The sequence below is a fragment of the Euleptes europaea genome, chromosome 15, assembly GCF_029931775.1.
Source record: "Euleptes europaea isolate rEulEur1 chromosome 15, rEulEur1.hap1, whole genome shotgun sequence".
NCBI lineage: Eukaryota > Metazoa > Chordata > Lepidosauria > Squamata > Sphaerodactylidae > Euleptes > Euleptes europaea.
The window spans coordinates 51520441-51590630 of record NC_079326.1 but is presented as its reverse complement, the minus strand read 5'-3'; the positions used below and the strand labels follow the sequence as shown (position 1 = coordinate 51590630).

The 70190-nt window shown below is 44.9% G+C and overlaps 3 protein-coding genes across 5 annotated transcripts in view; 2 read left to right on the top strand and 1 right to left on the bottom strand.

Annotated features, from left to right (window-relative positions):
- Positions 1–24211, top strand: part of LOC130487795 (aldehyde oxidase 3-like) — a 65806-nt gene extending 41595 nt beyond the window's left edge. Inside the window, exons 20-35 of the mRNA XM_056861314.1 lie at positions 2704–2800; positions 4173–4297; positions 7083–7216; positions 7853–7940; positions 8224–8310; positions 9998–10189; positions 10652–10879; positions 14662–14757; positions 15064–15192; positions 16172–16246; positions 17293–17345; positions 18165–18279; positions 19722–19787; positions 20131–20319; positions 22845–23012; positions 24158–24211. Of these exons, the coding sequence (XP_056717292.1) occupies positions 2704–2800; positions 4173–4297; positions 7083–7216; positions 7853–7940; positions 8224–8310; positions 9998–10189; positions 10652–10879; positions 14662–14757; positions 15064–15192; positions 16172–16246; positions 17293–17345; positions 18165–18279; positions 19722–19787; positions 20131–20319; positions 22845–23012; positions 24158–24211 (1896 nt within the window). The remainder of the gene's footprint in view (positions 1–2703; positions 2801–4172; positions 4298–7082; positions 7217–7852; positions 7941–8223; positions 8311–9997; positions 10190–10651; positions 10880–14661; positions 14758–15063; positions 15193–16171; positions 16247–17292; positions 17346–18164; positions 18280–19721; positions 19788–20130; positions 20320–22844; positions 23013–24157) is intronic.
- Positions 24212–28629: 4418 nt separating this feature from the next.
- BZW1 (basic leucine zipper and W2 domains 1) lies at positions 28630–56070 on the top strand. Of its 3 annotated transcripts, none has more exons than XM_056861308.1 (12): positions 28630–28720; positions 33458–33531; positions 39509–39685; positions 40412–40506; positions 40653–40718; positions 40956–41091; positions 41927–42036; positions 42141–42311; positions 43906–44052; positions 53732–53870; positions 55772–55894; positions 55990–56070. In XM_056861308.1, exons 2-12 carry the CDS (start codon positions 33468–33470, stop codon positions 56019–56021), a joined length of 1260 nt encoding a protein of 419 aa, XP_056717286.1. In that variant the 5' UTR covers positions 28630–28720; positions 33458–33467; the 3' UTR covers positions 56022–56070. The 3 variants fall into 3 exon arrangements, with proteins under 3 accessions (XP_056717286.1, XP_056717285.1, XP_056717287.1); XM_056861307.1 differs by having other exon boundaries at positions 28630–28724; XM_056861309.1 differs by lacking the exons at positions 28630–28720; positions 33458–33531 and having other exon boundaries at positions 39608–39685; positions 40412–40417.
- A 3066-nt stretch (positions 56071–59136) lies between these two features.
- CLK1 (CDC like kinase 1) lies at positions 59137–66296 on the bottom strand. The gene is made up of 12 exons (XM_056861092.1): positions 66139–66296; positions 65776–66007; positions 64386–64476; positions 63957–64023; positions 63364–63480; positions 62994–63160; positions 62514–62608; positions 62292–62421; positions 61880–61962; positions 60892–60971; positions 59379–59469; positions 59137–59277 (listed from the first exon to the last, which is right to left on the bottom strand). The coding sequence occupies exons 1-12, from the start codon at positions 66294–66296 to the stop codon at positions 59137–59139; spliced, it is 1452 nt and encodes a 483-aa protein (XP_056717070.1).
- Positions 66297–70190: the final 3894 nt, after the last annotated feature.

The following is a 70190-nucleotide window of genomic DNA, read 5'->3' as shown; positions in this document are numbered from 1 at the left end:
CTCGCTTAACTTTTGGGGTAGATGGCTTCCCATCCAGTAGGGGAACCTGTAGCAGAACTTCTCTAAACATTTTCAAGGCGACACAGTCAACAAGGAACTGAAAACATAGCTCCAAGTCAAAGAACTGAGGAAGAAGAAAGGGAACTATAGCCCATAACATCACTTGTCTGAGGTATGATAAGTAAAGAAAGGGTGGCAGAAGAGTGATCATGGTCTTCAGGAAGGACTACTTACTGGGGTGGATCTAGCCATCCTCCAAGTAGCCATCCTTCAGCCTAAGGGGCCTTCCTTCAACATAAAGCGCTCTTCCTTCAATGGAAGAGCTATTTAATTTGGAGGAAGTCTTCTTAAACTGAAGAGAGACTTCAAACCTAATCCAGAACAAAAGACTGGAGTGGTAGGCCAGGGGTTAGATCCAACCCATCTGATAATTGATAGCATTCTTCCAAGGAATGCTGGGCTAGGTAAACCTTGGTCTGGTAGAGACCAAGCAAAGAAAATTATATCCCAGAGAGTTAATGATATTGAAAGGCAGACTGACTTGCCGAGGGCACCCAGATTTATGTCCGCCCCTATGACCAGATACATTCCGGCCCCAGCTGCCTACCTTTCCATTTTGGAAATCCACACCCATAGAAGGGCATTCACTCTAGCCAGGTGTTCAGCCCTACCTTCTGCGTTCTTACAGGGAAGATATAATAAGATCCCAAGCTCAGAGAGATTTTGTCCATGCAATTCTGGGGAAGTTGAAACACTGGATCACATGTTTCTTAGATGCTTATTCTACGAGGTTGCCCATTCTAAGCTGACTCGATCCATGTCTGAGAAAATTTCAGGATATTCTGATAAATTTCAGGTTAGGAAGCTCCTCTCGGAGGAAAATCCCCACCAAATTAGTGAGGTCGCCAAATTCTGTGCAGCAATCTATAAACGTCGTCAAAGTCTTTTACGATACAATCCAAAGGAATTACGGAAAACGAAGAAGAGAGAGGGATTTTTTAAAATATGTGTCAAAATGTTTATTTTTTACCTAACTGTAAATTATTTTAATTATATATACTCTTTCAATTTAATGTGACATAACTTTTAAATAATATCAATGTACCCGTGGTAACATTGCTGTTATGTTCTTAAACTGTATTGGCGCAATGCCGCAATAAATGTACTACTACTACTACCTTGGTCTGGTCTAGCATGTACATAGGCAAGAGAGATTGTTTCACATATTAATAATTCCAGAGGAGCAGCTGTGTTCATCCATTTCAGCAAAATTGCATAGCATTCTTTTGGCACTTTAAAGACTAACAAAATTTTGTTCTGTTCTTGGACTAAAGCCCAGTTCTCCAGTGTCTAATAGACCAAAGCTTATGCTAGAATAAAATGTAATTGAAGTGCCCAAAGTCTCCTTTTTAATTTCACTTAACATAGATTATTTGTGCCTCAATTGTTAAGTGTTCCTGAGTATCTATTCTTACTTTGTAAATTTAAAACACATCGGTGCATAATGGTGATTCTAGTAAAGAAAAAATTAGACCACACAAGACTGAATAAAGCTATGTCATTATTTCAAGGTCTCGGTCACCACTGAGTCTTCTATATGCTATTAGAATACCAGATGTAGCATTCTGCTAGCCTACAGGGTTATATTACATTCATATGCTTTCATCTTCTGAATCACAAACCTTCAGGAGGCCTCACTTGTACATTAGGTTGAATTGAAGTCTCTTGAATCAGGCAGGGCTCTCGGATAGACAATTCATTGGTACTTTTTTGCCTTTGGTGATTTCATGATTACACACCCAATACAAACTTCTTTCATTATATCTAATTCTGAACAATGGCCTCAGAGTACAGATCGAAAAATCTGCACAATGGGGCCATGTAGAGATAGGGAATGTTTTCCTACAAGCTTTAAGGAGGCTTCAGTTTGCAGAAAAATATAGAATGTAAAAAACTACACTGTGGTAGTTTTTTTAAAAACCCACAAATCATAGAATCAATGTCTGCTTCTTTAAGAAAAGAAATCCACTGAGATCACATGAGACTATGCTGTGATATCTTGGTGGCCATTTTGGGAGTTGCTGGGCAAACCCCAACCAACATTGCTGTGGCTTCCAAGCTTCAGTTAATGTAAGCCTGGGACCAGGGGAAGAGAAGGGTTTTAAAAGGTAAAAGAAAAGAAGAAGGGAAGGTAAAGTAGGAGTGGGAGGAGCAAAAAAGAGAAAGCTGGAAAAAAAGGGGAGCAGAAAAGGCTGACCTTCAATCTTCAGGGATTCAATGAGTATTAAAAATGTATTGGGGAAAAGTATATCGGGGAAAAGAGCATCCACCTTTGCTCTTGTTAGGCATGATCCAATGCTTTAGCAAAAGTTAGCTCAGTGCAGCTCTACGGGGGACGGAACTTAACATATCTTAAATAACCGTAAAATGAAGGTGACAATGTTATTCCCATGTTTTCTATGCTCTTTTGGGATTGAATGTCAGGGCTTCGATCTTGCTTAGAATTTCTGTGGGTGTAAGGAGGTGGGCAATTTTTACCGATTCCCCTCTCCCGTGGCAACCCAAAATGGCCCATGAAATGCTACTCTTGGGGATAGCTTGGGTTGAATCAGAGGCCTCCCACAAGAAGGAGGAATTGGTGAAAATTGCCTTCGTGCCTTTGGAAATACTTGGTGGGATCCAAGCCCATGCTTTCACTTTCAGGATGCTATTCGGCATAATTCATACTTAACAGAAGAAAAGAAAATAGAGCAAGGAGACATTGAAAATGCATTTCAGACAGTTGACAGAATTATTGAAGGTAAGTTGTTGGATGGCCTCTTAGTAATCTTGCAGTACTCCTAATATAGGGCAGATCCATTCACATGGCAGGCACATGGTACACTCACATGTGCATGAGTTTTTGTCCCACATATCAATGGCTTGCTGGTTACCATCTGATAACATTTCACTTTATTCAGAAAAGAGACTTGTGAGAATTTGCCCTTAGTTAGGCCTGTTCTGCACGTGCGGTTTTTGTCGGTTTTGACCCTGAACTACTTCGACTTTTTTCTGTGTGTGTTTTGCCCCCTAAAGAAGAAGCTTCAATAGTGTCTCAGCTTTCCTCTGACTTTTTAATGAGCACTTTTACTGCGAGGTTTTTTCTCAAGTCGATTCTGAGTCGGCTTCACTCAACGTGAGGAAATGCTCTTAGTCTGCTCCAGTCTCCTTTGGCTGCAGGTCTTCGTTTTTTTAACTTGGACTGCCCTGGTTGCTCCTTGCTATCCCTCAAGCGCTTGTTGCATGGTTCTTCTCTCTGTCCTCCTATTTGTGATACGGGCTACTAAAGATTGGCTCCATTTGATCCTTCATTCTGTAATTACCATGAATTTTTCACACTGGTTTATGATGAATTCACATGACATCATTGTCAACTGGTTGCATTCCAGTTTATTCTGTACTAGTTTTCCATCTTTTTTTTTTTGTCCATACCAGATTTGTGGCAGTCTTTTTCTCATATCATGTGGTGTAGTGGTTAAGAGTGTCAGACTAGTATTTGGGAGACCGAGGTTTGAATCTCCACTCATGCCATGGAAGCTTGCTGGGTAACCTTGGCCCAGTCACACTCTCTCAGCCTAAACCTACCTCACAGGGTTGTTGTGAGGAAAAACTGGAGGAGAGGAGAATGATGTAACCCACTTTGGGAGAAACCCATTAGGGAGAAAGGTGGGGTATGAATGAATGGATGGCTGGATGGATGGAATGTAACACAAACACATCATGAGCTACACACACCTCAAAGTGCCCCAGAGGCATCGGGGGTGGAGAGGCCTTCTGTCTCTGTTCTCCATTATTGCCTCTTATTCTTAAAGCTTCCCATTCTCCAATTACTTTCTCACCTGTGAAGCTGGTAAACCAACATTTCTGAATGGATCTTTCATAGGGAGGTGGGGAGGCTTTACCAAGATGGTTAGCACCTAAGGAATCCAAAGTTGTTGCTTAGTCTTCGCCAGGAGATGAGATATTTTCAAAGCTTCTGATGATATTATGTCTCATAATAGTACCGCCTAAATGTAAATGGGGATCGTGTGTTCAGGCGCAATTGTTTATAAAAGTTCCAGTGCAGCTAAATTACTTGGGAGAATGGTTGAGATTAGCTTCAAGTGCTTCCCTCTGTCATTGGATTTTAATAGGTGAAAACCGTGTTGGAGGGCAAATCCATTTTTACATGGAAACAAACAGAAGTGTTGTCATTCCAAGAAAAGAAGATAATGAAATGGATATATATGTCTCCACCCAAGATGCTACAAAAGTACAGGTAGCTCAAATTCAAATTATTAGAGGGCCTAAGATTGGAGCTGGGCAACAGCTTTTTTTCAGAACATTCAAGAGGTTTTGTTGTTCATGTTACGTTAACTCATCCCAGTATTACTTCTGGTAAACAGGTTTGCAGGTTTTCTTTCAAAAACCTTGCAAACCCTGTTTGATGATACACAAAAATGGAACACCCCGGACAACAGTTTTTATATAATGCTCAAATATAATTGCTGTATGTAATGTAAACAGTTTCATAATGAGCTTGATTAGATACTCATACTTTGTAGTCAGCTATCAGTGATTACCATACTATAAATGAAGTCGAAAACATTAATGAACTCAGCCAAATGTACAAGACATACCTTTGAAGACATTTCTGGTTATGCTTGTTGTCCAGTTGCTGTGTCAAGCCCAAAAGAGCTTATTTCCATCTTCTAGCTTTACCCAGGACACAGTTGTCTGTGGAGCTGAAAAGAGCTCTGAAAAGACAGGCATTTGAAGAGACAGCTTTTAGGAGTTTCAGCTGCGGAGTCGGACCCAGCGCTAAGCAGGGGAGTCCGGTGCCCAATCCCCTAATATGTTGTGATACTCTATCGGTTGGAGATCAGTTGTAATAGCAGGAGATCTCCAGCTAGTATCTGGAGGTTGGCAACCCTATGTATGCTTGAATGACAATGTCAAGATCAGGCGTCTGTCCCTAGCATCCCATAAGCAAACTCATCCAGACAGGTAGATCTGAAGCGGTAATACTTTATTAGGAGCAAAAGGACAGATTAAAGAACTGACTGCCTACAGGCAGGTGAGCCTGGTAATGGCGAACACAGACAAGTTACATGTTTAAAGGCACTACGGGCTAAAAGGTAAACATCACTAGGCAACCCCGAGATAAGTGGTTCCCAAGAAGACAGACTAAACAATACCACAGCTGCAGAAAACAGGATGAGTGAAACTGTACACAGATGTTTACAGGCATGAGAACCAAGGACTTGACGTGTAGCCAGCATCTGGCGTAACTCATGTCAAGAGCCTTACTCCAGCTAAAAGGCAAAAAGCCTGACAGACACCCGAGACATAGCTGGAGTATAAATGGCCACAACTTTATTAGTTACAGCGCTAGGCATAGGCATAGCATAGGGTTGGGATCCAGACTGTAAAAAGACAGGCATTTGAACAGACAACTTTTAGGAGTTTCAGTTATATGAAGAGGAACATGGCTCTGAAGTGTCTGCAGCAGCATTGTAATCATGCACGTATACTGTTTATGTCAAATTCATTTCCTAATTTCTTTTAGCAGAATCTGATTTGGGGTCATTTATAATCCCAGAATCTAGCCGCGTCACCTCTCTCATAGTTTCTGTACCACCTTTTGGACAAAATGGCCTGTTCCCAAAGTTGGTTTTTTCTGTGTTCCTCTCCATTTCCCCTTCCAAACCCTGGAAAGATTATTCCTAGAGTTAAAAGATCTGCATGGAAGAATATCCACACAGTACTGCAGGGAGGAGAGGGAAGAGGGTGCAGTTATTTCTTGTATATACATACAAAACTGCCTTATACTGAATCAGATCATTGGTCCATCAAGGTCAGTATTGTCTACTCAGACTGGCAGCAGCTCTCCGGGGTCTCAGGCAGAGGTCTTTTGCCATCACCTACCACCTGATCTTTTTTTTTTTTTAATTGGAGATGCTGGGTCCTTCTGCCGATGCTCTCCCACACAACCATGCCCCCTTTGTGTCTTCCAGGAGTGCAGCTCTGCTGACAGAAGAGAGGGGAGTGGGTGACTTCATCCTCTTCCCCCTCTTCACTGCCGTGCTTCAGTTTACACAGCTATTCTGCCTTATGGGTTCCAGTAATGACCTTTTGGAGGGTCAGAAAGAGTGCCCAAAACAAAAAGGGAAGTGGGAGGAGGCGCCTCTTCTGTACATTCAATTGTGGGATAAAGGTCTTCATATCCTCATGTAGTAGACTATGTGAATACTAAGGTAGCCACATGCCCACTTATGAGGGAGGGCTTCCACTGGTGGGTGGACCCGCAATCCCATGCTTGCTCCTTGGACCAGTGGGAGAAAGGTCCAGGGGCAGAAATGAAAGGTGCGCGATGAATGACATCACATGCTGCTCGCTGCCATTTCTATCCCCAGTACGTGTATTAAGTGCCATCAAGTCGCTTCTGATTCATGGCGAACCGATGAATCAATGTCCTCCAAAAAGTCCTATCTTTAACAGCCTTGCTCAGGTCTTCCAAATTGAGGGCCATGGCTCCTTTTATAGAGTCAGTCCATCTCTTGTTGGGTCTTTTACTGCTTCCTTCAACTTTTCCTAGCATGATTGTCCTTTCCAGTGACTTCTTGTCTTCTGTCCCCAGACCTCCCCCTAAAACTCCTGGTAGGGTTGTTCCAGGTACTAGCTGGAGATCCCCTGCTATTACAACTGATCTCCAGCCGATAGAGTTCACCTGGAGAAAATGGCCGCTTTGGCCATTGGACACTATAGCATTGAAATCCCTCCCCTCCCCAAACCCTGCCCTCCTCAGACTCTGCCCCAAAAACCTCCCACCAGTGGCGAAGAGGGACCTGGCAACCCTAGCTCCTGGGGATGCCAGCCACCAGCCTGGCATCCTAAGCGGATGCAATTTTACGATTATAGATTTTAAATTTAAAATCCTGGGCCACAGAAGTATTTGAGAGTAGCATTAATGTGTCTAAAATGAAGGGTTGGAATAAATGAGCAGTAAATATTATGGGGAAAAGACAGACCTATGTTATAGCCTGCTTTCTCTTTTTTTACAGGAATTAGTGTCTACAACATTGGACATCCAGTCCAATAGGATCTGGTGCCACACAACGCGGGTTGGTGGAGGTTTCGGAGGGAAATGTTCAAAACCGGCATTTTTTGCTGCGGCAGCAGCAGTAGCAGCACACAAGTAAGAGCTCTAGCCAACTAAAACTGCTTCTATTATTAGTTTTTTAAGAGTCAGTAAGTTGGATCCAGATAAAATTGGTAGTTTCACTTATTCCTCCTTCCCACTGCATAGCCCCCCATGTAGTTCCTCAAGGTTATTATTGTAAACTGCCTGAATCAAGAGGAAATGCAGAATATAAATGTTTTAATAAATTAATAATAAATAAATTAAATACTTTATCCCTCAGGAGCATCCTTTTGTGGAGATCAGTGGGAAGGAGGAGACAGGCAACTGATGGAGCCAGTGTGGTGTGGTAGTTGAAAGTGTCGTACTAAGATCTGGGAGACCCCGGTTCAAAACCTCACACTGCCATGGAAATTTGCTCTATGACCTTGGGCCAGTCACACTCTGTCAGCCTACCTGTAAACCACTTTGGGTCTTCATTTAGGGAGAAGGGCAGGATATAAATGGAGTAAATAAATGAATAAATAATTTTTAAAAATAAAATTCCAACCCGGTGTTGCATATCGTGATAAGTAGATATATTTCGGTATGTTGCACGTTTTGTCTAGACTATGTCGTCTGGATTTGATATTTGTCCTCATGGCAGCTTCCCCTGAAGTCAGCACGAGTCCATGTCTGTCTATCTGTTTGTAGAACTGGCTGCCCGGTTCGTTTTTTCCTGGAACGAGATGATGACATCTTCATAAATGGAGGCCGACACCCCTTTTGGGGGAAATATAAAGTAAGTAATACTTATTCTGACATGTTTAGGTAGGGTTGCCAACCTCCAGGTACTAGCTGGAGATCTCCTGCTGTTACAACTGATCTCCAGCCGACAGAGATCAGTTCGCCTGGAGAAAATGGCTGCTTTGGCAATTGGGCTCTAGGGCACTGGAGTCCTTCCCCTCCCCAAACAGAGTAAATCCTATTTCCTCTATTTGTGCAGCCTCCAGGAAAATTTCCAATAAATTTCAGACAATAAACAATGTTTAATATTTATCCTTGCTGTGATGTTTTATTTTTAGGTGGGATTCATGAATGATGGAAAAATCAAAGCTGTGGACCTCGAATATTATATAAACGCTGGATGTACAAAAGATGAATCTGAATTGGTACGGTTCTTACAAAGTAGTTGAATGTTCATGACTAGAAAAATGGAATGAAATTGTGTTCAGTTCTGCCTTATGAGGGAAGAGGAATTTCTTGGGTTTTTACTCTTTGGAGCAAGAATGTCTCTGTGGCTTAGCTGCTTAGAGCCAGTGTGGCGAAGTGGTTAAGAGCGGCAGACTATTCTGGAGAACTGGGTTCAATTCCCCACTCCTCCACATGAAACCGGCTGGGTGACCTTGGGCACTCTCTCAGCCCCACCTACCTCACAAGGTATCTGTTGCGGGGAGGGGAAGGAAAGGCAATAGTAAGCTGCTTTGAGACTCCTTACGGTTGAGAAAAGTGGGGTATAAATACCAAATCTTCTTCTTCTGGAGTAGAAATGCATTGTGTTCTAGCCCTGGTCTAAATGACAAACTTACCACTTTTAGGTTGGAGATTTGATGTCCGTAGTGAGTACTTGCCATGCTTGTAATTGTGTGTGTGTCGCTTCCGACTCATGGCGACTCCATGAATGAAAGTCCTCCAAAATGTCCTATCTTTGACAGCCTTGCTCAGATCTTGCAAATTGAAGGCTGTGGCTTCCTTTATTGAGTCAATCCATCTCTTGTTGACTTGTAATTGCAACTGTTAATATGAATTGCGTAGCATAAAGATTTTAAAAAATAGTTGTGAAGATTGCCCCTCACCCTTCCTTCCTGATGTCTTTGCCCAAGAGGTGGTGGCTAACCTGTATGTATGAGACCTTCTCTCTCCTTGCCACCTTTTGTCTTCTCTTCCTTTCTTTGGTCTGGCTACTGCCATTCAACCTCTGCCCTTTCTTCCTCTAGCCACCGTATGAGGCACAGATAAGGGCTACGTGTCTGTGAACTTCCTCTTACATGCCTTCCTCTTGCCAGCTAACTATCTATAGTCCAGTCAGATGTTTCTGGTCTATGGCCATTTCCGCACTTATAACTTACAACAAAGTATCCTCATGGCTGATCTACTAGGTTTGCAGTGTATTCGACGTTTTTGCCCGCATGCTGCCTCTTTCGCCGTTCTATTCCTTCCTCCTAAGAATGTTTCACCCTGTGTGCACCTTCCAAAAAAAACCACCATTATGTTCCCCTAGGGAACATCACATCATTTGTGACATTGTTTATGCGCAGGACGCTTCCCCCTCTTCCCCCCTTTTTCGTTTTCCTATATAGGAAGGTGCTCTAGCCACCTTCTGAAGTTAACATTTCAAAGTTAACATTTATTTAACAGGCCAGCGTGGTGGCTATTCTGCCTCCCCTCTTCACCACCAGCAGCCACTTCCATTATGGCTGCCGCTCTTCCCGGCGAACCTCGTGGCCACTTTAAAAGCACAAAAAATGGTTGGCGAGAGAGGAGGGGGAATTGGGAAGGGGGAATAGGAGGGAGATGGGCAAAGTGATGGGTGTGTGCAACGGAGGGGGCGGAGAAATGAATAGCATCTTAAACATTTTTAATGGAGGCGGGGCCGAAGCGGCCCGAAAAAGGCCCCAAATATTTTACTTTATTCAGGATCCGCTTTTCAGTTCCCTTAAATCACCGCCATTTTTTTCAGGAGAAAACCCCCCTGAAAAATACCAATAAGGTATTTGGGGGGGGGGGTTTCAGATCGACTTTGCCGAATGTACACCCCTACTCATGTTTACAAATTTACTATCTATTCCCATGCACTAGGTAATAGAATGGGTGGTGCTAAAAAGTTTTAATGCTTATGACATCCCCAACTTCCGATGTCGTGGACGGGCCTGCAAGACTAATTTGCCATCGAATACTTCATTTCGAGGATTCGGCTTCCCACAGACAGCCCTTTCTGCAGAGATCTGGGTTTCTGCTGTGGCAGACGAGCTCGGCTTGCCTCATGATAAGGTAAATAATGGAAAGATAAGTCAAGTGGGGGGGGGGTTCTTGTGTAATTCGGGGTGGTTTAGCAAATGCTTATTCTCAGGCCCACAAATACAGCAACTACATGACAGGTTCCCCCGCCCCAAAATGGAGATTGAGTGATGGGGTGGGGAGGTCTTTACTTATGGCAAGTGTATCTGGCAGTTATGGAGTCAAACGCTTTGATAGCAGAGTATGGTTGGAGCCCCAGAGTATGATTGGAGTACCCACAATACAGCAACCTTGCTGAAACTAAGGAGCTCTGGTCTGGTCACTGCCTGGGTAGTAGACCCTCACCTGAGCTTCATGATGGACAAAAGGTGGGATATTAATGTAATAAATAAATAAGCTGGGGTAAGGAAAGGTAAGTAACAGCTAAATGTTTTCCAAGATGGTCTATAACCACTTGGCTCAAATAACAATATCTTGCATGTCTCCTTTGTGAAGGTCCGGGAGATGAACATGTTCAAAACAGTTACTCTCACTCCCTTCAAAGAAGAGCTTGATCCCAGGAATATGGTCGTATGCTGGAAAGTATGCTTGAAGAGGTCTGATTACTACAACAGGAGAAAAGCAATTGAGGAATTTAACAAGCAAAACTATTGGAAGAAGAAAGGGATTGCGATCATTCCCATGTTGTTCTCAGTTGGATACTATGAAACATTTTACCACCAGGTAACCACACTTCAGATACCTCCTCTTCTATAAATCAATACAGAAGATCATATACCCTAGTATAATTGATGTTGCTTATGGCCTATTGAAATCTATTAAAAATTAAATCAAAAGTTTCCATCTAGACATTAAAAAGAGTTTTCTAACAGTTAGAGTGGTTCCTCAGTGGAACAGCTTCCTCAGGAGGTGGTAAGCTCTCCTTCCCTGATCTTCGGCAGATCACGAGAGGGAGGGCATCTTGGCCATCTTCTGGGCATGGAATGGGGGGTCACTGGGAGGGTGGGGGGAGGTGTGAATTTCCTGCATCTTGCAGGGGGTTGGACTAGATGACCCTGGTGTTGGGTGGTCCCAACTCTATGATTCTATGATTTATGATTCTATAGAGTCAGACAGATGTAGCACCAGGAATGGGTGTGGATGTTCTATTGAGAAGTAAATTCTACTTTCCCTGCCATCACTCCTGAACAGATAACTGGCTGCAGAGTGAAAGCTGATTGGAGGAGGAGAAGGCTGTTTTATTTATTCAAAGTGTATGCACGGTTACGCAATTAAAAGTGTATGTAGTGCTTTATTTATTTATTTGCACTTAGAAGCACTGACACGCTACGCCAGTAGTGAAGTAATTGGCAAGACCTGGGAAAGGAGTAAGGGGGTGCCATCAATAATAATAATTAAATGCCAACTGAACTCAAGACCAGAGAGGTCAGTTCCCCTGGAGAAAAACGACTGCTTTGGAGGGTGGCCTCTATGCTATTACATCCCACTGAAGTCCCTCCCCGAACCCTGCCCTCCTCAGGCTCCACCCCCAAATATCCAGGAATTTCCCAGCTCGGAATTGACAGCCCTAGGGGTGGGGGTGGGAGTGTACCAGGGTGTACCTAGTACCTAGGGTTGCCAACCTCTAGGTACTAGAAGGATAAATAGGCACCACTGTACCAGTATCACAAAGATTAGAAAATCAGTACCAGAGCAAAAATTGTTAAAAAAATGCAACAAAATTTATCTTGAAAGGTACAAAATTGACACAACAACAAAAATATGTACAACATATAAAGGTCCACAATCCATTAAAGAACAACAAGGTGCAGCCAGCCTGTCAACCTAGGTTGTATGGATATCTCAAAAGTCTCTATAAGAGTACTTTCACCATTGTAGACAATGTTGTTCACAACTTGCACAAAATGATGCCAAATTTCACAAGGAGGATACGGCCGTTTCAGATCTGATCGAATTTTAGAACACAGATCCAGAATACGTGTGCACCTCACCAGCGCACCAGTCGTGGACCATCTTCTCCAGTTTCGCCATAACGAAAATGACTTGCGCTATTTTGTTATTTGGCGCTTGAATGGCAAAAGATTTGACAGACGAGTTGACAAAAAGATATTAAGGCAGAAAGAGGCATACTTCATTCACCTAATACCATCACACCCCATGGCTTAAATCTAGAAAATGATTTATCCTGCTTTCTGTAAGGCACTTGCTAGATTGAAATTGTGACATGTCCCTTTGAGAATAGCGATCTCAGCAGCGGCTTCAATGTAACAGCCACTAATCCCCCTCTCATACACACCTGGGAGCTATATAGCAGTTAGTAACATTAGAATACCATACTGCTTCACTGCTACACTTTTCTTTACCCTACATGGGAATTGTTGACCATATTGGAATTTGTTCCGTGAAGACTATGCAGACAAATAATAAATATCCGTAAGTATGTTTTTAATCATATAACTGTATTATTATGTGCCTATGAAACATGATGACTGTAGGTATTATGCTTATATATTTTTACACTTAAGGAAGGACTGATGAAGAATTTTTCAACCAAGAATTTGAAACGGCCGTATCCTCCTTGTGAAATTTGGCATCATTTTGTGCAAGTTGTGAACTACATTGTCTACAATGGAGAAAGTACTCTTATAGAGGTTTTTGAGATATCCATACAACCTAGGTTGACAGGCTGGCTGCACCTTGTTGTTCTTTAATGGATTTTGGACCTTTATATGTTGTACATATTTTGTTGTTGTGTAAATTTTGTAGCTTTCAAGATAAATTTTGTTGCACTTTGTTAACAATTTTCGCTCTTGTACTGATTTTCTAACCTCTAGGTACTAGCAGGAGATCTCCTGCTATTATAACTGATCTCCAACTGATAGAGATCAGTTTACCTGGAGAAAATGGCCACTTTGGCAATTGGACTCTATGGAATTGAAGTCCCTCCCCTCCCCAAATTCCGCCCTCCTCAGGCTCTTCCCCAAAAACCTCCCGCTGGTTGTGAAGAGGGACCTGGCAACCCTAATCAAGAGGGGCTTTCACAGCTGAATACTATCCAGTTAAAGAAAGCAGGAAGCTAGCATATTTTAAAAGGGAGGAGATGTGTCATCTCTTTGGGAGAAAACTCCATGAAGTTAACACAAGAAAAGCCATGCTGGATCAGACCGATGCCCATCAAGTCCAGTAGTCCATTCACATAGTGGCCAACCAGGTGCCTCTAGGAAGCCCACAAACAAGACAGCTGCAGCAGCATTAGCCTGACTGTGTTCCACAGCACCTCATAGAATAGGCCTGCTCCTGTGATACTGGAGAGAATAGGTATGCTATTTTGTTCATTTTGACTAGTAGCCACAGATAGCCCTCTCCTCCATGAACATATCCACTCCCCTCTTAAAACCTTCAAAGTTGACAGCCATCACCACATCCTGGGGCAGAGAGTTCGACAATTTAATACTTCCTTTTATCTGTTTTGAATCTGTTTTGGGGGTCCTTTGCTGGGGATGCCATGATCAGGGTTGCCAACCTCCAGGTACTAGCTGGAGGTCTCCTGCTATTACAACTGATCTCCAGCCGATAGAGATCAGTTCACCAGGAGAAAATGGCCTCTTTGGCAATTGGACTCTATGGTATTGAAGTCCCTCCCCTCTCCAAACCACGTCCTCCTCAGGCTCCGCCCAAAAAACCTCCCACCGATGGTGAAGAGGGACCTGGCAACCCTAGCCATGATGCTACACAACAGAGTATTGTCCTGAAAAGCAATTAAAAATTCTTAGAATAATAGTTAAACAGCCAGACATACTTGTATAGGTTATTTTCTCTCTGGGTTTTCCATTAAGCCTTAGTACTTTTACATGAAAATGACAACTGGCTACATGTGCCATGCCACAAATCTGCCATAAAGCTGCTAGTACTCATTAAGATACACCAGAGGGCTCTGTTACCCTGCAGCTGTACTGGCAACTCTTAGAGGCGGCAGTCTTCCACGGGTTTCAAGCAGAGTCCCATCTCGGCTCTGCTACTTGAGAGCCAGCGTGGTGCAATGGTTAAGAGCGGTGGAGTCTGATCTGGAGAACTGGGTTTGATTCCCCACTCCTCCACATGAGTGTCAGAGGCTAATCCGGTGAACTGGATTTGTTTCTCCTCTCCTCCACATGAAGCCAACTGGGTGACCTTGGGCTAGTCACAGCTCTATCAGCCCTACCTACCTCACAGGGTGTCTGTTGTGGGGAGGGGAAGGGAAAGTGATTGTAAGCTGGTTTAATTCTTAAGTAGTAGAGAAAGTCGGCATATAAAAACCAACTCTTCTTCGTTAGCAACTGGACCTTGCATCTATATCCTGTGGAGTCCACCAGTTAGTCCCCTATTACCAACATGGCAGTTTTTCTGCCCTCTTTGAACAAGGTGTAATCTTGCTCCCAGTAATTTTTTGCTCATCATATTGTTAAGCACCAGGATGATGTCAGTATGGTAGCTATTAATGAATTAAGTCTTCCGTTTCTCCATAGGCTGCAGCTCTGGTGAACATCTATGTAGATGGGTCAGTGTTGGTGCATTGTGGTGGATCTGAACTGGGACAAGGGCTTTACACCAAGATGTTACAGGTAGGACAAACATCCAACTCCTGTGTACAGTACAAAATAGAGCTAGGGAATGAAAACTGTTGTGCCAGGGTAATATTAGGTATACGTTCTGATTAGGTTTTATGTAAAAGTAACTGGATAAGTTCCAAGATCTTGTTTTTGTTGCTGTTGTTTGTTTGCTTGTTTTAGCGAGACCACAAATTTTCTAACAAGTTTGTTCCTTTATTCACTTAACTTTAACTGCAAATGTTATGTTCATTCTCAGTTTGAGACTATGCTATCGTTCCTAATAAAAGCGATTATATTTTATGTTTTCCAAACAAAAAGGTTGCCAGCCATGAATTAAAGATACCATTGTCTTACATACATATTTTTGAAAGAAGTACCGTTCCAATACCAAACGCAGTTGTGACAGCAGGATCCATCAGCTCGGAGGTCAACGGTAAAGCAGTCCAGGTTAGAAAGCTTATCTTGTAAGTAACATCTCTGAGCCTTTGGCCATTTATGGAGGGCTGTTTCCCTGCGGTCACCCCACTGACTGCTTCGGGGCTTCCTTTTGATTATATATGCCTTTCCTGACCGTCAGAGGTTGCCCACATTTTCCAGATTCTGGCTAAAACAGCATCCAGAAATCATGGGCAAAATGCGTAGGGAAAGTGAAGCGATCTCTGACGGTCGGGAAAGGCATGCATAATCAAAAGGAAGTCCTGAAGCAGTCAGCGAGTGACCATGAGGAAAACAGCCCTGCATAAGTGTTCTTTGTATCCCCTACTGTACAGTAGAATCAGATATTTTTTCAGCATTTGCAGACCCCAGTCTCAAAGGAGTTAGTCATGGTTTATTAACTTCACAGGAATTTAGTCCCATGGGCTCCCATAGTAAATGTAATTTAGTCCCATGGAGTCCCATAGAGTAATTGTACATGCTATTAGTCTTACTATGCCTTAAGCATGACTTACTTGCTCAGGATTGAGTCTTCTATGTTTAGTTAATAAAGTGTTTAGGATAAAACAATTATCATTTCAGTATATTTGTTCCTACTATTATAAACTTTTCAGTCCCAGCCTTCCATCCTGAAACTCCAGGGTTGGTTACAATAGAATTAAAATCAGTGTAAGTACACCAACTGTATGTAAAATGACAACCAGTCAAACAGCAGCCTCCAATTATCAACTACAGTGAAAAATAAATCACCAATATTATTAAAATGTATTGATTGATAAATGATTGTCAGAGACAAGCAGATCCATCATTTCAGTTTCACCACAAATTAAATATCCTCTGGGATGGACCAAGGCAAACTTCTCAACTTTACTTTCTGCTTTATTACATTTAACTTTTGTAAAAGGTTGTTCAGAGAATGTTAGAAAATGCACATTTGATCTTATTGTTGTGATATATTCATCCTGTTTTCCCGTGCCACTTGTTCCAACAGAATGCTTGCCAAATTCTCCGGAAGCGCCTACAGCCAGTCATTAAAGAAAATCCAGAAGGCAAATGGGAAGACTGGGTAAGCACCATTTGTATTCTTAAAATGGAATCGTTATCCTATTCAGATCCCATGTTCGCACAGACAGTTGGATCCCCATATTAATTCCTGCTTGTCTAGACTGATTATCAGAATCAACCTGGTAGGCAGAGCTCTAAACCAACACAATAGAAAGTACCTCCTCTGTGAAGTACTTTCGGCTGTGCTCTATTTAGGGTTGCCAACCTCCAGGTAATAGCTATTTCAACTGATCTCCAGCCAATAGAGATCAGATCACCTGGAGAAAATGGCCGCTTTGGCAATTGGACTCTATGGCATTGAAGTCCCTCCCCTCCCCAAACCCCACCCTCCTCAGGCTCCACTAGGGTTGCCGGGTCCCTCTTTGCCACCAGCAGGAGGTTTTTGGGGTGGAGCCTGAGGAGGGCGGGGTTTGGGGGAAGGGAGGGGCTTCAATGCCATTTTTCCCAGCTGAACTGATCTCTATTGGCTGGAGATCCGTTGTAATATCAGGAGATCTCCTGCTAGTACCAGCAGGTTGGCAAGCCTAGGCTCCGCCCCAAAAACCTCCCGCCAGTGGCAAAGAGGGACCTGGCAAACCTAGCTCTATGTTTGTATACTACTGACATTGATTGGAGCACTGTGTGGAACCCCCTTCCCCAACACATGTCCATGGGGTTATTCCTCCTGCCCATGTCCCAGGGTTATCAGGTCTTTCGCTCCAGTGGGAGACCTTCCACCCTCCTGCTGGGTGGCAGGGGGAAAATGCCAGGCGGAATGCTGCACAACCAGGAAGTGATGTCATTGCATTGTGCAACATTCTAGCATTTGTCCAAGATTCTATGGTTAAAGCAGAGAGTTTGGGGCAAATGCTGCAGTATCACCTCCAGCGCGATGATGTCACTTCCAGATCGTACCAGAAGTGATGTTGTGGTGCCAGGGCAATGCCAGCAATATAAATCCTGCCCTCCATCTCCTGCTAGAGAGAAATGAGGTTCTGTTTAACGCTCCCCACTTTTTGTCTGTGTATGAATCTGTTTGCATGTCATTTAGTGGTCTATCTCTTGCAGATTAAAAAAGCTTTCAAGGAAAGCATCAACCTCTCAGCTACTGGCTACTTCAAGTAAGGAATCCTTTATCACTTACAAACTTGCTGCCTTTGGGGATCATAGAAGGTGCATGTTCAGGCTGTGTGACTTAAGGTTCAAACATATATAACATTGGGAATTCCATGAAAGGAGCTCCCAGCATTTTTTTTCCTCTAAAAACTAGGTGTATGAGGACCCAATCTAAATCAAGACCGTAAGGGAAATAGTTTTAAAGCCCTCTCCCATACCTTTTCCCCAACCTGAAATAGGCTTGGGACTCGCTATTTCAGGGCTGGACAAATTCAGGTGCCAGGGCAACATGGCACCTTGAAGACATATTCTGGAGATCCAATGTCACCTCTCTGACAAGTCACTGTGTTAATACAGGACAGCCTCATCCTTTTAGGATTAGCCTGTGAGGTTCCAACCAGCTGAAAGATGTTGCTTGTACTGCACAACAGAGACTCCAGCTGGGTGTGGTGAAAAGTTCATAGCCGGGTTTAAAGAGGCAGAGTCTGATTCCACTGGAGAAGCTCAGTAGTGGATGTAGAAGGAGCAACGTTCCTCAAGTATCAAGAGGACTGTATGCCTGGTCCAGAAGATAAAGCAGACCAGATGCTTCAGCAATAGTCAGGGCTCAGCTGAACCTTTAAATGGGAACCAACAAAAAAACAACCATGACAAAGGGGTAGTCCTATGACCCAACTGGTTTCCTTTCTGTTTCCCAGCCTATGATGGAGCAGCATAGAACATACCAATAATCTGACATTTTGATATGAAGTCCGGTTGAGAATTTCTTTTAGTGAAAGTGAATGCCTAGCATCAAAACAACCTGGGTTTGTTTCTCCCATCAGAGGCTATCCCACCAATATGGACTGGAAGACAGGAGAAGGCCATGCTTTTCCATATTTCGTTTTTGGTGCTAGTTGCTCCGAAGTTGAGATTGACTGCCTGACAGGGGATCATAAGGTAAACAACAAACGTTTTCTAGCGTTGCCAGTAGAATCAGTGGCTCCCAGTACCCAGTTTGAATATGAACCATGTCTTCATCTGTGGAACTATCTGTCACCACTCACTGGGACACCATATGGATGAGTTTTTAAAATGACCGTGGTCCATGCAAAGTGGGAATCATTGGTAGTGTGACGAACAATGGGGTTAAACTGCAGCAAAAGCTCGGAGACCAAGAGGGGCCGGAACCAAAAAGCTGACACTGAGCTCTGAGAGGGAGAAAGCATTCTGAGCTGGGTAACTAGACTGAGAAGAAGCGGTGAAAGATACTATGCTGGTGAACCTGTGTGACAGGGAGCAGCGAACAACTCTGTGGACCTAAGGGTTCTGAATAGCCTAAGCTAGCAGAACACACAACCTGTGGAATGACAGGATTGAGAATTGGGTGAAAAGGGGCCCTTTCTCAGGTCACAAAGGGGATTTAGTCTCTGGGACAGAGCTATTCTGGTTGCAGGGTGGTGGGGAGGATTACTGCCACAGGTGTGGGGTAGTCAGTGAGAACTGGAAGAGGGAATTTGGTAATTCCCCATACTTCTGTATGTTCTCTGGGAATAAGAGATTCAAGGTCTCTTCATTCCTGTTAGCTGGGCTGGGAACAGAGTCTGTGAAACAATCTGTGAGAATTCGGAGGAAAGGAACTGAGCTTGAAAACGAAGAACTGAAGGAACTTAACTTGAGAAAACATCTAAGCTAAAGACAACTTGAGTGACATCTAAACTAAACTCTCTGAAAGAATTCTTGTGTACATGTATGTGATTTTGTGCTTTTCCCTCCAATTCAGCCTTTTCCTCAAAAATCCATCTTGTGAATACTGTTAAATAAATTTCCCTGTTTTGTTTGTTATCTTTAATAAGCCTCTTGCATCAAATTTCTCTCTGAGGTAAAACTGGTGTGGGACTGGAGGAGAAGAAAAATAATCTCCTCACAATACACTCAGACTAACACTTTTCCCTCAGCATACACAGTCAGGCTGAGAGAGTGGGTACGAAATAAGGGTAAAAGGGGGGTGCGTCATAGGTAGCTGTTAGCCTGGAGAGTCAAGGTATACCTGAGCATAAGATGTCCACAGAGTTTATGCTATAGGTTTAGAGCATTCGGTGTGCCACATACTTTAACACAGTTTATCTGGACCATGCATGGCACCATAGCCATGTTTCTGACCTGGATGGACCACAGGTTAGCCATTGGCTGCACTATAGTAAGGTCTCTCCTTGGGACTTGCTTTGTAAAAGGATTCTTCCAATTCCAGGGCTATTTCAAGATATGGTTGATTCTAGAGCTTCCAAACGCAAGAAAGAGAGATCATAATCTATGATAATATTGTGGGTATGATGGTTGTCTTCATACTTTTCTTGACTATTTATTTAAAAAATGTGCTGCTCGTCTTATTTGTCTAACAGACTCTCCAGACAGACCTTGTTATGGATGCCTGTTACAGCATCAATCCGGGAATTGACATAGGACAGGTATGTACCAGGTGTATCACTCGTACTGCAGGCAAATATTCATGGAGCAATCCTTTATTTATTTAAATAAGTTAGCCCAATTTTCTCCCATTCTGGGGACTCAACACATCCTTGTCTAATAGGCTTTCTGATTTTAAAAGGGGTACCAAAGGTACTATTTTTCTTAGAACGATGATCTATATGACTCAGTATAGTTCCAACAGTGCTATATTTGATGCCCGTCTAATGGATGGGAAGAATCCTTGCTGCTATGATCGAAGGGGAGTTGGTCTGGTCTTTCAGGCTCTGAAAATCATTTAGTTTTGCCACACTTTCTGCAAATTATGTATGTTTACTCCCTCAGATTGAAGGTGGCTTTATACAGGGCATTGGACTTTTTACTCAAGAAGAAATAAAATTCTCCCCAGAAGGAGAGCAATACACGCGGGGTCCGGACACGTATAAAATTCCTGCAGTTTGTGATGTCCCCGAATTGTTTAGAATCTACTTGCTACCAAACACAAGAAACCCAATTGCAATCTACTCCTCCAAGGTAAATATATGAGATTTGCAAATAATATAGTAGTTAAAGACAGGTCTGTATTGTTCAGTTGCTGTTTCATTTCACTTGCAAAAGGAATTTACTGCATTAATCTCAATGTAGAGTCTTCAGTGATAAGCCATTCCCTGTCTACAGAGAGGAAAAGACTTGCCTGTTTCCTTTTAATGTTTTCATACTCCAGTAATACCTAAAGTTACTCTTAAATTTAGGCAGTGATGCCTACAAGATTTAATAACAGATAAAGATAAGAGCCCAGTGGCGCAGAGCGGTAAGCTGTGGTACTGCAGTCCAAGCTCTGCTCACGACCTGAGTTCGATCCCAACGGAAGTCGGTTTCCGGTAGCCAGCTCAAGGTTGACTCAGCCTTCCAGCCTTCCGAGGTCGGTAAAATGAGTACCCAGCTTGATGGGGGTAAAGGGAAGATGACTGGGATAGGCACTGGCAAACCACCCCATAAACAAAGTCTGCCTAGTAAACGTTGGGATGTGACGTCGCCCCAGGGGGCTACCTTTACTTTTTAAAGGTCTGCCAGTTTGGATATGGCAAACTAGTAAATCTGGATGTCGTACAAGTACTATTGATTTTAGTGGATTGCATAGAACTCTTTTTCTTGGAAGATGTCTAAACAGTCTGGGGTCTGATTATATGTTGGGCCCATTCATAAGACAAGGACACACATGCTTATCTAGGATGCAAGATGTCATTGGTAAAAAATGGTCTACTCTGTCAGGGTAAACTTACCCTTAGGCCCCAATTAGATGCTACGCTAAGGACATCATCTAAAACCCTTCCTCTGAACAACTTAGGGTGCCTGCTAAGCCTAACGTCAACATAACTCAACAAAGAATGAAGCCAAAAATCCACATCATGTTCTTCCCCCAGACAGAGGAGGCAGAGCTCATACCCACCTGTGCTGTATCCTATCCTGGTGCACTTAAGACCAGGGGTGTTGAACACAATTGTTACAAGGGCTGGATATGACATAAATGTCACTTGGTCAGGCTGGACAGGGCCATGCCTCACCAGCCCAGACCGAGAGGGGGGGTGGCTGCCTCGTGGGCCAGATCAGAGCTCTCATGGGGATGGATCCGGCTGCCGGGTCTTAAGTTTGACCCCCCTGCTTAAGACACTTCTTTGTCCAGAGCATAAGGTCCTGACTGCCAACAAGAAGTGCAGAGTCCATAGGTAGAGAGTGTCCATAGGATAAGGATAGAAAACGGTGAAGAGGTAGACTTTAGAGGGGGAGAAAAGCCTAGCTCACAAACCTTTCTGAGAAAAAACTGGTGACGCTGTTGTAGCTATCAAGGAAGAACTGAGTATGATAGCTTAGCTCTACTCACTCGAAGCATGCCTACTGGTTCCTCTTTCCCTGAGTTGAGTAGAGCCATCGGTTTTAGCTTAGCTCTAGAAGAATCCAGATATACTCTGCAAGGGCTCAAGATAGGGTTGTCAACCTCCAGGTGATAGCTGGAGATCTCCCACTATTACAATTGATCTCCAGTCAATATAAATCAGTTCCCCTGGAGAAAATGGCCGCTTGGGCAATTGGACTCAGTGGCATTTAAGTCCCTCCCCTCTCTAAACCCCGCCTTCCTCAGACTCCACCTCCAAAATCTCCAGGTATTTCCCAACCTGGAGTTGGCAACCATAGCTCACACAGTCTCTGTGTGACTACACAGGCAATCGCTTGAAGAATAGCACTTACAGCTAAGCAAACTCTTCTATTAAGGGATCTTTGAAACAGTGATGAAGCTCGTAAGAGGATTACATACAGCCCTCCTTTGACCAACGAGATGCAAATTCTCATAATTGCTGACACAGTAGTGAAGACCTGATATGTGCACTCAGAAATAATTTATATGTTTTTAGAAACCAAATGGACACTACCCTATGTCTCCAGTTGCTCTGTGGTATTCTAGCCTATAGTATGATTTGTGGAAAAACATGTTTCTTCTGTTGGTTATCACGCTACTGGGAAAGGAATATTGCTGCTGTAAAAAGCAACAATGATTAAATCAGGAGCTGTAACAAATACAAAACAACCACCACCATCAAATACTTATTTGTTCTTGATTAGATAGAAATTAGCCCATGAACAGCAAACAGGTGCACAAGCAAAATATCGTTGAGTAGACATGACTATTTATTTTTGAAGTGTTGTGGCACTTTAACGAATAATATTTTGTTTTAACTAAATTGATATTTATTCATTCAGTTTCTACAAGACTTCCATTCATTTGTTCTCTAACAGGTCGCCCCTCTGGAACCTTCCTTTTCCATTTTTGTGTGGCCAAATCTTTATTTGTCTGTGATTTGTTTATATGGTGAAGTCAGTTGCCACTTGAAAGAGCGTTTCAAAACATTAGATGTCAAGACTATCTTGGCCAGATCTTCAACTGGACTCAACCTGAACTGCTGCATGACTTTAAATAGCGCTATTCAGTAGCTGCCAATCTTTTATTTCTAATCCAACTTCCCAAGCAATCTGTTTGACTGCCTTTTTTGTCTTACTCGCAGGGTATGGGAGAAGCTGGGCTGTTCCTGGCATCCTCCGTGTTCTTCGCGATAAAGGATGCCGTGGCAGCCACCCGGAAGGAAAGAGGACTGAATGACGTTTTTATCCTGGACAGTCCACTGAACGTAGCGAGGATTCGCATGGCATGTGCCGATCATTTCACAGAGATGGTAAGGACTTTCTAAATATCACATGAAGACATGAACACATGAAGCTGCCTTATACTGAATCAGAACTCTTGGTCCATCAAAGTCAGTATTGTCTACTCAGCCCGGCAGCGGCTCTCCAGGGTCTCAGGCAGAGGTCTTTCACATCACCTACCTGCCTAGTCCCTTCAACTGGAGATGCCGGGGATTGAACCTAGGACCTTCTGCATGCCAAGCAGAGGCTCTGCCACTGAGCCATGGCCCCTCCCTTGAGCCACAGCCTCTCCCGTCTCTGCTAGTCACTACTTGCTCCCAAAGAGCATTGAGCAACCCTTTGGGAGCAAGTAGTGACTTGCTGAGAATGGCGTTCTTTTCCTATATTTAAGGTATTCATTCTGATATTTAAGGAGCCTCGCCTCCTTGTACACCGAGAGCTGAAGAAGCTGCCCCCGGTGGCAGCGAAAACGCAAAGCATCCGGACGGCGTTCTCGATCTCCCTCTTCTGCCTTCTGTTAAGAAATAAGAGACTTATGTACTGAGTTTCTCTGACTTTAATCTAAGGCATATGAATTTATTTTTATTACAGTTGGCTTGCGTGTTTGTACATATTATTGGTGTCTCTGAAGTAGCTTTTGCTACTTTTTTGTATTGAGTCCATTTATAGACTTGATAAGTTTCCGTTGTCACACCATAGCACTTTCACTTTTGTAATTGTCAATATATGTTTTTTGCAATCATTTGAGAGCCTTGTACTATCTTTACCTCAACCTCCAGGTAGTAGCTGGAGATCTCCTGCTATTACAACTAATCTCCAGCTAATAGAGATCAGTTCCCCTGGAGAAAATGGCCGCTTTGGCAATTGGACTCTATGGCACTGAAGTTCCTCCCCACCCCAAACCCTGCCCTCCTCAGGCTCTGCCCCTAAAATCTCCCGCTGGTAGCTAAGAGGGACCTGGATACATGCTAGATAGTAGGCAGGAGATGGGGCTTGTTTAGCGGATTTAAAGTGAAATTATAGGAGACTGGGGGGAGATTAGTTCTCTTGTGGGTTTTTAAATATGAAAGCAATGTGCCAGGAGGGGTGGAATGACAATATTTGATTTTAAATTTATTTCATAACATTCACACTTTAAAATATTTTTTCTTTCCCTTTTTTTTTTTTTTTTTAGATTCCAGTGGATGAACCTGGGACTTATAAGCCATGGGCTATTGATATAAATTAAAACATTGTTTTTCCACCAAAACCATTGTGATTATCTGAGTAAGTTGTTGATCTGTGATTCCAAGCCTGATCACAGAAACAATCTTAGCCTTTCAGATAAGAAATATTTTAGACTCCAGAGGGATAGCAGATTCTAAAATCTCATTCAAAAATGAGGAAAAACTATACCCCCAATTTCTTAATCTGAGGACAATACCAAAAGCTATGTATTTAGGGTTGCCATGTGCCACCGTGCCACCGGGAAGCAGCTTTGTAGTGGTGGGGCTGGGGTAGGGTTGCCAAATCCCTCTTCGCCACCGGTGAAGTGGCAGAGAATGTCGGCATATCTCAGAACCTTACTTTGGCTTTAGTCTTTTGTGAGAACTTTATTAAATCCCATACTATACAATGGTCTCTGGTAGCAGATGTTTCAGCCAGCATCCCTCCCCTGCATCGTGGGATAGCCCTCCTCAGGCTCTGCCCCAAAAAACTCCCACCGGTGGCAAAGAGGGACCTGGCAACCCTAAGGCTAAGCCCCCTCCTTTCAGCTGCTATCACTGAAGCTATTATGGAGCTTCGCTTGCATTGTGCCTCCACACAGCACATGCTGAGAACCCCTTCCCTAAGTACTTGCTTATTACATTTTAATTGAAATTTGTATTGGCTTTTTAATTATAATTACCATTTTGGGAGACACTTTGTATTGTAACTGAGAAAATAAAATAAATGTTTCCAATACTCCCTGGCTGGACCAAAACGTATTTATTTTCAGAAGTTTCATTTCGCTTCACACTGTATAATAATGAATTCACCGGCATCTTCATAAGTGATAGAACGCAGAAGAAGGTAGAAACCACCAGTTGTCGTTCTAGAAAAGAATATGGAAATGTCTAGAAATTCTAACACTTCAGATGGCTAAGTTGCTTCAGTGCATCTATTCAACAGCCTTACTGGGAACACCCAAGAGAAGAGTTCTGATATTTCACATTTAAATACATGAAAAAACTTCTTTAAAAACTATTTGAGGGTCATGCTGGTACACCGCATTTGCTCTGCATGGAAATGAAAGCTGGCTACCAACAGAAAATCCCACCAGTTCAGCACTCTCTAGCATGCATAGTGTAGTGGTTAAGAGCGGCGGGATTGTAATCTGGAGAACCGGGTTTGATTCCCCACTCCTCCACATGGCATCCTTCCGCTATACAAACCAGCTCTAAGCTAACACAAACCAGGCTCTTTTCAGTATCTGTCATGCTTTCGGGTGATTTAGGACATGGACACTGTTACCTAAACATAATTAAATATCGGTATGACTTGATATCTGTATGACAGCCAGCGTGGCATAGTGGTTAAAGGCGGCGGGACTCTAATCTGGAGAACTGGGTTCAATTCCCCCCTCTTCCACATGAAGCCTGCTGGGTGACCTTGGGCTAGTCACAGTTCTCTCAAAACCCTCTCAGCCCATACAGAGGCAGGTGACTGCAAACCACCTCTGAACATCTCTTGCCTTGAAAACCCTACAGGACCGCCATAAGTTGGCTGCGACTTGACAGTACTTTACACACGCATCTGTATGTCTGCCTTTTGATAACATAGGAATACTGGGTGGAGGCCTGAATCTATGGTATATTTTACCAATAAAGACTGAATAGGTACTGAGTTTTTACGGACTTCATTATCAGCGTCAGCCCTTACCAGGTTTACAGGGATCATAATACAGAGGGTGTTGTATAATACAACCTTGCCAAGATATGCACTGCGGGAATACTGCCTCTTAGCTTCAACCAGCCGCTTCAGTTTGTAAAAAAGGTAAAGGCCCCCTGTGCAAGCACCGGGTCATTCCTGACCCATGGGGTGATGTCACATCCCGACGTTTCCAAGGCAGACTTTGTTTATGGGGTGGTTTGCCTGTGCCTTCCCCAGTCATCTCGGTACTCATTTCACCGACCTCGGAAGGATGGAAGGCTGAGTCAACCTTGAGCCGGCTACCTGAAACCGACTTCCATCGGGATCGAACTCAGGTCATGAGCAGAGCTTTTGACTGCAGTACTGCAGCTTAACACTCTGCGCCACGGGGCTCCTAACCTGTTTGTAACCTGAGGGTAATAAAGCTGGACTACATTGTAAATGGTTTTATCTCAGTTTTGCACATGAAACACACAGGGACAACAACACTCAATTATATTGCAAGATTGGCATTTACCATAGCTTCATGCATCCCCGCAACATGAGCAGAATATTTCTTAGTGTCCCATCCCCATCAGTAATAACAACAATAACAGGCAGTTTATTGGTCCCTTCCCAGTGCTTGGAAGCATTTGAAGGTCAATTAACAAAATAATAGCAATTAACAAAATAACATTGGTTGTGGCTCATTGGTAGAGCATCTGCTTGGCACCACACAAAAGGTCCCAGGTTCAATACCCCACCATCTCCATTTAAAAGGACCAGGCAGTAGGTGATGTGAAAGACCTCAGCCTGAGACCCAGGATTGCTGTTGCCACTCTTGAGTAGACAGTACTGACCCTGAAGGGCCAAGGGTCTGATTCAGTATAAGGCAGCTTCATGTGCTCAAATCCCACCTTGTTCCCAAACAAAACACCCTGTTGCAAAGGGCCGTGTGTGTGGGTTGGTAGATCTCTTGAGACTCAGGCGGGAATGCGAAAGCTCCAGAGTGGCATCTGTCAGAGTAGTGAAGTGCAAATTTAAAGGTTCAAGTAAAGGGGGGAATGAAGTGCCTATAAACTTCATTTATGGGAAAACATATATTCTTTCACATTGCCTTTATGAGGTGCTATGCTCAAGTATAAGGGCATAGCATCAGGCATACATATATTCTGCACACATATGTAAAGGCAATGCCCCATGTATAAGGGGCAAGAGAACTAATCTTTGGTTCATATTCACTAGTGTGTGAATATGAGTTAGCATGAGCTGGCAGCCATTGCTATCAGGTGTCAGTGATCTCATGCTGCAGGCCTGGTACAACCAGGCTCCTTAACAAGGCCTAAAACCAAGTGATTGAAGACACCAGAAGTGTCAGAAAGGAATGTTAAGTTTCAGTTCTTCATGTAGCCACCTAAATCCCCGCCTCAAAACCACACTGATAGGCTTATGCTAATCCAAAGGTGTCCATTATTGGGTCTTTGTGTATCTATGCACTGTATTATGTATATTGTAACACCCCTGACCAGAGGTTATAAATGTTGTTGCAATCCTTTGTTCTGGTGTGTGCATTGTCCTGCGCATTTGGGGCAGTTTTCACCCGGTATGTACATTGGACCTAATAAACAGACTGCTTTGAACTCTCAACCTCTCAACTGTGTTATTGTCGTTGGAAATTAATACAATAATGCAGGCATTTCAGTAGGAGGGGAACCCAGGAGGGATTTCCCTTGGAGATCATGCAACTTTGAAACCTTAAAATCTGGTAATTTGGGGACTGTTCAGCTACGATGCCGTCCAGAACATCTGCATTGCTTTCTGCGAGCAATTGTTGGCACTCCAACGAAAGAGAGAACCAGATTAAACTAGCAGCATCCTAAAAGCCTGACCACATCTGTTCCAATATAAAGCCTTCCTGGAGTCAGAACTCACTTCGGCAGATGCAGGAAATCCGGTCAGCAGACAAAAGAACTACCAGATTCCTGACGTCTATGAAGCTTACCGAATTTACTGAACACCCCCACTCCGGTGACCCCTATCTCGCCCTAATGGACTCGACCAAAGCGATGCCCAGCACTGCTGCGAAAGCGAGCAACTGGTCGCTTCCATCGACCCGCGGGGGGGGGAGTTCTTCGGAACTTGTTCCAATCTCACCCCCCACAACCGACGCATTCCCGTCACCGCATGACGTCAGGCAGGCAGGGGAAGAACAGGAGGAAAGGCGAGCTCATTTTCCAAACCGGGGGGGGCATAGAGGGAAAGAAGAGCCAATTTTCTCCCTTTCTGTACGCTGAAAATAAAAAAAAATATTTGGGATGGGGGATGTTCTCCGCAGCGGAATATCCCCTTTTCCCTCATGTCCTTTTTTCACCATCTGTGAGAGGAGTAGGAATGGTTTCTCCCGCAGCCCCGCCCGCGAGTGAGTGACTTCTCGCGTTGTTTCCGCTCGGCAGCGAGGGGAGCCGCGGGAAAGAACAGGAGGAAAGGCGAGCTCATTTTCCACACCGGGGGGACGACGACGATAGAGGTAAAGAAAAGCCCATTTTTTCCTTTTCTCCGTGCTGAAAGTTAAAAAAAAATATATTCGAGAGGGGTATATTATTCCTCACAGAAGAATCCGCAGAATATCCTTTTTTTCCCCCACGCCCTTTTTTCGCCGTCACTGAGGGGAGCGGGAATGGTTTCTCCCGCCCCGCGCGTGAGCGAGCGAGTTCTCGCGTTGTTTCCGCTCGGCAGCGAGTGGGAGGAGCCTGGAAGCCGACTCCTGCCCTCAGACCGCCTCTTTCTCTGTCTCTCCCCCCCGGTCCTCCTCGCGCCGCCTGTTAACGCTCGTGCTCCTGTTGGACGTTCCTTTCCTGCCTTAAAAGTCGGTGAGGCCTCCCGCGGTGGGGCGGGGCGAGGGAAAAGGGGGGCCGCGGGGGGGGGCTGGCGAGAAAAAGGTGGGGGGGCGACCCTCAGAGGCTGGCCCGTAACGGCCGCGCTGGCAAGGCCCGCTTCCCCTCCCCCCTCCCCCCTCCCCCCTCCCCTCAGCGTCGCGCGCGGCCTAACGGGTAACAAAGCCTCGGCTAGGCAGTGACGCTGCGGGGGGGGGGGTAGCCGGGAGACCCCGGCCTAGTCGAGGCGGCGCTGGCAGGGAGACCTTTCTCCCCCCCCCCGTCCCATTTCCCTCGACCTCCCCGATTCCAGCTCCTGCCGCCTCCGCCGGGAGGGCTCGGTGGGTAGGCCGTAAAAGGAAAAACAGCCTCGGTGGGGGCGGGGGGGGAGGGCTCCCCGGCTCCTTTCCGGCCTACAACAAGGCGGAGCCAGCGTAGTAGTAGTAGCAGCAGCAGCGGAAGGAGGGGGGGGGAGGGAGAGAAGGGCGGAGGGCGCGGGTGGTTTTCAATCTCTGCGGCCGGGAACTCCTCGTTCCCGGGGGCGGAGACTGCTGGGAGGGAGGAGGCGCCGTCCTCCAGCGCAGGTTTATTATTATATAAGGCGGTCGGTGCGTGCCCTCTTCCTGTGCGGGTTTTTATTATTATTATTAATTTTTAAAACGGAGTAAAAAAAAAGAATGGGGAGGGGAAACGGATAAGGAAATTTTTACATTTCACCTTCGCCCAGCATAACCCAACCACATATCCTCACCCCAGAGTGAATCTCTACAGACGTGATTTGTGATTCAGAACCCCTTAGTGCCTCATTTCTAATCTCAGATTCATCTAATTTTGCTAAAACGCTATTCTAACTGTGATGACAATTTGTAGCTAATTCTGAGCTTCCATTGTATATAACTTAACTCCTTGTTATGGATACTCTATCAAAAAACGCCCGGGGGGCCCCCCACATGCTAATCTATGTATGTTGTGGCTTGTTGTCAGTGAATAAATAAATACTGTACTAAGCTATAAATATTTGTTATTGGGAAATTGCACATTTAGCACATGTTTTACTAAACACTGACTTCCTTGAAAATACCAATAGATGAGAGCCAGCATGGTGTAGTAGTTAAGAGTGGTGGTTTGGAGCGGTGGACTCTGATCTGGAGAACTGGGTTGGTTTCCCCACTCCTCCACACAAAGCCAGCTGGGTGACCTTGGGGTAGTCACAGCTCTCTCGGCCCCACCTACCTCACAGGGTGTCTGTTGTGGGGAGGGGCAGGGAAGGCGATTGTAAGCCGGTTTGATTCTGCCTTAAGTGGTAGAGAAAATGTGTCTTTAATTTTATCGACCATTTACATTTTTATTCCTATGAGTGGTTGTGTAGGAAGGGGCCCCAGTGTGCTGCTTTGCTCGGGGGCCTATAATGTTGTAAAGACAGCCCTGGCACGGCCCTTTCTCTGGCTGGAGCAGGGAGAAGGAAAGTGGAAGGACGTGCTGGAGAGATGGGGGCAGGCTGATCTGAACACAGGGAAGCTGAGGACAAGCCCTGTGGGAAATTGGCTTTCCTCATTGCTTCTGGCATTCTTGAGACTGGAAATAAGGCTTTAAAAAAATCCTGAATCTTTGAGTCAAAATGTGAGGTGTTCTTAATCCTTGTAGAGGACGTTTCTCTTCTCCCTCTGTATTTTTAGACCATGTCGCTGTTTCTTCATAGCTGCAAAAATTGCTGGCTTAGAATAGGCTTTTGTGTTCTGCAGTCTAATCTTGGAGGCGCCCAAGAACAGATCTGAACGCTGCTGTGCGTTTTGATGACTCGCCCTGCTCCCCCTTTGTGAAATCGTGCTCCTGTTTCTATACCACATTTAATATAGAATAATGAATAACGCCCACTGGTTCCCTAGGACATTCTCTAAAGTCTGATTAAGATCACTATTATTGGTATGCAGTGAAGCATGGCGGGGAGAATTGTGCCTTCTTGACCATCTTAATCATGAGCACAAGAAAATATTAAAGAGTAGCCAGCTAGTCTGGCCTTAGTTTTATTACCGCATCACCTTTTCTGAAGGCATTTTGTGGTGCGGCTGGCCTCATTTTTTAGTCCCCTGATTTAAATTTTAAGTTTGGCCTTGAATGTGCTTGCAATGGTTAGGTGTCTTTCTGAGGCTCATATCTGTGACTTGAAGGTAGTTATACTTTTAGACAGCTGCAGACATTGAGATAAGGACTTGATCCAGATGTTACAAAACCCAGTCTCCAAACCTGTTGTGTTAAAAGACCTGCTGTAGCAGCCATTCTCAAACTTTCGCATCCCAGAGACTTCCACTTTGATTTTTTTTTTAAACTGGAACTCCAGTGTTCTCCATTTAATACCCAATATGTGCCAGACAGCACACAGCAAACCATGCATACCCTATGGCAGTCTCTGCCCTCTGATGTGCACAAAATAATCCAGTATGAATGATTTATGCTACACTTTAAAGGCAACTTTTAAGAAAAATGTTAGTATTGTCTACATGTGGGCTGACAGGGTCAGGTCCCAGAGAGTAGCTGACTCTAGGGCAGTGGTGCTCACTCAGTGAACACATGAAGCTGCCTTATACTGAATCAGACCCTTGGTCCATCAAAGTCAGTATTGTGTACTCAGACTAGCAGCAGCTTTCCAGGGTCTCAGGCAAAGGTCTTTCATATCACCTACTGGCCTAGTCCCTTTAACCGGTGATGCCGGGGATTGAACCTGGGACCTTCTGCATGCCAAGCAGGTGGTCTACCACTGAGCCACAGCCCCTCCCCAGTGCCTCAGGAGTCACATGTAGCTCTTTGACATAGCCCCTGTGGCGCCTGACCATGTTTCAGGAAAGTGGGCATGGCCCTTATCTGGTGGGGCTTGTAGGTGGCAGGTGGTTCCCACCTTGAATCAGCCGCTGCTGGAGCAATAGGCAAGTTGCAGATCTCTGTGAGGTCCAGGCCTCATGCCAGGTTGGAACTAAATGCGGCTCTTTTGGTTGGTGGTAATTGTGAATGTTGGGTCTCTGAAAGCCACAGGCTGAGTACCACCACTCTAGGGCCACAACTCAAAAGTATCATGCCTTGACTGGAAGGGATTTTATGCAGGAGACAACCAGAGCTGGGTAAATAACTTCTAGGCGGGAGGCTGATTGAACATGGGTGAGATTAGAAGGAGTCTGGCAAGATGTGAAAGACCTCTGCCTGAGACCCTGGAGAGCCACTGCCTGCCTGAGTAGACAATACTGACTTTGGTGGACAAAGGGTCTGGTTCAGAATAAGGCAGCTTCATGTGTGTCCATGTATTCAGAGATGTGCTTAAAAACAGGAAAAGGCCAGTACCACCAGTTATCCAATTGAAAATCAATATTGGCCGTTGTCTATGGGATGCCAAGTGGCATGTCTGTCTCTATGGTGAAATCCTTTGCATTGAAAAACCGTTCAGTTTTATATCTGAAGGTAACTATGGCAACTGTACTGCTCCAAGGTCTGAGCTGTTGGCTCCCAGCAATTAATCAGGATTTTTTTTTTTCTGGATGGTGGTCTGAGGTGATCTGGAAGCTAGGTGATTGTCATGGAGGAGTGCACTTTTGTGAGCTCCCACACTTTGAAAGTGGAAAACCTAGTTCTGTCGTCTGATGCAGAGAATTCCTCTCCCCCCCAAAAAAACCCCCCGAAAGGTCTGTTTTCATATTAGCTGTGAGGGGGGCTTGCTCTGCCTTTACAAAGCATTTCCATCCTTTGGGGTGCCCTTGGGACCACCAGGGATCCTTGTTTGAGAAATACTGTGCTATAAATATGCATAAAGCATGTGTATGCTGTGGTTAGAACAAACCAGGAAAGGAAATTCAAATATGAGGGAGGGAAGAGGGGGCATGCGACCCATAGAACATCCCTAGTCTCTGAACCATTGTTTGGAGATTGACTCAATGCATCATGAAGTTCTAGTTGTGTGAAACACTTGGACACCTAGAAAAAGCATTGCGTTAGCCCTCCATGCAGCTGATGGTAACGTTAATGAGAAGATGTCGATGGGAAAACTTGGGTTTAAACTGAGGAGATATTTAAGGTAGTTAGAAAACCAGCTAGATACTTAACTAGAGCATTATTGCAAAACCCTGTCACCTTTTAAATCCCACAACATAAATTACTTGTCAGCTTTGTTTTTTGGGTGTCTCTTAAAATGGCAGGGGACCGGATTGAGGTTCCATGAGATTCCCCTCCTTGTCCAAAGCTCAGCAAGATAAAAGGGAGGTGTAACGGAATTCCTTTTGGGTACAGTGGACATTGCTCTTCTCCAGGGAAAAGAGTGCTGTAAAAAAATTTAAAAAGAACCCCAAGCAGTTAACCACTTTCCCAGTCATGTTAAAATGAGGATGAAATCTTCCAAATGTGTCCTGATTCTGTGCCAGCGTGGGGTGTTTAACTCAAGGCTGCTTGGTCTGTGTAAATTCTAATTTTACATGCAGTCATATGTTTACTTAATATTACACGTATTGGAAGGTGAGCCCGTTTGCCTTCTGACTGGTGCGCTCATGTAAAACGGGGTACCTAACACAACACCAGCTTTTAGCTTGTCATATTAGCCTTGTGCCATGGCAAAGCATTGTGATGCATTTCTGAACATGACTTTCTTTTTATAAAGAGATGTTGCCAGTAGTTGGCTGCAGCTGATGTCTTTTTTTTCTCATCTGTGTGAGAGTTGCCCAGCTGAAAATCCTTGAATTTGTTTCTTTCCACAGGGTGTCTTTTATGAATAATCAAAAGCAGCAAAAGCCAACGCTATCAGGCCAGCGTTTTAAAACTAGGAAAAGAGGTAAGCCTAGTAGTGTGTCTGCCTATTTGAAAGGGTTTTTTTAAATCTACAAGCGGGCGTCTTAAAGTCTGTGGCGATTCAGATGTGATGTTAGTGAATGTATGCATCCTGTTAAACATAGAGAGCTGCTCTGGTATCTTGCTGGTGAGAGGCAAACAGTGAGATTTTTACATTTACAACAACAGTACTTCCCCCTAAAACATTGTTTTTATCAGAGTTAATAGAAACATCAAGCCTTTTTTCTCCTGTCTCCCAGTAAGTGGCTTTTAATCAATTTCAAAGATGTTCTTTGACTCAGTGCAATGGCGTTTCACGTATTGGTCTGCCACAAACATGGGTTTACTGATTATATTCATTTTGATAAAATTAACATGGACGGCTTTATTGGTTGAGATCATGTCTGTGCCACCTCCTTGGGGGACCTGCTCAAAGGGATTTACAAGTAAAACTTAACAAAAATGCCAAACAGATGAAAAAAATAGAAATTAATGAACTTTTAACAGCATGGAATTTATGCTGTGCCAGAGCAAAGGCACAGCGTAAATTAACAGCTTAAAAGAGATACTAACAGCTTAAAGAGAGACTCACAAAACAGGCTACAAAAGTCTATTTCAAAACAATTTAAAAGATTAGCCCCTAATTTTTAAAAGCCTGGGTAGAATGGAACATTTTAGCCTGGTGCTTACGGGTACCATCGGTGCCAGGTGACCCTCAAGGGAAAGAAAATGCCACCGCTGAAGAAGCCTCATCTCTGGTCACCATCCACCTTACCTGCACAGGCAGATGCATGGAGCAGGGCCCGTGAGGGGGATCTTAACTGGCTGGCTGGATAGCCTAGGAGGTGGCAGTTCTTCAAGTAACCTGGTCCCAAGTCAGTTAGATCCCTCAAGGCAAGAGCCAGCGCTTTTAATTGTGCCCAGAAGCAAACGGGCAGCCAGTGCAGATATTTCAGCAAAGGGGTAATACGATCCCCATATCTCACCTCTGGCGGTAGCTAGAGTGTGAGAAGTTGGACCGGCCGACGCTTCTGGCCTGTTTTCAGCGGCGGCTCACTCTTTCCTCTTCTACAAGGGGCTCTCAGGCAAGGAGTAGATGGTTGGCTGGGGTCTTAAACAGGTTGAGGCAACTAGAAGAAAGCAGCAAGCAGCATTGCCCACCTCCTTGGGCTTCATTCCACATGTGGTAAAAGCTCTGGATTTTTATCATCTCCCACTGGAGGGAGATGGGAGTCAGTCGGATGTGAAGCTCAGTGGGTGAACAGTGGGAACCAGAGGGTGGAGGACAAGTGTGGAGCGAATTCCTCAGAAGCAAGGGAGACGAGTGGCTGCATTTCATCCTGAGACTGCATCCATGGATCAGAACTCTACCATGTCTTATTGCCTACTGAGGAAATGGGGAGGTGGGGACACAGGTTTTACTCCAAACTTTCAAAGCATGGCAGCCCTGTGAACTTGTGCCTCTGCACGGAGCATATTTCTCTTCCTTTTATGATGGAAGTAGCCCCATTAGCTGTGTGACATGCGGGTCCGTTCAGGAACATGAACCTGTAAGTAGTCATGACGTTAAGGGCTGATTGTGGTTTCTTTTTTACTTTAGCCGAGGTCAGCATAAAGACAGGTGTAGCTTAAATCTGTCGTGCTGAACTGAAACCTCACTCTTTAAAGGGATGTTTTAGTGAAGTTTCATTTCAATAAGTGACTTGGCCCTAAAACCTCCTGTAGCTTCAAGATAAGTAATACAAACTGCTCATCATGACACAAAATAACTAGTTTGGCATTGAGGTACAAATTCCATTTCTGGTATTTACAGCTGAGATACTTACTGTGATAGCAAGAAAACCTGCTGCATGAAGGTTGTAGCACCCAAACAAATGGGAAAGTTGGACTGAAATGGCAGTCAGAAGTGAGAGCAAATCTGAAGTAATCTTGCTCTTTGCACCTGGCATGTGAGCGAGGAGGTGAGCATGCCATAATCCCGTGGAGCTGGTTGCCAGATCATAAATGCTCATTATGTGAAGTTAATTGAGTAAGACTTCCGCCAAAGGCTTAATAAACCTATTCTTTGGAAACAAGTCCCACTTGTTTCAGTGGAATTTACTTCTCATTTAACATAGACTAAGAGCCCATTCCTGATCTCTGAGGACGAAAGTCCTCAGGAGGCCAAGAAGGGGCTGCTGCATTGAGACCCCTCGCGCCAGCCTTTGGACTACTTATGCCACTGTGAGTGACCCCAACGCTGGTGTGGAGGCCCAGATACTGGTCTCCTGTCACTGCCATGGCAGCACTGCCCCAGGACGAGGGCTGGGGCTTCCACCAGCATCCTGCCAGCGTAAAGGCCTGCACTCACATTCCGGGGGGGCATGCCATCATTCCTGGGACGTTCCAGGGGTCGGGGCTGCCTGTAGGCAGCCTTCTGTTCCCTTTCACCCCAGGCTTTCTTATAAGAGAACCAGGATACTTGGGAGTTCCAAAATGTTAAGATTTAGATCTTTAGAATCTCCAGTGACGGTTGCTGAGTGTGGTTCTTGACAAAATTTCTGCATAAAAAAAGCATAGATTCATGACTTGAAAACTGGATGGTATCTTGACTAATTCTGAAGGCTTTTGTTGTAACTATGCCATGTAGGAGCAGCATACATCTATGACTGAAATAGAGAACCTAAATAATGGGGGGCTTGAGGGCGTTTCTAGTAAACACTTTGCTAGGAACCCCAAGATTGAAAGGACTTGACTGGGATAAGTTTTAATTGTGTCAGACAGTACCTGCCCACTGTTCTTCTGGCTGTCCTGTGCATCATGTTGCTCCCCTTGCCTTCAGCACACGTTGAACAGCAGCTGGTGAACTGGCAGGTTCCTTAACTCAGCAGTCTGTTGGGCAACGTTACATAACCATGTTTGCTTGGATACTACTTTGTACTGTTGGAAACTTGATGGTGATGGGAGCATCTGTGGCAAGAATCAGCCGTGCTGGGAAAAGAGGGTCTGGGAGCCATCTACCAAAGGCATACCAGTCCCCAACCTTTGAAGGCTTGAGGATTGATTCATAGAATCATAGAGTTGGAAGGGACCACCAGGGCCATCAAGTCCAACCCCCTGCACAATGCAGGAAATTCACAACTACCTCCCCCCTCCACACCCCTAGTGACCAGAAGATGGCCAAGATGCCCTCCCTCTCATCATCTGCCTAAGGTCATAGACTCAGCATTGCTGACAGATGGTCATCTAACCTCTTCTTAAAAACCTCCAGGGAAGGAGAGCTTACCACCTCCCGAGGAAGCCTGTTCCACTGAGGAACCGCTCTAACTGTTAGAAAATTCTTCCAAATGTCTAGACGGAAACTCTTTTGATTTAATTTCAACCCGTTGGTTCTGGTCCGACCTTGAGCAACAGAAAACAACTCGGCACCCTCCTCTATATGACAGCCCTTCAAGTACTTGAACATGGTTATCATATCCCCTCTCAGTCTTCTCCTCTTCAGGCTAAACATACCCACCTCCTTCAACCTTTCCTCATAGGACTTGGTCTTCAGAGCCCTCACCATCTTTGTTGCCCTTCTCTGGACCCGTTCCAGCTTGTCTACATCTTTCTTAAATTGTGGTGCCCAAAACTGAACACAGTACTCTAGTTGTGGTCTAACCAGAGCGGAGTAAAGCGATACCATCACTTTGTGTGATCTGGACACTATACTTCTGTTGATGCTGCCCAAGACTGCATTTGCCTTTTTAGTTACAGCATCACACTGCTGACTCATGTTCAGTGTTTGGTCTACTAAGACCCCAAGATCCTTTTCACACACACTACTGCTCAAACAAGTCTCCCCCATCCTATAATTACGCATTTGATTTTTCCTACCTAAATGCAGAACTTTACATTTGTCTTTTATTAGTTCTAGCCTATTTCTCCACCCTGTCAAGATCATCCTGCATCTTGGCTCTGTCTTCTACCGTTTTTGCTACCCCTCCCAATTTAGTATCATCTGCAAATTTAATAAGCATCCCCTCTATTCTTTCATCCAAATCATTTATAAAGATGTTGAACAACACAGGGCCCAGCACAGATCCCTGAGGAACTCCACTAGTCACTTCTCTCCAAGTGGACGAAGAACCATTAACTAGCACTCTTTGGGTACGATCTGTCAACCAGTTGCAGATCCACCTAACAATAATAGGATCTAACCCACATTTTCCCAATTTGTCAACTAGAATACTATGTGGAACCTTATCAAAAGCCTTACTGAAATCTAGATAAATCAGGGGTGGGGAACCTTTTTTCTGCCAAGGGCCGTTTGGATATTTATAACATCATTCGCAGGCCATACAAAATTATCAACTTAAAAATTAGCCTGCTGTATTTGGTCAAACATTTAGCCAAGAGGCAAGACCGGAGATGGCTCCGAGTGTCTGCCACATAGTTTCTCCACGGCCCGGGTGGGAAAGGGTTAACACAGTTTCTTGGGCGGTCCTAGCAGCTCCATAGCTAATAACTCTTCTGCAAGGGGGGGGGGAAAGGTTCCTTTTCTCGGCAAAACAAACTCACATCTGCCTTGAATAGAGGCTACTCCTGTCCGCGGGAGGGACTTAGATACTTCTGAGCTTAGATCCTTCTGAGCTAGAGATCTGCCAGGACCCATGAAGGGCCAGACCAAATGATTTCGCGGGCCTTATACGGCCCCTGGGCCTGACGTTCCCCACCCCTGAGATAAATGATGTCTACAGAATTCCCCTGATCCAGCAAGGTAGTAGCTTTCTCAAAAAAGGAGATAAGATTAGTCTGACATGACTTATTCTTGAGAAACCCATGCTGGCTCTTAGTGATCAGATTCATCCTTTCTAAATGCTCAAGGACGGACTGTTTGATGATTTGTTCGAACACTTTTCCTGGTATAGTAGTCAAGCTGATGGGTCAGTAGTTACCTGGATCCTGGATTCATAAGTACCTGGATTCATAACTACCTGGGTCGGTAGTTACCTGGATTCATTTGGATATTTATCCCCTGCTCTTTTTTTTAAAGTTGGTTTTCATATGCTGATTTTCTCTACCTTTTAAGGAGAATCAAACTAGCTTACAATCTCCTTCCTCTCCCCACAACCGACACCCTGTGAGGTAGGTGGAGCTCAAAGAGTTCTGAGAGAACTGTTACTAGCCCAAGGTCACCCAGCAGGCTTCATGTGGAGGAGTATAGACTCAAGCCTGGTTCTTCAGATTAGAGTCCAACGCTCTTAACCACTATGCCACTCTGGCTCTCAGTGGTACTCAAAATGGCTTACCACTATACCACGCTAGTACTCAGCGGTAGTCAAAATGACTTACAGCATCATTCTCCCCTCCTCCATTTTATTCTCACAGCAGCAATCCTGTGAGGTAGGCTAGACTGACAGTGATGATCCAAGGTCTCCTAGCAAGCTTCCGTTGCAGTGCAGGGATTCTCTCAGATCTAGGCTGACACTCTGCCCGCTGCAGCACACTGGCTTTCAGTTGCCTGCTGCTGTTTCTACTGAGCGGCCTACGTTCCCAACTTTGCACGCCATTTCTGATCATCTCACTCTCAAACAATGCTTCCAGGAATAAAAATGTCCTTCTCTGATCTGTTTAGTGTCTTTACAGCTCTGTTAGCATGAATTAAGTAACCGTGTGGTGTGCTGATGCTGTCTCCAAAAAACATCCATATGTCAGAATGTCCTTTTAAATAAAGTTGGTTGGATCTTAATGAGCTGTGATTAGCAGGAGCTCATGGATGGAGCTTTTCTCCACCTTCCCCCAGCATCCATTTGTGACCCTGAAAATCTGCCATTTGGGAGAACAGTGAGGTTGTGATGGAAGAAAATGGTGACATCTTTCTCACTTTCCTCTTCAGCCAGTAGAGCCTTTTGGGGTTGCAGCGGGGCAGCTGAGGGAAAGTGGGGCTGAGTAGTGTCCTTGGTTTTTAAGATCTAACCCAGCATTGTTGTTCTTTTTTTAAAAAATCTATATTTTTGCAGATGAAAAAGAGAGGTTTGACCCTACTCAGTTTCAGGACTGTATTATTCAAGGTTTAAATGAAACTGGCAGTGACTTGGAAGCAGTAGCGAAATTTCTTGATGCTTCTGGAGCAAAGCTTGATTATCGCCGCTATGCAGAGACACTCTTCGACATTCTGGTGGCTGGCGGAATGCTGGGTGAGTTGTCCTTAGACAAGGCTTTCTCATCTGCAGATCTTATATGTGTTAAAATCAGTCTGTGGTTTAATTCTGCTGTTTATGTATGCTCCGAGGCCCTCCCCCAAGATATTAATGTGGCACTACTCTTGGAGCCCTGTGGCGCAGAGTGGTAAGCTGCAATACTGCAGTCAAAAGCTCTGCTCATGACCTGAGTTCGATCCCGGCGGAAGTCGGTTTCAGGTAGCCGCTCAAGGTTGACTCAGCCTTCTATCCTTCCAAGGTCGGTAAAATGAGTACCCAGCTTGCTGGGGGTAAAGTGTAAAGTGGGGAAGGCAATGGCAAATCACCCCGTAAACATAGTCTGCCTAGTAAACATCGGGATGTCACATCACCCCATGGGTCAGGAATGACCCGGTACTTGCACAAGGGACCTTTACCTTTACTCTTGGAGCATGTTGGTTTTTTATTTGGCAAGCGTATACAAAATATTATGTACGGGAAGCATGGTGTGCCCTGTGGGATTAAACACTTCAGGTACTCACTGGCACTGAAAACAATTGTTGGGCAGGTTTTTATCTTAGTTTATTTTCCCCCGAGTCAACTGTTGATGTAAGCAATATAATCACTACAAGTTGCATGTTGTGAAGTTTAAACATTCTAAGCAGTGCTTGGTAGTCTTGCTGACTGACAAAACAGCATTTGGGGGTAATTTTCCTTGTAACCTGAATGTCCATTTCTTAATAGCCCCAGGTGGTACGCTGGCAGACGACATGATGCATACAGATGTCTGTGTTTTCGCAGCACAGGAAGACCTAGAAACGATGCAAGCATTTGCTCAGGTTAGTTCTAAACACGGAAACTACTTTTTTTTTGTTCCACCTCTTTATCAGTACAGTGGCATCCAAAGGCCAAGACTGAACAATTGTAGCTTTATAAAGAGTGTTCGTTTTAAGTCTGTAATGTAACAACCAGTTTTGTTTTACAGGTCTTTAACAAGTTGATCAGGCGTTACAAATACCTGGAAAAAGGTTTTGAGGATGAAGTCAAAAAGGTTGGTTGTAATTTGATGTGGCAAGATTTCTGCATCGCAGTCTTGCAAATTTGGTTGCCCAGACAATGGTATTTTTTAACAGGAAATGAGTGGAACGGCTACTTACAAGCCTGGCACAGACTACTTAATGACCCGCACTGTAAGAAAGTAGCTGGTATTTCATTGGTTCCAAGAATCAGTGCCTTTAGATATTGTGGTGGTGTTGCCAGATTGACTTAACTACCTTTCCTCTTGCAGTTGCTGCTATTCTTGAAAGGTTTTTCAGAGTCTGAGCGGAACAAGCTGGCCATGCTGACTGGTATTCTTTTGGCCAATGGGAACCTTAATGCATCAATTCTCAACAGCTTGTATAATGAGAATCTCGTTAAAGAAGGTAATTCAGGATACCTGGGGAAATGAGATAATATTTTTCAAAACAAATTTGTTGATTAGGCTTTAATGTGTTGATCGCTCCATGAACTGTGGCTAGTTAAGCTGGCTTCTAAGACGGCATAAAAAAGAGGGGAACGTAGAGGGTGGCCTTAGATTGCCATGGACACCTAAGTCGCATTAGGGGTAGATAACTATGCAATACATTAGTCTTTGTTTGCTGGCCAATGGAGCTCCTGTCCAGCCCCACTTGTTGGCTTGTGGACATTGACCTATGACCTGCATTCTCAGAATTTAGTTTATAATAACGTTTAGGCATTTTAAAAAGAAAAAATGAGCATGAAGGTTGTCACCTTGCTGAAATCTGTAGCAGATAGCATATTTTGTATTTGTTTTGATAACGAAGAAAAAACTCCTTAGTGGGCTTCTTCCTAGTGGGGTCTTTAAATACAAGACTCAGTGACCGTCTATAATCTAGAGCAGGGGTGTCGAACTCAATTGTTAGAGAGCTGGATATGACATAAATGTCACTTGGTTGGGCTGGGCCATGCCTCACTAGCCCAGATTGAGCGTGGGGGGAGGCTGGCTCGCGGGCCAGATAAGAGCTCTCAAGCTGGATCCAGCCTGCGGGCTGTATGTTTGACACCCCAATCTAGAGTGTACCCTTTAATATTTTCTCACGAACACAATCTCTTTTTGGTAAATGATTGCATCTAAAAAAAGCTCCAGCCTTCAGAACTCTTGTAGCTGCATGGGAAGGGGCTTGCGACCCATGCCAAAGACCAGGATTTGGAGAGGTCCCGCTTCTGATTAAATAACCCTCCCAACTTCTCATGCAGGCGTTTCAGCAGCTTTTGCGGTAAAGCTGTTCAAATCATGGATAAATGAAAAGGACATCAATGCAGTGGCTGCTAGCCTCCGTAAAGTCAACATGGACAACAGGCTGATGGTAGGTCATGTGTTTCTTGACTCCTGCTAAAAACGCTGAAAATGGGAGTGCTTTGAATGCATTCCTCAATTGTGTTCTGCAATGAATCTCTGTAAATGTTTCAGGAACTGTTTCCTGCCAACAAACAAAGCCTCGAACACTTCACAAAATACTTCACAGATGCAGGACTGAAGGAACTTTCCGAGTACGTCCGGAACCAACAAAGCATCGGGGCTCGTAAAGAGCTGCAGAAAGAACTGCAAGAGCAGATGTCACGTGGGGATCCATTTAAGGATGTACGTATGCTTGCCTACAGCCTGTGCAATTCGCTCTAATGGTATCTTCACTATGCTTAATGGCTTTTTAAAATGGCAGAACTTTAGGCGATGCGAGCCAGAAACGTAAATGAGAATAGGTCGGTGTTCTGCTGACTAATAATGCAGTTGTTAATGCAGCGGGCCTGCCGTCATGTCACTCTAGCTCTTGCATTCTCATCTATTGTGAAATAAGTGGCAGTGGTATCCTCTGCCTTAGATGCTCAGATTTTAGTGTTAGTATTGGGCATAGTTAAACAAGGACATTGATAGAAGTGATGGGTTAATAGATCTCTCATAGTAAAAAAGACGTTTCCTTTAGAAGAATGACATGTTCTGGGCAGTCTTCATACGCCACCTGTCTTTGGCTTACAGAGACATTAAGCTATAATTACTACGTATGGTAGATGTTTTGCCCAGGCGGGTTAGGAATTGCATGGAATTATGAAACATCTTGTGGTGTGCCTTGATACACCTGCAGTAAAAAATCCTGTTTACACATGTTCAGTGGTTTTTAAGGCGCTCCAACGAAGACAGTAACCTCCACTTTTTAAAGGGCATAATGGTAATGTTGTGTTTTACACTTTCATCCTGCCCTTCCTTCATGGCATGCAGGGTTGCATAAACGGGGCTTGTCCCACTTGATTATCTGAACAGTTCTGTGAAGTCAGCTAGGCTGAGAGAGCGGGTGGCCTCGGGCAGCTCACTGAGCTCTGAGGCTGAGTGGGATTTGTGCCTTGGTCTCCCTGGGCAAAACCCATCACTGCCCACACTGGGTTTCCTAACATTGTCAAGTGTGGTTTTTACTGGCGACCAGAGGGTGACACCTTTGTACGGCCTTGTTTGAGAAGCAGAGCCCTTTCCCTGACTTATACATGGAGTGACGGGTTGTGCTTGAACTGTACATTGGGAGGAAGCGGGGCAAGCCCTTTGGGCGTGTTTTCATACAGAGGGGCCTAGTTTGATCTGTGTGAGAGAGGAGAGGGGGTTCTGCTTTTGCAGCACCCCCTGACTGTGCTTGCCTGAATGCAGAGAGAGCCGGCGTGGTGTAGTGTTTAAGAGCGGTGGTTTGGAGCAGTGGACTCTGATCTGGAGAACCGGGTTCGATTCCCCACTCTTCCATGTGAGTGGTGGAGGCTAATGTGGTGAACTGGGATGGTTTCCCCACTCCTATGTACAATGTGGGTACTTTGGAGCTAGATCAGCTGTATTTTTGTTGTTATTTACTTTGTATTATTGAATACATTTTGTGTAAATAAAATTAATTTTTGTTACATAGCCAGCGTGCTGTATTTGCCATTTGGATGATTTCATATTACAGCACAGGTTTACTTTTGATATAGTGTTAAACCACAATTTCAGCCATGAGTGTTGCAGTTGGCATTCTAAAACAGAAATAGACTGATGCCTGGTATACCCAGGTGTGGTGCCAGATGGGTGTGGTCTTGCTGCTTCTGTGGTGGTTTAGTTGGTGTTCAGGTTTGCATTAAACTGTGTTTGAAAAATGTCCCAAGTCAAGCTTGTCCTGTCAGGAAGAAAGAAGGGGGTTTAACTCACCAAAATTACATTTTTTCAGATTATCTTGTACGTCAAGGAAGAGATGAAAAAGAACAACATATCGGAACAGACTGTGATCGGCATTATCTGGTCCAGTGTGATGAGCACCGTGGAATGGAATAAAAAGGAGGAGCTAGTAGCAGAACAAGCCATCAAGCACTTGAAGGTACTTTACACTTTACCTAAATTAGATTATGTGGATACGTTCTGGGGTTATAACTGAAAATATGTTTATGTGCCGCTAAGAGTAGTAGCGAGGAATTTTCACACAGGGAGGATAAAAATGAGGTGAGATTTTTCAAACGGCTTCTGTACGAGAGCCTGCTGGCTTACTAAAAGCTTTGTATTTTATGCGGAGTAAACCTTTGACAATGCAGAATCCTACACCACAGCTGTCTTTATAACAATGTTGAACTTCTGAACCTTTGCAGAGTTTATTAGATGCACCACCCTTCTCCTCTGAGGCTCGGGCATCTTGTAGCTGTGGGTTATTGTCCACGCCCCATCTGGAGAGGCAGGACTAAAATGATTTCCTGCTGCCCCCTACCGGGACACTAACCCTCTGTTCCTCAGTCTTTTGTCCTGCCTAGTGGAGAGAGCAGTGATCTTCACAGCTCTGGGATTAGGCTTAGGTTTTAGAGGCTTTTAGAGTGTTTTTTCCCTCAATCCTTTCCTCTTTTTCTCCCATTTACCTCCCCACCCTACCCTACCTACCCGGTGTCTTTTTCCCGACCTTCCTGGTGTCGTCCTCAGTCTTGTGTCGGGAAGAAGAGGGGGGGGAGAAAATGGCGGACGCCATTTTGAATAGAGAAGACGATCTTCTCTCGGAAAAAGATTACTCTCTGGGGCTGGTCCAATTCGCCCCTGGCAACAGCGCGCAGTCTAAGGACGGCGGGAGCGGACCCGCGCTGACTGCAGAGGAGAGCGGAGAGCTGATGGAGACCCGGGAAGTCACCACACAGCCCAGGAATAAAAAGGCGCGAAAAACAGCCTCTACCCTTGCCGGCCTTAAACGCAGGAGACGCGGCAACGGGAAGTTTTCCGGCGCAGCGAGAGCCAGCGGGAAGGACCCGACTGCCTACTCGCGGAATCAGCCCTCCTCAGCAGCGACCTCGCCCGCGATTCTGGATCCCGTGGCAATGCAAGGTCTCCCGTCGGGAGGTGGTAACGTACCCCCCCCCCCGTGCGGAACAAGCAGAAAGGCAGCCTGCAGTACCTCTTCCCGCCTTTTCCTTAGGGCCTATAGGGGGCCACTTTATGCCTATGCAGCAGGCATCTGCCCATCAACCATTTTTCAATCCCTTTCCCACCTCAGAGGCGGCAACAGGGAGATTTTTAACCGCAGATCAGGCCAACGACATGGTTAATATAGCATTACAAAGGCAGTGGCAAGCCTTTCAGGCTTTTCAAATGCGCCTGCCCCAGTTTTCTGGCGGGGTTTCAGGATCCCCTTCCACTGTAGCTTCCCATTCCCACTCCGTGGGGGAGGAGGGCAGTACATCTACCTCGGGGGGGACATCCAGAGGAGAGACATCCGCTTTATGGCCCACTAAAGCCGCCAGAAAGTCACAGTCACAGCAGATTTCTCAATCTGGCTCTGACTCTCCTAGCCATCATGATATTCCTTCCTCTGACCAGGAGTCAGCAGGAGAAGATCGTGAGGAAGGGGAGTTCGACTCCGAGGACGAGACCCCTCGCCCTGATGACCAACAACCCAGGCTGTTCTCGGGGGAGGACTTCCAAGGGTTACTGGCAAAGGCTATGATTGCCCTGGATCTTAATGAGGAACAACAGTCCTCAGAGGAACCCAAATCTAAATTTAAAGAGGGAGTAAAGGAGTGCTTTCCCAGAAGGAAAACTCAGTCCAATCTGGTTCCTTTCCCAGAGTTTTTCATTAGGGCCCTTACAGATGAGTGGGATAACCCCTCATCCAACAAGCAGGTTCCGGCCTACGTCAAAAAACACTATAGCCTGGCTCCCCATGCCATGCAGATGTTAAAAGTTCATGTAGTAGATGCTCCCGTGGCTGACCTTCAGACCCCTGGTTTGATCCCTGAGGATGGGGTAGGTTCCATCCGTGACCAGTTGGACAGGAAGACTGACCAGCTGGCAAGGAAGGCTCACGAGGCTTCTGCCCTAGCCATCCAGGCTAGCGCCACTACCTCCATTTTTGCGAGGGCTTCTTATTTGTGGGTCAAAAAGCTCCTACAACTGGTTCCAGCCGAGAACCGTAGGGTAGTCGGGGGCCTGGAAAGAGTGCTTAGCGCCATTACTCTCATGGCAGATGCATCCCTGGACACAATGTCTTTTACGGCCAGGGCCATGGCTTCCACCACGTCTATTAGAAGGGCTCTATGGCTCAGGGCTTGGCCGGCCGATTTCAGATCCAAAACCATCCTCATGTCATACCCCATCAAAGGGGGACGACTTTTCGGGGAAAAAATGGATGGGATTTTGATTCAAACTAGGGATAAGAAGCACGTGCTCCCGAGACAACTTCGGAAGGAGAATAGATCCTCTTCCTACCCGTCCTTTCGTTCTTCCAAGGTTCCTCCCAGATACCGGGCAGATTATAGAAAGGGCTCCTGGAACCAGAACAGCTCCTGGAATCAGAGCAGGTCCTTTCGGAAAGGGGGGAAGTTCCAGAGACAAGGCCAGACTAGGTCTGACAAAGGGGACAAGTTTCCCAAAAACAACAATTCACAATGACGCCTCACTACTGGGAGTGGGGGGGAGACTTCAGGCTTTCAGTCACATTTGGGCCAAATCCAATCCGGATTCATGGGTATCCCAGATAATTTCTCAGGGATATCTCCTGGAGTTTTCTTCCCTGCCTCGGGATCGTTTCCTCTCTTCCCCTTTTCCTCTAAAGAAAGAAAAGAGGGCCAGAACCGCCAGAGCAATTCACCATCTGTTGCTCATAGGAGCCGTGGAGAAGGTCCCCAACCCGGAAAAAGGGATGGGGGTCTACTCCATATTCTTCACGGTTCCGAAGAAAAATGGGGACTGGAGGGCTATCCTCAATTTAAAATACGTAAACAGAAAGATGAGGCGCAAACGTTTCCGGATGGAAACCTTAAAATCCATCATAGAGTCCCTCCAGCCTCAAACCTTTATGACAGCGGTGGATTTGAAGGAGGCCTACCTCCATGTCCTCATCCACCCAGCCCACAGAAGGTTCCTTCGCTTCACCCACGACAAGGATCATTATCAGTTCAGGGCACTCCCCTTTGGGTTAGCCTCTGCCCCCCGGGTATTCACGAAAACCCTGGTGACTGTTATGGCCACCCTCAGACAGGAGTCTATCCAGGTACATCCGTACCTGGACGACATCCTGATCTGTGCACAATCCAGGGAGCAATCCCGGGTTCATACCATCAGAGTGGTTCAGATCCTTCAAGACCACGGGTATTTAGTGAACTTCGAGAAAAGTTCCCTCAACCCCTCTCAATCTCTGGTCCACCTGGGAGTCCGTATAGACTCTCGGAAAAACACTGTATCCCTGTCAAGAGAGAGAGTGGAAAAGATTGTCAGTCGGGCTTCCTTGGCCGTCCGCTCCAAATCAGCCAGGTTAATGTCCCTAGCGAAGCTTTTAGGGCACATGATTTCATGCATATCAGTGGTACCCTGGGCCAGGTTCCACTCCAGACAATTACAGTGGCATCTCCGTCCGTATCAAGGGGACATTGGGATAAAGCGGGACAGATTAATTCCCTTACCAGTCAGGGTCCGCAACAGCTTGCGTTGGTGGGCGTCCAGAGAGAATCTAACCAAGCCCACACAGTACCTACACGAGGATCCCCTTCAACTGTTTACGGACGCCAGTCTGGAGGGGTGGGGAGCCACCCTCAACGGGAAAATTGCCCAGGGTCGATGGTCTGCTCAGGAATCGACCCAACACATCAATGTACTAGAGTTACGAGCTGTGAGACTGGCTCTTCTATCCTTCTCAGCGGACATTTGCAATCATCACGTCCTGGTCAGGACGGACAATACAACTACCAAGGCCCACCTGAACAAACAGGGGGGCACAAGGTCAACGACATTGCATCAGGAAGCAGTCAGACTGTTCCAGTGGGCCCAGTTCAAGCTCCTATCAATCCGGGCAGAACACATAAAGGGCACCCTCAACGTGGAAGCCGATTGGTTAAGCAGGCAACAAGTAAACGAAGGAGAGTGGTCCTTAGACCAGGACTCCTTTCGTCTCATCACTCAAAGATTTGGTCTTCCAGAGGTAGATTTGTTCGCCTCGTCAGACAATTCCAAACTTCCAAGATTCTACTCGAGATACTTCCACCCAGACGCAGAAAGAATCGACGCTCTTCTCAACCCTTGGCCAAAGACTCTTCTGTACGCCTTCCCACCTCTGCCAATCATTCCGAAGGTCCTTCGCAAGATTCAGACGGAAAAAGCCAACGTACTTCTCGTGGCACCGTTTTGGCCTCGACGTCCGTGGTTTGTCACTCTGCGAAAACTGGCAGTTCAAGATCCATGGAGAATTCCAATGCAGTGGGGAGCTCTACGCCAGGGACCTTTAATCCATCCAGACCCCCACTGGTTCTGTTTGACCGTCTGGCACTTGAAAGGATGAACCTTCTCAATCTGGGTTACTCTACAGAGGTCGTGAACACCATACTTGAAGCACGTAGACCTGCGACCCGGCGCATATATTCCGCATCATGGAAGGCGTTTGTCAGATGGGCACGTAGAAGAAAATTCGACCCTCTTCATCCAGCAATTAACAGCATCTTGGGGTTCTTACAGGAGGGAGTGAGATTAAACCTGGCAGTGTCTACTCTACGCAGACAGGTGGCAGCCATAGCTACAGTTATACCCATGGTGGATGGAGTTTCGTTATCCAAACATCGGCATATTGTCTCCTTTCTAAAGGGAGTATCCCAGACTCGACCTCCTACGATTCACCGGTTCCCTACCTGGAACCTTAACATCGTTCTCAAGGCTTTAACGAAGGAACCCTTCGAATCTCTTCGGGCAGTACCTCTAAGGTTCCTGAGGATGAAAGTTCTATTCCTTGTGGCCATCACGTCGGCTCGAAGAGTGTCGGAACTACGAGCCCTATCCATTCGTCAGGGGCTATGCATTTTTCATAGGGATAAGGTGGTATTGAGACCAGACCCTACCTTCATCCCTAAGTTTAACTCTCCCTTTCATCGCGGTCAGGACATTTCTTTACCATCGTTCTGTCCAAAACCATCTTGTCCAAAGGAACGATCTTGGCATTCTCTCGACCTGCGTAGAGCCTTGCGCATCTTCATTGACAGAACAGCAGAACTGAGAAAGACGGACTACTTGTTTATTAACATCTCCAATCCTAACAGGGGTCTCAGAATGTCCGTGGCATCCATTAGTTATGCCTTAAAGTCCACAATAGCGGAGGCATATAAAGCTGCGGGTGCTCCTCTTCCACAGGGAATTACGGCTCATTCGCTTCGCAGCGCCTCTACAACGGCGGCGTTTGACAGACAGTCTCCGGTTGACGAAATTTGCCGTGCAGCTACGTGGTCAAACGTGTCTACGTTTGTCAAGCATTACAAGATCAACACATGGTCATCTGCACAAGCGGCCTTTGGCCGCAGGGTTTTACAGCATGTCGTGGAGGAGTATGCGTGACCCACCCTGATGGGAGCTCTTATAGATCCCACAGCTACAAGATGCCCGAGCCTCAGAGGAGAACGGAGCCTTGACTACTTACCGTGAGGGCTCCTTCTCTTCTGAGGCGGAGGGCATCTTGCCCACCCGGGCGATAAGTCAAGACGACGTACTTTCAACCATGCCTTCAGAAGACAGTCAGTTCAGACCTCTCCGGTCACAAGTCCTGTCTATTTTTCATGTTATAGAAATGTTCCTTCCTGTTTTTCTGGTTAAGGTTACGTTTTTGTTCTGTTATACCTTGTTTGTTCCTGTCTAGAGCTAGGCAAGCCTGTGACTGAGGAACAGAGGGTTAGTGTCCCGGTAGGGGGCAGCAGGAAATCATTTTAGTCCTGCCTCTCCAGATGGGGCGTGGACAATAACCCACAGCTACAAGATGCCCTCCGCCTCAGAAGAGAAGGAGCCCTCACGGTAAGTAGTCAAGGCTCCGTTCCCTCCTTGTGATGCTTCTTACAGACTTCATTCAGGAGCTGCCACAACAGCCAACCACCCCCCTGATGCTTTTTCCAAGAATGGTATAGTGCCGTGTTGGCGAACCTATGGCACGCGTGCCGACTCTGGCACGCGTAGCCCTCTGTGCCGGCACGCGCCCGGCCGCCTCCACTCACCCCCCGGGGAAGCAGCCTTCCTTCCCCTTCCCTTCCCGGGCTGGAGGCGAGGGGTCGAGGCGCGGCTTTGCCTGGCCCCGCGCCACGGGCGGTCCGCAGCAACTCCGGATTGGCTCCTCACGCCCGAGGTCGGACTGGGAGGCGCTTCAGAACGGGGGCGGGGACAGCAGGCGAGCCGGCAGCGGTCGCCCTCAGGGCCCGCCTGCCCGCCCGCCCGCTGAAAAAGGCCCCCGAAGGCCGGGCCGCCACCTGCGGCGCCTCCCCTGCTCGGCCAAGAGGAGCCGCCGCCCCGGTTCTGCCCAGTGCGCAGCCCAGCCAAGCGGCCTGCGAAGCGGCGCCGGGGAGCGGGAGCGGCCCGTGCGGTGGGGGGGGGCGTGCTGCGGTGGCGGCCAGCAGGACTTGCGCCCAAGCAGCCCCCGGAGCCTCTGGGAGGAGGAGTAAGAAGGCTCCTGGCCCAGCCTGGGCTCCGCTGCAGCTGCCAGAGAAACGCAGCGCAGCACGGCCCTCTCTGAAGCCGCAGCGTGCAGGAACGCTGCGGCCCCTTTAAACCCCCTCTCGCCATCGGCAAGAGGAGGCGGGAGGGAGGAAGACGCTTCCCCCAAGCCGGGAAGGCGAAGCGTCCCTGCACGCCGCGCGGCACAGGGGTTGAAACCTCTCTCGGCTGCCGCGGAGGGAGGGGGGAAGAAGAGGAAAAAGCCAATCGCTCCCTCCCGGGGCCGGAGCATCCGGGTGGGAGCCGATCAGGTGGAGGACTTTTGTGGACTTGGGGGGTGGGGAGAGGTGGGAAGGCTGAAGCCCGGTCGCAGGGAGCCGGCTGTGTGTGTGTGTGAAGGCTTTTCTCTCTTTTCTTCCTTTTTCTGTCACGCTCCTATTCTTTCTCTCCTCTTTTTCTGTCTCTTTCCCCCCCTCTTTTTCTCTCTCCTTTTTCTCTCTCTCTCTCTCTCTCTCTCTCTCTCTCTCTCTCTCTCTCTCTCCTTTCCATGCTTCCTTTCTGCCTTCTTTCTGTCCTTCATTCTTTCCTTCCTTCCTTCTTTCCTTACTTCTTTCTGTCCTTCATTCCTTCCTTACTTCTTTCTGTCCTTTCCTTTCTTCCCTTCCTTCCTCCTTTCCTTCTTTCTGTCCTTCATTCCTTCCTTCCTTCTTTCTGTCCTTCATTCCTTCCTTCTTTCTGTCCTTCATTCCTTCCTTCCTTCTTTCCTTCCTTCCTTCTTCCTTTTCTTTCCTTCTTTCTGTCCTTCCTTCCTTCCTTGCTACTTTCTTTCCTTCCTTCCTTTCCTTCTTTCCTTCCTTCTTTCCCTGCTTCCTTCCTTCTTTCTGTCCTTCATTCTTTCCTTCCTTCCTTCCTTCTTTCTTTCCTTCCTTCCTTCTTTCCTTCCCTGCAGATCAACCGCAGGCTGCAAGCTGTGCCCCCCTGGCACCTTGGTTGCCTGGGCCCACCGCTGGCTGCCTTCCCACCTGGGAGGAGGGGGAAGACCTGGGGGAGCTGAGGCACCCTCCAAGCTTTCTCTGCATAGCCTCCCCTAAGGTTGCCAACCTCCAGGTGGTGGCTGGAGATCTCCTGCTATTACAACTGATCTCCAGCCAATAGAGATCAGTTCCCCTGGAGAAAATGGCCACTTTGGCCATTGGGCTCTATGGCTGTGCAGTCTTCCTCCCCAAACCCCGCCCTCCTCAGGCTTCACCCCCAAAACCTCCCGCCAGTGGTGAAGAGGACCTGGCAACCCTAGCTTCCCCCACACACACACACACCAGGAGATCTACGCCCGGTATGGCCCCCGAACGATGTTATAAATATGCAAATGGCCCTTGGCAGAAAAAAGGTTCCCCACCCCTGTTCTAAACTAAAACCTCAGTATTCAGGTTAAATTGCCGCATTGGCACTCGGCGATAAATAAGTGGGTTTTGGGTTGCAGTTTGGGCACTCAGTCTCTAAAAGGTTCGCCATCACTGGTATAGTGGTTAAGAGCAGTGGAGTGGTGGACTCTGATCAAGAGAACTGGGTTTGATTCCCATTCCTCCACATGAAGCCAGCTGGGTGACCTTGGGCTAGTCATAGCTCTCCTAGAGCTCTCTCAGCCCCACCTACATCACAGGGTGTCTGTTGTGGGGAGGAGAAGGGAATGTGATTGTAAGCCGCTTTGATTCTTAAGTGGTAGAGAAAGTCGGCATATAAAAACCCTTCTTCTTTACTCTGCTCTGGTTAGACATCCCCTAGAGTATTGTGTTCAGTTTTGGGCACCACAATTTAAGAAGGATATAGACAAGCTGGAACGGGTCCAGAGGAGGGCAACGAAGATGGTGAGGGGTCTGGAGACCAAGTCCTATGAGGAAAGGTTGAAGGAGCTGGATATGTTTAGACTGAAGAGGAGAAGACTGAAGAGGGGATATGGTAACCATTGTCAAGTACTTGAAGGGCTGTCATATAGAGGAGGGTGCCGAGTTGTTTTCTGTTGTCCTAGAAGGTCGGACCAGAACCAATGGGTTGAAATTAAATCAAAAGCATTTCCATCGGTTAGAGTGGTTCCTCAGTGGAACAGGCTTCCTTGGGAGGTGGTAAGCGTTCGTTCCCTGGAGGTTTTTAAGCAGAGGCTAGATAGCCATCTGTCAGCAATGCTGATTCTGTGGCCTTAAGCAGATGAGGAGAGAGAGGGCACCTTAGCCATCTTCTGGGTGTGGAGTAGGGGTCACTGGGGGTGTGGGAGGGGGAGGTAGTTGTGAATTTCCTGCATTGTGCAGGGGGTTGGACTAGATGACCCTGGTCGTCCCTTCCAACTCTATTCTTCTTTACATAAGGCTTAATCAGAATCAGAAACATTTATTGCGGCATTGCGCCAATAAAAATTAAGAACATAACAGCAGTATTACAGCGGATACATTGATATTGTTTAAAAGTTGTGTCATGTTAATTTAAAAGAATATATATAAATTAAAATGTTTCACGATTTGGATAAGAAATAAATATTTTGACACAAATTCAGAAGAAGATTTTTAACTTCGTTATTTCTTTGACTTTTATTTTACTAAACTTTGACGAAGTTTGTAGATTGCTGCGCAGAATTTGGCAACCTCTAATTTGTAAGGGAATTTCATCTGAGCAGAGCTTCCTAACTTGAGGTTTTTCAGAATAACCTGAGATTTTCTCAAGCATGGACCGGGACAGCTTAGAGCGGGCATCCTTATAGAATGAGCATCTGAAAAACACGTGTTCCATTGTTTCTATTTCCCCAAAATTGCATGGACAAGATCTTGGGATCTTGTTATACCTCCCTTGTAAAACCGCAGAAGGTAGGGCTGAACACCTAGCTAAAGTGAATGCCCTTCTATGAGTGTGGATTTCCAAGGTGAAAAGGTAGGCAGCTGGGGCTGGGCTGTATCTGGTTGTAAGGGCAGACATAAATGCGGGTGCCAGTAAGGCTTAATCTTCTGTCAGCAAAGCTTAAAAATTGTCCAGAGTCCCCAAGTGTGTTATAGGAAGCCGTTTGACCAAGCTTGGAGCGTCATGGTTTTCACGTGCAACAGGCTTTGGGTGTGGCGGCTGGGAAATGTGACTGTTGCCTCTTTCCACAGCAATACAGCCCTCTCCTCGCTGCCTTTACAACCCAAGGTCAGTCTGAACTGACACTGTTGCTCAAGGTTCAGGAGTACTGTTATGACAACATCCACTTCATGAAGGCCTTCCAGAAAATAGTGGTGCTCTTCTACAAAGGTAATTGCGAGCGTAATTGATGAACTTGAGGTGAGAGAAACCTAAAACACAAGTTGTGGCTTCTGCTGCCGCCAGGGCTAGGCTTTTCGCTCCAAGCAGGAAAACCACAGTTGCAGCTTAAGTGGTTCTAGTGTGGGCTCAGCAGAGAGCTCAAAGGACTTTGTTCTTCAGAAGCCATTGTGGTAGCTGCGATGTTAAAATAAAGCATCTGTTAGTCATCTTGAAGGACTGCTGGACTCCATCATCACTTTGTCCTCATTCTTTCAGACTCGGATGTTTTTGGTCCAGCTGGTTAACGTTTACATAATATCTATTTTGCAATATGGTGGGGGGGACTAGGTCACAGTTGGTGGTCTCCTCTAGATCAGTTTCAACACTTTCCCTGGAGTTCATTCAGGCATGGAAAAAATTGCTACATTTTGGCATCTTTTTGGTGCTTGCTAAATGGTAGCAGTTGCAGCTCATTATGGAATAGGGGTTTCATCCTACCCTGTTCTGCTTGATTCAAAAGCCAAGCCAGGTTTAACTATTAATAGTTTGGCAAAATGCTTCAGACATTTTTTTTTTGAGGCAGCGGAAGATGGTGGGACTATTGTACTATTGAGGCAATGATTTCCACATGAGCAAAAATGGATTGTCTTATTGGCTTATCTTATTATCTCACTTGAACTGTCTACTTGGAGAATATTTTATTCTGCTATAGAAGTTTGCAGTTCAATACATGCAATACTTTTTTCCCTGCTTGGGAGGGGCATGTTTTCCCCAAAAATATACCTGTGGGGCTGTGGCTCAGTGGTAGAGCATCTGCTTGGCATGCAGAAGGTCTCAGGTTCAATTCCCGGCATCTCCAGTTAAAGGGACTAGGCAAGTACGAGATGTGAAAGATCTGCCTGAGACCCTGGAGAGCCGCTGCCAGTCTGAGTAGACAATACTGACTTTGATGGACCAAGGGTCTGATTCAGTATAAGGCAGCTTCATGTGTTCATGTGTAATCATAATCAAAGCTACTGTGGAGAAACTTAAGTGCTACAGGGCTTTCTGGACATCCCACAAATATAAGTATAAAAAGCATCTCAATTTAGTTATCCATTTGACACCAAGATGGCGATCTCTTTTTATATAGTGTGTATATTTGGCAAACAGCTGTGGCAAAAGTAAGGTTTAAATTTTGGGGGAGATCATGCTTAGGGTAATTGCTATCCTTCAGTTGCAGCTTTTTCTAGACCATCTGTAATGGTGCCTTCAACAGTTCGTCCTGCTACAAGAAGCAAGGCTCCATTTTTAAACCTATTTAATTGTAATAGCTAAGTGGGTGCTCAATAGCTAAGTGGGTTCTCTAAAAACCTAGATGAGCATCCTACGAAGACAGACATCTTATATAAAAAGCAGAGGCAGGCATCATCTAGCTATACCACAGAGGTCTTGCTTCAGTATGTTGGGTCTCTTGAAAAAGTCCAGCCCAGGTGTGGCAAAGAAACAGTTCGGACACAAAGGATCTAGCTGTTGTGGGCATTTGTGTTGAAGCCCTTCCGTGCTGAACCTGGCTTCACGTTGCTGATTTTTAAATTTTTTATATAAAGTGGATACAGAAAGGTGAAAGGGAGATGCAATATAATGTGCTACATCTTTGAGCCTCATCATGAAGTATTATCATAAATTCTGTCATTTAGGTTAAACCTGGAGATCATTAAAAAAAAAACTTCTAGATCTAACTTTTCCAGCTATCTTAAGCATTTAAGCATCTTATCTGTCACATTCAATTGTCATCTGATAAATCACTTTCTTTTGTATTTAAGAATAGTTAAGGCTGCCAGTTCAACACAAAATCATCTATTGATTTCATATTAACCAGTTGAGTTAATTAACGTCACTGATTTTTTTTAATGCCTTATTTTCAACAGCCGAGGTGTTAAGTGAAGAACCCATCCTCAAGTGGTATAAAGATGCGCACGTTGCAAAGGGAAAGAGCGTCTTTCTGGAGCAAATGAAAAAGTTTGTTGAATGGCTCAAGAATGCTGAGGAAGGTAAATAGGCGTAATTTGAACCGTAAATTGGATGATTACACTGTTAGCTAGCTGCACAGGGTGTGTACTCATGATGGACCTTTTCTTTATTTCAGAATCTGAATCCGAAACGGAAGAAGGTGACTAAGTTGTCAAACTGTCAACAGTAAAGCAAACAGGAGCTGTAGATAAAATGTCATGTCTTGTGTCCTTCTGATTCTTGCATCCCTACCTCCCTATATATCAAGCGTGATATAAGGGCTTTCATGGCAAATTTATTTCGTGTTTTCTATGGTGATTAGAGAACACATGAATTTAGGTTTTTTAAAACCATGTGTTAGTAGCTTACAGGAGCTATAAATTTTGATCCTAACGTTGCATTAATCCTTTCAGTTACATTCTACCTCCTGTATTTTCTACTGTAACATAATTTAAGGCCTTCACAATTTGAATTCATTTTATCCCTGGGTTTTCTATAAAAAAGTTTACAAGTAGACATGATTGGGGGTTGGGGTGGGAATTTGTTATACAAATTCTGTTTGCAAATTAAACTGTACAAGTATCCAAAGTCAAGAGGCCCCTACGTGTGGTTTTGTGCAGGGGGAGGGGGTAACTGGACCTGGGAATTAATGGATTTTTACCATATTTGCAGTACTACTCCTGCAGTTCAAGCTACAATGCATTTGCCTTCAACTTTCCAGTTCCGATATTCTTGCGGTTTTAATGTAGTAATGAACCTTGCCTAATCAATCATTATTTTGTCTGCAAAATAAGATTAAAGAATTAAAAGATTTGCCACTTTTGATGTTCTAAGCACTTCAGATACACTATGTATTAATCCCCAAAACAGTTTTATCATCATTATCATTGTTGATTACAAGAAAAGCTATTATCAGGTCATTTCTCCCCCCCCCCCTTAGATTACAGCCTCCTTCAGGCCAAGGGAGTATGCTAGATTAACAAAGAGGCAGTTTTCTTCTACATTTAATGTAAACAAAATTAAAGGAACAATATCTGAATGGTTAATAAAGGGTTAAAGGTGACAGATGGAAAAATAATTCATTCAGCTGTAACTTTGGCTAAGGCAGTTGGGTTTGTGAAACACTGGCGGCGGTTTGGGAGTCCCATCTGACTAATATTAAACTGCCCGCAGTTGTCTTGCAAAATTCTGCCCCTGGAGGGCAGCGGCACGTCAGAGGTTCCAGATCATCTTGGAGCACTACAGGGGAGGGGCCACGGCTCAGTGGTAGAGCATCTGCTTGGCACGCTGAAGGCCCAGGTTCAATCCCCAGCATCTCCAGTTAAAGGAACCAGGCAAGTAGGTGACGTGAAAGACCTCTGCCTGAGACCCTGGAGAGCCGCTGCCAGTCTGCATAGACAATACTGACCTTGATGGACCAAGAGTCTGGTTCAGTATAAGGCAGCTTCATGTGTGTTCAGAGCTTTGGTTGCTGGCATGCATTTTGTTTAACATCAAAAAAATATCTGTAGGAGTTAATTCAGCAAAAATAATAAAATTGAATGGGTTTCTCTCTGGCCAAGAGGTGGGGAGTTTTCCCTGCTTCTTTTCCCCCTACTCTCTGAGGGAATCCTGCCCCCCCTGCACTGCAGCAGGTAGGGGAGAAGTTAAGGAGCCCAATTGTGTTAACAGAGATTGCTCCCATCGGTGGAGACGCACATGGGATAGACCAGTAATAGCCTGCCCCCCCAATATGGCGCCTGCCCTGTTTGAGGCCACCAGCAAATGACACAGGCAGTTTGGCAAGCATTTTCCATTTTGAAACAGCCACTGCTGGAGAAAACAGGTAGAAACGGGGGCCTCAAGAAAGCTGGTCACAGTGGGGTGGTGATGGTTTTACTTCCTTTTTTCCAGAGCCAGTGCAATCTCTGAGTGGAAGGCTGAACTGCTGCGCCTTATGGTAGGGGTAGTGTTAAGGAGGGATGGGCTGGATTATTCCCTGTGGGGGGAGGGGGTGTCTGCTTAAAGAGCTGGAGCGGCTGTTTTTCAACCAGATGACAGACATTGTAGGAGCCCTGGTGCTGCCTGTTCATTAAAGACCCCTCTCCACTTATCCAAGATTGGACCAAGGGGGCCAACAAGGCATCCTTGGGGAAGGGCTGTAGCTCTGGTCGAGCATCTGCTTGGCATGCAGAAGGTCCCAGGTTCAACCCCCCGGCATCTCCAGTTAAAGGGACTAGGCAAGTGATGTGAAAAACCTGCCTGAGACCCTGGAGAGCCGCTGCCGGTCTGAGTAGACAATACTGACGCTGATGGACCAAGGGTCTGATTCAGTATAAGGCAACTTCATGTGTTCATCCTACTTGTCTCCACTGTTTCCTGGAGGGGGAGGTTGAATATGTTGACGATACAGAGCTCTGTATATCCTTAATCTGGTGATGTGGTAGAGGTCCTGAATCACCTGGACACCGTGTTTAATGGGCTAAAAATGAAAAAATTGAAACAAAATCCTGACAAAGAGGTACTGCCTGGAGGTTTTGCAGGACATGGTTCTCCTCACTTGTGGAGTTCAACTGATCCTGGACCACATGCGCTCATGGGCAACCACTAGCCAAAAGCCTCCGAACGTAAACAACCTAGTGTCAACCTTGAGACTCCTGGCATACCCACAGGCCAGCGTGGCAAGCCCAACACAACCAAGTTTCCTCCCAACTCTAAAGAAACAGCAATATGGCCAGAATGAGCTTCACTTTAGGTGCTTTTGTGGGATCTGCTTGAGCTTGTTTTAGATTAAGATACTTCTCTACTTTCCTAACATCTCTTGTTCCAGATACTTGGAGGGGGGTTCTTCATAAGAGTATTTATTTTTCTGTGCACAAGAGTTCCCTGTAACATTAATCCCATTGCTGAGGAGCGCTGCCTTCTTCCTCTCAGGGCTAGAGCAACTGCCCTATGAGGAGCGGTTAAAACGCTTAGGGCTGTTTAGCTTGGAAAGGTGGTGGTTAAGGGGAGACATGATAGAGGTCTATAAAATTATGCATGGCTGGAGAGAGTGGACAGAGAAGCTTTTCTCCCTCTCTCATAAACCACTGAAGGTAAGACAATTCTACTCTGTATACTGCTCAACTCACACAGGAGGGCACCTAAAACATTTCATAAACATTACAAGACAAACTGCTAAACTTTTTTATTTCAAGACCTGGGTTCAACAATACAAAACATTTACAGCTCTAATATACAAAATGTTTAAATCACATTTGCTCTGACACAGTCTTTAATAACTTTCTACAAAACCGTAGTTATTTTACATCTCTTTCAATGGGAAAAAGAAAGGATGCTTCAGAGCGTCTGAAAGGGTAATTCGTTCAGCAGGGTCATACTTCAACATTCTTTGTATGAGATCAAATAGGTTTTCATGATCAGAATCGTGGCACTGCATAAACTCCTAAAAGGAGAGGAAGAAAAAAAAAGGAACATCTCAGATGCTGAACAAGCAAAGTGTGGGGACACTCCAAACTACCACATGAACATATAGAATCATCGTACCTTCAGTGGTTTACAGCGCCTTGAAACATATCTTCCAGCGGAACTGTGCTCATCCCAATCCAACTGGTCTTGGTGGAAGTACTTGCGTTTCCTGGTGGTATACAAAATTAGAATTTGTATGAAACTTCGCATCACATACTTCTGATAGTACTCTAGACAGGTAGTCAAGCTACCAAAGTATTTAGAAAATGTATTTAATATGCACAATTTACAAAAAATATTATGCTGTAGGTACATTTTATTCCCATACTGAAATACTATTTCAGCTTGCACATTGCATTGTACCATCAACTCAAGGACAGAATCCAGTTCTGCACACATCAATCATGAAGCCTAGCCTGTCCCCCAAAGGAGCAAAGAAAAGGCATGGAATGGAGGCCAGCTGATCGGCATGAGCACCAGCATTTATGAACCATGTAACTGAGCCCAGAATTTGTCATAAAAGCACCATTTTGCTAAGCTGAAGAATGGAAAGTACTTTGCCTCTGGCTAGGCAGGAAATACTAGAAATCAGATGCCATTATCAGTCCTGTTTCCTCCTGAACACAATGAAACCAAGTCCCACATAACAAAGGACAAAGAGGACATTTAACTTCTCTTTTGACTTTTACCACAGAAAACCATTTAAGTTTACAAAAAAAACCTTAAGTCTCCAATCTAACTAGAGATAATTCACAGTGGGTAGCCGAGAATTAAAGATAATTTTTGAAATTAAGAGGAACTACAAGGAATAAGTCCCAGAAGGGGAATTTATTCCTCCAAAACCATTCTCTCCCCCATGCTGTATGTCGTTGAAACTGGGGTCTGAAGACACATGCTTCATGTTACACATGCCTGTCTGGGGAAGAGGGAAACACAGCTAGAATTTGGACCAAGGATTGTGGGTGTACTCTGCTAGGCTTCATGAGCAACATCCATGTTCAGTCCTGTCACTCTCAAATGTGAAAGTGGGCTGGCCCCTTTTTTGTAAATTTTGCCTCAAAGAGACGCTCACTTTCTCTATCCCTACTAATTAGAATGGGGCCACTAGTTTTGCTAGTAGAATGATATACAAAGAACCATGTTTCAGTTACCCAGAACAGCCCGTGGGAAGTCTACTCTAGCCTGTAATCAAACCTGTGTAAAATAAAAGGTAGTTTCCACACCAAATGCCATCATCAGAACTGTCAGGGAGCTATAAAGAGCTATTCCCCTCCCCCGGGGGCAGGGAGTCGCTGAGCATACAAAATTTGGATATTAAAGACTGAGGGTTTGTACACACACCTGGAATGTACACCTGCTGCCACCAATGAGAACCAATCACAACACTACTCCCATAGAACGTTCTTAGAGAAAATGATGACTGATTTACACCAGCATTTCTACACACACCCATTGAAAGTATTTATCATGAAGAGGCCGCCTTAAGCATTGTAAATGAGCAGGGTATATAAACCAATCATCCTGAGAATTGAATACAGAGGACATTAATTGTCTGGGGGGGACATGAGACCTAAAAAGCATTTGGGTTTACCTTGTTTTCTGAATCATGTGAATTGGTAACGGTCCCAGTATCTTCTGCATCATTGCCAGATGCTCTTTACTGTCATGTGTCTAAGGGGGAAAAAATAGTGCACAAATGCTTTAGATACGGTGAACCTGAAAAAATTACTGGAAAAAATCTGAAACTGTTCAGTAGATAAGGTGTCCAAGCGTGCACTGATTTCCAGTTTCTGGCAGCATGACAAGTGGGTGGGGTTAAAAAAACTAGCAGGTGTTCATGGATTTGGACCCAAGTTCATTTTAAATAAGCACCTAGTGAAATTGACAGCTAACTTAAACTGAGCAATGTTCACCACAGGCTAACACAAACTTTCTACCCTCCCCTTCCCCCTCCAATATAGGATCTCTTTTTTTGTGGCTTGGCAATTCTCTTTAAACGCAGCCTATGAAACCGCCAGCAGAGATCAAGACCCTCCCCGGAGAAGTGCTGCCCGATGCTTCACACACACTGGTTTTGAATATGTAAACAAACAAGCATAAGGAATGTCTTGATCAATGAATCTAACTTTAAACTACACCTAGCTGACTTTTCCCCATTACAATTTCCAAGTGAAATTCTCCTTTGCGACCTACTCCCCTAGAGGCAGGACGGAACTGAGGTCTGCAGGCTATTTTCCCATCAAGGGTAGACAGGAAGTTAGCAAAATTAATAAATATTAGTCCTGCCTACCCTGAAGATGGAGGAAAATAACCCACAGCTCAAGACGCCGCAGCCTCAGAGAAGCAACTAATGCAACACCATATAAAACTGATCAGAACAGAGTAAGGAGTGATATTTGTATGCTTGATGAGAAACAGAACTCTTTGAGGAGAAACAGAACATTTTATATCAAGATCACTTAGCACCATAAGCTTCTAGTAGTAGTTAACAGTACACAGTATCATGAAGGCCAATCAGATCTTCCTCCAAAGAACAGTCATAATCTCTTACATAATAAATGTTTTTTGTAGTTACATACCGGAAATATTGTGAATCCAAGGTAATATTCAATGAGAATGCAACCAATACTCCACACGTCACATGGCTGGGACCATCCCAAAGCTACAGGGGGAAAGTTTAATATTACTTTTTTTAAAACCAGGATTTCATATCTCAAGCTGATCTGAAATAGAGCTGCTCCATATGACCATGTGTTGACAACTGACTATAGTCACAAATTAGCCATCAATACCACTTCAAAGTTGCACGCCCAGAACATGTGAACCACAGTGAAGTTTCAAAATGCAAAACTTAATCCAGGGAACAATGACTATAAAATAATTCCAGGACTGCAGCTAACAAAAGGACTACTTAGAAGCTTCCTTTAAAAAGGACACACGGTACCAAACAGACCTACTTGCCTGAACAAAGGGGAATGTTTTGTGACTCACCCAAAATTACTTCAGGAGCTCGGTAATGCCTGGTAGACACAAGAGTACTATGATGTTCGTCATCGTAAGTTGCACTGCCAAAATCCACAACTTTGATGTCTGGATTTTTCAGTGTGCGTTCATCCCGTTTCTGAAACAAGCAATGTATTACTAAGTATTCTGAGCAACAGCGAACACAATACACACTGAAAGCTGCTTATAAATGTAAGTGCCTAGACCTACCAGTTTATGATTATACTGCTCCGTATAGTCCGACTTCACAAATAGGATGTTTTCAGGTTTCAAATCCGTATGTGTTAGTTTATTGGAATGCAAAACTGGAAAGAAAAAGTCAACAGGTTGTTTTAAAACAGTTATCAAATAGGGACCCAAAGTTAAAGCCTGCATGAATTTTATATCACAAAAACAAATAAACATGACTTTGCTGTCACAAATAACAAACACTGTTTTTCACATTGCCAAAGTGCCTTACTTAAACAAGGTTAACTATCTATAAAAATTAATTTGTAGCTACCATCCCCTGCATGACTTTTAGAAGCCCAAAATTTGTTTATGGTGGCTTTTAATGTCAGAACATTTAAATATAAGATGTAATGGGAGGGGCTACAGTTATTTCTACTGACTACATTTTTGTTATAAACTTAAAAACTGCCCAGGAAACTAAAGGAACTGAAATAAGCCACGTGTGCTCTGTATACTCACAATTTACAGATTTGCAAATCTGGTATGCCATCCGTCTAATGTGGTCAATACTAAAGGGCAGAAAACTGTTTTCTTTAATGAAGTCGTAAGTACTAAGGCCCAGCAGTTCAAAAACAATGCAGACGTGGCCATGATGTTCAAACCATTCCAGCATCTGGACACAGCGGCTGCAATTTCATGAGATGCAAAAGATGTTACAAAAAACAGGTTCTGAACATAGACAAGAAGCCTAGAAATATTAAATACAAACTGATAGCTGAAACACTTATCAGACAAGGATGAGATGGTGTACTGAACAAAATGCTTCCTATTAAATGATGTCACTACAATCAAAACTCTTTTTAAAAATCTTCCATTATGCCAAACTTACTATTTGCTGTAAGGATCTGATGCTTTCAAATGCTCCAACACTTGTATTTCTGATCGAGCAGCTTCAGAGTATCTATCAACATTTTTTACTATTTTTACTGCTACACGTCTATTTCCCCTAAAAATGAGAGAAAAACATTGTGAAGCATCACTGGGACACAGAACTTTATTTATTTATGCATCAAGTCATATCTGACTTGTGGTGACCCCATAGGGTTTTCAAGGCAAGAGACGTTCAGAGGTGGTTTGCCACTGCCTGCCTTTGCACCATGGGCCTGGCATTCCTTGGAGGCCTTTCATCCAAATATTTGCCATGGTTAACCCTGCTTTAGATGAGATCAGGCTAGCCCAGCTTCTCCAGGTCAGGGCTCAGAACTTCATTAATATAATGAATATGTTCTTCTTTTTTTGCTCTGATTGCAAGAAAACTGCAACTTATTTTGTCTGAATTAAGAGACCAATCTTTAATGCACACAGCAGGAAGCAAGCTGTTCTTCACATTTTATGCTAAAGGTCCATCCACTTTTGAATACATATCCTTCAAAATAATCTGCCCAGAACCCCTGGTCTAGAGTCTAAATCTAAATAACTTACGTTTTCTGATCTATGCACTCCACAACTTTTCCAAAAGCACCTTCACCCAGAGTAGTGACAATTTCATCTAAAAGCAGGGGGAAGAAATCAGTTATACAGGCAATGACATAATTTCATTATTCAATACACCGTATTATGTTCTAGGCTGTGCCGCCATGTAAAAAGTAACTAGATATCTTTAAAATATTTAATTGGACAACGCTTCAAGACAGATTATGTCTATCTCAATCTAGACTAGCTTTGTTTACTGTGTAGGAATTTGATTAAAAATTTAATCATAGTATTAAAATAATGTCCCCCCCCAGAAAAAAAAAACCAAATAACATAACAAAAACCAAAGAAAGAAAAGGACTTCCAAAGTGTCCTGAACTTAACTAAAAGTAATTATTTTATCTGAAAAGTGAATAAGTTTTGAAAAATATTCTATACATCTTGCACTTAGTACGTCTCCACTCTGACAGATCAGGTGACCCTCCTCATCATCCTCTACACTCCTCGATCTTTTCCTTCGATGACTCCTCTGGTAACGGCAAGTGCGCGGCACCAAGATCATCCAGCCAATCAATAAACCCGAGTGAATTCAGGGTAGAATACGAAATTCATTCAGCAGGGAGATATTCAGGCATTCAGATACGCGCCAGGCCACAAACGGTTGGCAGGAACAATTTCAAATTCCCCAGAATTTCACAGGGCACATAGTTTAGGTTACGGGAAAAAAACATGGCAAGGAACAGATTTTCAGATAATATTCTTCAAGTGGCAAGGTTAACAACACACAACATAAATTCTTTTTTTAAAAAAATATGGTTTGCTAAAAGATTTAAATCTTGCATATAAAATATTACCAGTCTAAAGCTGTTACATTACAAGCAATAGAATTTACTAACCTATTATGTAACCCTAATGGTAAACAATTTTTTTTTAAAATAAATTACATCCATCATACAGGTAATTAAATGCAAGGTCCTACGTGAGTCATGCCTGGATTCATGAAACCTCCTTCCTTTACTGCATATATAACCATTAGTTGAAGAGCTGTTGGTATTACATTTATGCCGCCCAATGCAGAACACAGTAGCCATTGTACTTTGGGGGGTTCTTTTCCCTTGCTCCAAAGATAATCAGCACTATCAGCTCTGGCCGTGGCAACTGCCAACTAGACCGTAGGGAGTTGTGAATGACCCGAGTTTTGTAACTACTCCCCACGCCTGTCTTGAATAAGCAGTGATCCAATAGTGCTGACAACACTGAGCATACCCCAAACCCCCGAGCAGCCACCTGATGGCAGGGCAGGAAGTTCTGGGCACAGAAGCCAGTTTCTATACATGATCACCCTTTCCTGGATTGGTACAACTGTCTTTTCTATTTACTGAATGTTAACAGGGAATATACTTGTCTACTGAATAGCATATAATATCCGGTTAAGAGGCATTTAATTCCACTTTATCTTTACATTGTTCAATAAGACCTAATTGGTCTCACAAACAACACAGTATTTAAAATGTAATTTGTAGCTGTCAATTGCATGGAATTTGTCTAACAGGAAGCCATTCTTAATGTGAAACCTGATACACATTTCCAAATGACATGTAATTCAAGTACATGTTCAGAAATATCAGTGGAATACCGTCTGATAAACAAGTAACACTAATGATGCTAGAAAACATCTGTCTAAACAGCATCCTCATTTCAGAAAAACAAGATTTAACAGAAAGAGCTGGTCTTTCTTAGCTGCGACATAACCCAACCCTTCATTTTTGTGTAATTGTTGAGATGAGGTTAATATATTAACATTCAATGAACTCTAAATCATTCATACCGTGTGTGACTGATGATCTGATTTGCCATGAGTCCTGTGTTTTCTTTTGTAACTGCTTTGGACACTATGACAAGATGACTTGCTACTGTGGTTGTCATAGCCATTCTCATGGTCTCTGCAATGATGCCTGGTTTCAGAGAGCTGACTGTAGTTGTCGCTGTATTCTTCCACATAGCACCGTTCATGATGATCTCTTTCATTTTCATGGAAGCAATCGGCGTCTGAATAAAGGCTAGAGAGGGACAGAAAAACACACACCATCAATTCCAGCACTGACTACTGAATTAGCAGTTCATGCATCAAAATTATACAGAGGCTAACTTAAGCACAAAGCAACTCTTATCCAGGAAAAAGGCTACCGACCTGTCGTAAGTTTGGGCGTGATTATATTTGCAGCGCTTGCTCTCATGTGCACTGCTGTGTGATGGTCTTTTCCTGTGATGGTGCCTGCTGGCTGTTTTGTCATCCCAACACTGCTTGTCATCCCAGTCGGGATAGTTAGTCTGTCTGGAATACCGCATCTGTAAGAAATTTATTTCATTTACTCAAGTAACTTTAAAAAATCAGCAGCAGATGTTACAACATAAATCAGTATGTCATTAAAGAATACCATGAGGAATTTCCAGCAAATTATATTCCCCGAAATTATAAAAGAGCTTTCACTCTACCTTAAGTGAGGGCTTTGCTGAAAATGACAGTAAAATTTATTTACTAGGAACAGCTGCTAGTCATAATGCAATGTACAAGTCTGATTTGCAAACGGAAATCTTCAAAAGCTTGCACATTTTTTTCAAATGAACTGTTTCACTTCTGGTGATTCTGCGCACCTCCTTTGAGGACACTTTTCCATAGAAAAGTACCACCTTATAGTGTTTTCTCTTCCAAAATAATTAGCAAAATCCAAGATTTTAAAATGTTTTTGCTCCCCTTTACGTCTTCAAAATGCTTTTCAATAAGATGTAAGACAATCTACAGCAATGACCTCTAATACAGCCTCCATGGGTGCCAAGGCATCCACTTGCTAACAACACCTACTATAGTCCTTGCTTATCCCTTTTCGAGCTACCCCGTTCTTATAACTTTTCATATTCCTTCCTTCCCCTCCAGCCCTGGGCACACAACCAGCTCTAAGGTGTGGTTGTAAAGATAACAGAAGGCAGATTAACTCAAGTCACCTTCCATGAAATTCGCCAGTACCAGCCAGAAATGCCCACCTCAACATGGTAGCACCTGCCACACCTAAGACAACTTCATAACACACTAATAAAACTCACTGTACACGAGCATAATGCTGGCAACCTGGTGGGGGACCACTCATGCAAATAGGTTGTATTTTGACTTCTAGGACAACCCTGTAATAATCTGAGGGGAGCCCTAGAGCACTACAGCAACCCAGGAAGTGAAATTGCAGCACTGGAATCCCGCACCCCTATTTCCCCCTGCCACTCTACCAAGACGTCATGGGCACTAGGGCTACCTGCAGGTCTCCCACCACAGTATTGACTGGATTTCCATATCAAAGACCTACAGGTGGTAACGAGGAGTACCCACCATAATTCATTTTAGCTGAACAGCAAATAAGCTCAGCCCTTATGACCACCTCAACAACTGTTCGAGAAAACAGGGCAATGACTGCAGATGACAGTATCACAATTTTAATGTTTGAAAATATTAAAGGTTTTAAAATATTTGAATTGTTAATTGTATGTATTATACTGTTTACATTGTACTTTTCCAATTTTGTAATCTAGCCTTTACTCTGTACTGTACTATTTTTTATTGTATTGTCCTCTCATGCTGTAATCCACCTTGAACCTGCCAGCACCTTCACGGCAGCCATTTTGAAATTGGCCCCACCCCATGACAGCCATTTTGTGGTGGCACCATCTCTCTCAAAATTCCTAAAGTATCTAGACGGAGGATAATGTTGGGAATATCTGATCTATAATATTGCTATGTATAAGGGGTAAACACGTGGCTGCCAACTAACGTAACAATGTTCTAGCACCCAACATTCGTAAGAAAACGCTTGCAAAAACGTTGAGCATACAACTTGTGAAGCTGCACATCATACAACAGGGAGAAAAGTCAACACGCTCCTAAATGGCAGGACTTGCAGTCACCTTCCTCCACCTAAATCCAGATTTGTACATATTTAATGCATTTTTTATTTTGCCCTTCCTCCAATATGAGCCAGAATAACTAGCTCAAGGTCACCTCTGTCCTTTCATGGCAAGCAGGGATTTGAGCCCAGGTCTCCCTATTTCTATCCCAATACTCTAACCACACTGGCTCTTCAGAATACAGGAGTCTAGACTGAGCCTAGATAGTTAAGTGCTAATAACCACCCCCACAATAGTAACTGAAGATAACTTAGCACAACACAGGAAACAACATGAATCAGCCCTGTGAGTGTTCAAGTTGCAGGTGCAGAGCCTGTTTCGTGTCTTTCACACAGTACACCAAATTAGAAAACAAAGGCAGGTCACTTGCAGTTAAGGTGTTTACACAAAAGGAAGATAGTTTTTTCCCTACAGGCATGCCAGCAGGGGGGGAAAAAGGGGGGGTCATCTTACATGTCCATACAAGTAAATTTTTGTATACAGCTCTTGTAAGGGGATCACCTTCAAATTCCCCTACAGTCTCCCTTGTTCTCAGGGACAGGACACCACGTAGTAGCTGGGTAACTCCAGCCATTTTACCAATAGGTTTTTATTACGGAAGGAAGCTCACGAAGCCATTGCGAAGTGATTAATCCTTCTCGACGCTCCCTCCCCAGGATAGAAGGGGGAGAAAGGGGGGGGAAAGGCTCCAAAACCAGCCGTTTCTCTCTTTTCCAAGGACTGGGGGGGGGGATGGAAACCGTAAACTTTTCGTTAAAAGCAAAATTCGTCTTCTGCATTGATAGTTTTTTTTAACGGCTCCCGTTCATTTTAATCATTTACTGTGGATTTCAGTACCATAAGCCACCTTGGATGTTTATTTTTTTTTTAAATAGGAAGCTGAAACAAACCTATTCTAATGGTTTTTGCCTTCGATTGTTTTCCTTTTTTAAAAAATGCCTAGTTAGTTCATTTTAACCATTCCCTATGGATTTCAGTACCATAAGCCGCCTTGGATGTTTATTTTTTTTAAAAAATAGGAAGCTGAAACAAACATATTCTAATGGTTTTTGCCTTCGATTGTTTTCCTTTTTTTAAAAAATGCCTTGTTAGTTCATTTTAATTATTCCCTATGGATTTCAGTACCATAAGCCGCCCTGGATGTTTATTTTTTTTAATAGGAAGCTAAAATAAACACACTCTAATGTTGCTGCCTTCGATTGTTTTCCTTTTTTAACTGGATGTTTTTTTTAATAGGAAGCTAGAACAGGTCCCAATGGTTTTGCCTTCGATTGTTTTTCCTTTTTTTTAATGCACTCTTCCCCCCGGGTATTTTTGCGCCTGTCCCCGGCCCAACAAGGGGCTCTTCCGGGAAGGAAGCCCACGAAGGCAACGGCGACGAGATTAACATCCTTCCTTCCTCCTCCAGGAGGATGGGGATGGGAGGGAAAAACCGGGCCCGACACCGGCCGCCCCCCCTCCCTCCCTTTCCCGAGGACGGAGGAAAAACAAAATGGAAGCCGAGGAAGAAATGGCGGCCCGGCTCAAAGGGGGGGTCCCCCTCGTCCTTCTCCCCCCCCCGCTTCGCCCTCGGGGCCGCCAAAACGTCCCCCTCGCCGACAGGAAGGGACTCGGGGCGGCTCCTCGCCCAGCTCCGCCGCCGCCATTTCCTCGCCATCTGGGAAAGGGCAGGAGGAGACGGAGAAAATGGCGGACGGGGTGGGGGGGCAGGTTTAATGTTTTTTATTATTAAAAGCGCCTTAATCGAGTCTTTTTAAATCTCCCACTCTTAGAAATCGTGAGAGGGGGAGTTCAGGAGAAAAAGAAGAAGAAGGGGATCATCGAAATTGATCGGGCCCTTCTTGCGTTACCTCAGCGGGATCCAGCCTCTGAGGCGATCCCGGCGCCGTCTCTCCTCACTCCCGTTTCTACCTACCCAACCACGCAAGTCTTTCCCCCTTCCCTTCCTCTCCCCCCCGGCCCCGGGACTTACTGCTCGGCTCGGAGTGGGTCCCGCTTCGCGGGGCGGCTCTCTCACGGCGACCGGGCGTCTCCCGTCAGCAACCGACGCGAGGAAAGGGCTGCGCTGCCACAAAATGGCGCCGGCCGAGAAACGTCTGGAAAAGTACTGGGGAGGGGCGTCACAAAGGGTGCGCATGCGCGGCGGCGGATGAGGAGGTGGCGGCGGACGAGGGGAGGCGGCCAATCGGGTGATTCGAGGCGGAGGCGCCGGCTGGCAGCTAAAGGCGCATGCGCATAACCATAAACCAGCCCTGACTTGGATGGCCCAGGCTAGCCTGCTCTCGTCAGATC

Excerpts from the sequence above, each read along its gene's own strand:
- BZW1 (XM_056861308.1), top strand. The coding sequence starts at position 33,468 with ATGAATAATCAAAAGCAGCAAAAGCCAACGCTATCAGGCCAGCGTTTT. Across the intron at positions 33,532-39,508 it reads TTTTAAAACTAGGAAAAGAG|ATGAAAAAGAGAGGTTTGAC; the intron begins GTAAGCCTAGTA and ends ATATTTTTGCAG. Across the intron at positions 42,037-42,140 it reads ACATGGACAACAGGCTGATG|GAACTGTTTCCTGCCAACAA; the intron begins GTAGGTCATGTG and ends TAAATGTTTCAG.
- CLK1 (XM_056861092.1), bottom strand. The coding sequence starts at position 66,296 with ATGCGGTATTCCAGACAGACTAACTATCCCGACTGGGATGACAAGCAG. Across the intron at positions 63,161-63,363 it reads TCAGATCCTTACAGCAAATA|CCGCTGTGTCCAGATGCTGG; the intron begins GTAAGTTTGGCA and ends ATGAAATTGCAG. Across the intron at positions 60,972-61,879 it reads TTGGATTCACAATATTTCCG|ACACATGACAGTAAAGAGCA; the intron begins GTATGTAACTAC and ends TTTCCCCCTTAG.